The following is a 72,089-nucleotide window of genomic DNA, read 5'->3' on the forward strand; positions in this document are numbered from 1 at the left end:
TACTGAATGATAAGTAGGTTAACTTTAGTTCAGTATTTATTTAAGTTTGTTCTTTTCAAGGATAACAGACCTGGCTGAAGGATTATAGTGAAGCTGTCAAACTGGATGTTTTGACAGTTGATACTGAAGGTTGATACTAAAGTAGAGACTAGTTAGTCTTTTACAGTACTGCAAACTTAGCACAGTACAGTTCCAGGAACATAGCAGAATTAGCATATGTTCTGGATGTCGAACTGAATGTTGTGACATTCGTTCCCAACAGCAGGAGCTAAAGTGTAGGATGATTGGTTTTTCTGGGTCAGTATTTTTCTCAGGCTATTCTTCAGGGATTCAACAGCTTAGAGAAAAACCAGGAAACCAACTACTAACCTACAATTAATGAACCTAACAAGTAGCCTAGTTGTTAGCAATCTAATAAGTGGAAATTAGATTAACGTGTTCAACCTTTAATTCAGGAAATACAAGTAAAATACAAACACACTGGAACAATGTAACAGCTGATCAACAGTAAGACATCAGGCTGATAACTGTGGAAGAAAACAACAGAAGTGAGTGTTAGGATTGATTTCTGATGCACAACACCAGGTGTTCATACATTCTAGGGTGACATAGAATGAGATGTCGTGACATCTGTGAACGTGTGCATATCAGTACAGTGATTAATAACTATCTTGCTGTATTAGTTACAATGTTAGATCAGATGTCATGACTTGGAGTAGAACATCTGAATTCTGACTACACCAGAATTTCAGTTGGTTATGCAATGGGAAGGTTTGAAGCACCCAAAACATCCTTAATACTCTAAGGGAGCCCTTTTTGCAAATGTTGTACATCACCTACCTAACTAACTAATATTTGTATTCAAAATTACATACACTTACATTCAATAACTACAAAATTACAATCACATTGGTCAAACCGTAACCAGAACTCTTTAACCAACCTCAATAGAATCCAACTGTCAATGAGCTGAGCAAAAACAAAATTCCAACCGCTTTAACAGAACTGGACCCAACCTACAATACCGAATCCCTTAACAGAACCAGCAACCCTTCCAACCCTCAGATCAACGAAAAAGAACGGTAACCGTTTTCAACTCAGACCTGGAATTTTCAGATTCTTTAACAGAAATTCTTCAATAACTTTCGCGAAAGGCCCAGCAGAACGATCCGACATAACAATACAACACCTTTAAAACTAAGGATTTTCTAACCTCCTTCACGACTTACTTTCAAACCCTCCAAAAAACTAGAACTGAATAAGCCAACCAAGCCACAATAATTAGTCAAGTAATGGTAAAGCTAACCATCATCAGAAGCAACCCATAGCATATCCAACATCACATTGCATGTAGAAGAAAGCCAGTAGTCCTTACATCAAAGCTGCAACATTTATTTAACATCACACATCAAAAATGAAAATCATAACAGAACAACAAACCTAAGCATTTCATTTTAACAACTACTAACCAACATCGTAATCCATAACAACTTCCCACCTCAATGTTGAACCGGAACATGCTTCCAACTCTCTCATAAGCAGAAATTCATATACTTATTGAACTTAACCAAATAACTCACAAAAGAATCTGAACTGAATTTCCAACTGCCATAACTGTACACGGTTAACAACCACTTCATAACAGAATCCCTCATGACTCTCTCCAACCTACAAATAACCAACTCTCAACAGAAGAAAAAGGCTCCACATAACTAACTCAGACCTTTTTCCACAATTTTCCTCAAACTCTTAACCTCACCCTACAACCTACAATCCACAACTGAGAACAATCCTCATCGAACTCCATCACCTTCACCCCAAACCTCCACACAAAACAAAAACCACCCTCCACCAATTCTGAACCATTCTTCTAACTAACAAACAGAACCAAGAACTTTTTTCAACCACCCGCTAACCGAATAATCGAAACTCCTAACCGTCAACAAAACCTCACATAACTTGCGACCTGCAGAAAAAAGACGATAACCAACTCAAGAAAACTTCACATAACACAACGCCGTAACCAAATCCTAACCACCTTTTCTAACCGACACCAACCGGTAACAGAACGGTGATCAGACCCAGTAACAGAGAGAATTTTTCCTAACTCCCTCAACTGCTCTCAAAAGAAAAACGGTTTTTTTCTCAATTCGAATCCACTACACTTCATCATCCTTCTTGAATCGCTTCTAACCCTCACCCCAAAACCAAGAACTTCTTGAATCACCCCAAAACCAAGAACTTCTTGAATCACCCTTCAACATTCAACAGGATTCACTTCCTCTAACTTCTATTTTTCAATCGCCTGAGAACCTCAACAAGAACCTCTCGAACCAATCCAGAAAACTTTCCAAACTTCTCAACAACTTCACCCTCCAATCTCTCTTTTTTCAACCAACCCAATGTACCCTGCATCATCTTCCCCCCAACCATTTTTCAAGGACCGACATCAAACCGATAACCCTCACTACCTTCAATACACTCCTGCTAACAAGAACAAAACCTGCAACAATTCTTCAACCGCGACCTCACCCTCAAATGTTCATACACACAAACAACTCTAAGAAGAAAGAAGAAGAAGATGATCCATATTGAAAGAAGGGCACAAGCTTCGATATTCTTGATCAACATTGCCGTTTTTTATTCCAACAAATTCTGGAATATTTCTCCATTCTGCGGGTAGGAATTCCTCACTATTTCGCCTTGTTTTCATCACGATCATGTAGTCGTTGGTGCGATTGATCGGGGGCCTAACGTGAGGGACGTCGTTTTTGTTTTCGCTTCCGTCTAAATTCGTCATTCCGTAGCCTAGGGTTCAAGCTTCATTTGGCCTCAATTTGGACAATTAACGAGGAATTGTGGGAAGCAGAGATCGGTTCGTTTTGAGCTTCGTTGCCGCTGGTTTTGTTTCCTTGGATCTTCCCGTCGTCTCTGGAGTGTTTGAGATCAGTTGTAGCTACGAGGCCATGGTTGAACACATTGGAAACCTGGGTCATGGGCATGCCAAAATCGGGCCGGTTTGTCCAAACAGGGATGATCCAAGCAAATTTGGGCCACGCACCTCTTTCCATTTTATTACCCTTAGCCTAATCCATTGTTTGCTTAACCTTTTTTTCTTAATTATTTCTAATCCATGATTAGAGTTTTAAGTTATTTTTAATTTTGTTTTAATTTCACCGATTCATCTTGATGTTGATTAAAATTGTTAATCCATGTTAGATTTATAAATTTCTTGATTTTAGATTGTTAGACATTAATTCATTTTAATTAGATATAAAGATTAGATTTAGATAGATTGATTAGAGTAATTAGGTTTAATCAAAATGTTAGATTAAATTTAATTCTTCTTAATTTTCCAAAATTTACTTGATTTGATTAACCATGCCATGAGTAGAATTTAGTCATTAGGACTTGATACTCCTTTTTTGTGGATTTTGTTTTGAGATTATGATAGTTAGATATTGATTTTACCATGATTTTCCCATTAGGCTAATTTGCATTCAATTTGATTTTTGTGGTGATTTGTATGATCATGTCCATTAGGTTCAATTCTTGAATTTGGATTGGTAATTTTCCATTTGATTAATTTGGATCCTAATTCATGTTTAGGTAGATTTTAATCCTTATAACTAATATTCATTTTAATTGTCCATTTAATCAATTCGTTGGTTTATGATCATTTTGATTAAATTGAAAATCCCATTTCAATTTAGGTGATGAATACTTTGTATGTCTAATCTCATTTGCCATGATCATATGATAGATCTTTGATTGATTTTCATTGATTAATCCATTACCTTTCGAATCGATTCTAACCATTGTATGTACTTACATATTGTTGCATCATTCTTATTCATTTGACTTTATCCCATGCTAACTCGTTTGTTGTTTTGTATACACATGTTGACTTTGAGATGCAGGCTCACCCTTAGCTAGTCATGCTACTAACATATCCCATAACCTTGTATTGTTTGTACTACCATGCCACTTGTATGCCTTAGGTATGGTACATAGTTAATAGTATGTAACTTGTATTTTCCTTTCATTCCCTTGCATTGTATTGTATGGATCCTTCCCCCCATTGTGGGTCAAATGTCCCCCATCCCATAGCCATGCAATAACTTAGATTTATTGTTTTCTAGTTAGTTCATCATGCATGTTAATAACAAAGATAAAATACAAAACGATAAATAAAGCATTTCAAAAGAAACAAAAGGTACTTGATTCAACGTCAAGTTGTTTTCCGAATAAAACTCACACCATTGCAACGTGAATGTTTGATCCAACATCAAGCATTCTCCATTCACTCCATGATCCATTATATCATCTCTCCTTCATTCCTTTCTAAAATGCATTCTATCATCTCTTCCCCATTCTCTTTTCGACCTTATTCTATCTCTCGCCTCCATTCTTCACTTACGCTTTTCATAAATTCAAATGCTTGATCCAACATCAAGTCCCTTTTTCAAAACATTTTTATAACAAATTGAAATACCACATGGGGTGTACGTGTTTGTACACAACATTCAAGTAATTGAGTTGTCGGTCGTACCTAGCCTGAGGACCCGACGCTAGACTTTCCCTCTTAAAACATTTAATGATTCAAACAAGTTAGATCTAGGTGCTATGAGGAAGAAAAAGAATAGTCAGGACTTCATTGTCCTCTCGATTCCCAAGTACTTTGATCGTTGGCCATACTTAGTCAAGGGTCAGATACTTATCTCCCTCTAAGTTCTAATGATTAGACTTGCCAAATTCTTTTCACAATTCAAATCTATTTTTTGGATGAAAAAGAGTGGTTAGGACAACATTGTCCTCTCGACTCCCGAGTTATTGGACCGTTGACTGTATTTAGCCAAAGGTATGATGCTTGTCTCCATGCATAAAATCGAACCCAACAAATCAAATCATCTTTTGACTTAGGGCTTCCTCTTCAAAACCTTTCAATAAGAATGTGTTACTTCCGTTCTAGATGTGAACGAAGCTTAAGCCTCCATGTGCGAGCAAGTCATGTTTAACTGCTAGAGTGTGAACCAAACGTATCCACTTTACCGCAAACAAGCAAATATTTTCCATTCCCATGATAGAGTATACAAGCGAGTGAACAGTAGCGTGCGAACATCAATACTATTCAGTAAAAACAACCAAACAAATACGCCACTTTTGAGCCGAACTACGAAGCTCTCACTTCCTCATTGCACGTATGAGGGTACGTAGGCACACAGGCTCAAATACTTGGCGAGCACACTAAATTAAAACTTATTTTCTCCCCCATCTTATTCTCTCATCTCATTCCCGATGGCAAGTAACTTACAGATAAATAAACATCCATACGCATTTGATACGAGCAAGTGGTTCCTATGAAGTACCATGGATGTGAGGGGTGCTAATATCTTCCCCTTGCATAAACGACTTCCGGATCCGCTCTTGGTTGTGAGACCGTTTCTCTCTTTATGTTTCTTCATATAATCCATCTAAAACCATCCAATACATGCCAAACAATATAAGACATGGCATTCACATTCACCACACATACAACATACATCCACATTAGGATTCTTTTGATAAAATATGAATCTACTGTTATCAAAATGAATGTTACATTATAGGTAATACTCTTAGCTTCATAACGGTCCAAACGGCACCTCAAAAGGAGTTATGGTTCAAAAGTTAATGAATTTACAAGTTTTTCAAAATGCTGTCAAAAACCAAAAAATTTGCTGTTGCGAAAATGCTGTCAAAAACCAGAAAAACTGTTGTTGCGAAAATACTACTGTCTAGCACGAATTTTCATCATAAAACCACATTAATCCATCATTTTTCATGAAATAAATAGTTATACAACATATATATATATATATATATATATATATATATATATATATATATATATATATATATATATATATATATATATATATATATATATATATATATATATATATATATATATATATATATCATATAGCAACTATTAAGATCATAGAAACAAGATCCTAAGCTCCACTTATTTTCACCAAAATCCCAAATCAACCATTTTCAAGTAAAACTCAAACATGCAATTATACACCAAATCATGTTCTATACAAATACCCATTCATGAAATTCAATATAGAAACATCATAACATAACATAAACATCAATTTCATGGATTAAAACATAAACACATGTTAGGGTTTCTCAAAAATCAAAATCCTCAAATCCTAAGTTCATGATATCTAACCCACATATATTGAATTTCATGAATGGATTAAAACATACATTATGTTTATCCATTACCACTTGAAATTTCACCCTTACCTTAGTATATATGAAATCTCTAGGTCTTTCTTCTTCTAGTTTCTTCTTCTCCTCTTTCTCTTCTCTTCTCTTCTCTTCTCTCTTCTTCTCTTGTTTTACAAAACTAACTCTAATCTCTAAAACCCTTACTATCTTTTTAACTCATAATGGGCTTAACCCACTTATCCACCCTTCTAATTAATTAGGCCCATTACTAGACAATTGCTATTTCTACTCATAAAATTCAATTATTCAAATAACACATATATTCAAATAATTCAAATAATCACCAGAACACATATTTAATTAATCATCACACCAAATAATTATTAATTAAAATAAATACATAATAAATAAATACGGAAATTAAATCGGTGTGTTACAACTCTCCCCCACTTGAAATATTTTCACCCTCAAAAATTACCTCAAGCAAACAACTCGGGATATGAATCCCTCATCTGACTCGCAAGCTCCCACGTCACATTTCCACCAGCCGGTCATCCCCAAACGACTTTCACCAAAGCGATCTCTTTACCACAAAGTTGTTTCACCTCTCTATCTTATATCCGCATAGGTAATGTCTCCACGGTCAAATTATCTCTAACCTCAACATCATCTAATTGGACAATATGCGAAGGATCCGCAATGTATCTCCTCAATTGAGGCACGTGAAACACATCATGGAGATTAGCAAGTGACGGCGACAACGTAATCCGATAAGCCACATCACCTACTTTCTCGGAAATCTGATACGGACCAATAAAATACGGCGTCAACTTACGTGACTTCAATGCTCTACCAATACTCGTTATCGGAGTAACTCTTTAAAACACATGATCATCTACCTCAAACTCAAGCGCTTTCCTTCTCTTGTCATGGTAACTCTTCTGACGACTCTGAGAAACCCTCATCTTCTCTCTGATCATTTTAATCTTATCAGTAGTCTATTGAACTATTTCAGGTCCAACCACAACACTCTCTCCATATTTATACCAACACAAAGGCGTCCTATACCTTCTACCATACAAAGCTTCAAACAGAGCCATATCAATACTCGAATGAAAACTATTGTTGTAGGTAAACTCAATCAAAGGCAAATAACTATCCCAAGCACCTCCCTGTTCCAAAACATAAGCTCTCAAAAGATCCTCAAGCGATTGAATCATCCTCTTGGTCTGAACATCTGTCTGCGGATGATAAGCAGAACTCAAACACAACTTTTTACCTAAAGCACGTTACAAACCTTCCCAAAATCTCGAAGTAAACCTCACATCCCTATCTGACACAATGCTAGACGAAATACCATGCAAACTGACAATTTTCTCAATATACTGCTTTGCAAGCCTCTCCATAGGATAATCCATTCTAATAGGAATAAAGTGAGCAGATTTTGTCAATCTGTCCACAATAACCCAAATAGCTTCACAATTACTCAGAGTCCTAGGTAAACCAGAAACAAAATCCATAGAAATACTATCCCATTTCCATTCAGGAATAGATAACAGTTGTAACAAACCAGATGACTTCTGATGCTCAATCTTCGATTTCTGACAAATAAAACATGAATACACAAATTCCACAATCTCTTTCTTCATACCAGGCCACCAAAACAATTTCCTCAAATCTTGATACATCTTAGTAGCACCAGGATGAATACTCAAACCACTATGATGTCCTTCATCAAGAACCCTTTTTCTTAAATCCGAAACATCGGGAACATAAACTCTATCATGACACCTCATGATACCATTCTCATCAATCTAAAAATCACATTCTTTACCTTGATTGATCAACGTTAATCGATCTACCAAAACCAAATCAGATTTTTGACCTTCTCGAATCTCATCCAAAATTTCACTAGTAAGCTTAAACATACCAAGCTTCACTCTAAAAAAAGTTTATTCACAAACCAAACTTATATCTCGAAATTGTTCAAGCAAATCCAATTCTCGCACCATCAACACCGACATATGCAAAGATTTCCTACTCAAAGCGTCGACTACAACATTCGCTTTGCTAGGTTGGTAATTCAAACCAAAATCATAATCCTTCAAGAATTCCAACCATCTTCTTTGCCTCATATTCAACTCTTTCTGATCGAACAAATACTTCAAACTCTTGTGATCAATAAACACATCGAATCTCGACCCAAACAAATAATGTCTCCAAATCTTCAAAAGAAACACAACAACAACTAATTCCAAATCATGAGTCGGATAATTCCTCTCATGCACTTTCCTAGTCAATTGCGTTAACGACAAAGATAACTTAGAAATGCCTTCAATAAACTTTAGATAATAACTTGCCAAACCAAGAAAACTACGAATCTCAGACATAGATTTCGGCGCTTCCCATTGAGATATAGCCTCAATCTTAGAAGGATCAACCAAAATACCACCACTAGAGATCACATGGCCAAGGAAACTCACTTCCTTCAACCAAAACTCACACTTTGAAAGTTTAGAAAACAACTGCTTCTCTTTCAATACAGATAAAACAATCCTCAAATGCTCAACATGATCCTTTTCACTCTTTGAATAGATCAAAATATCATCGATAAACACAACAACAAACTTATCGAGATATTTATGAAAAATTTGATTCATGTACTCCATAAACACACCGAAAGGCATCACCGAATACTCATAGTGTCCATACCTTGTTCTAAAAGCAGTCTTCTGAATATCTTCAGCTTTCACACGGATCTGGTGATACCCATACCTCGAATCAATCTTGCTAACCACACAAGAACCAACCAACTGATCCATTAAATCATCAATCCTTGGAAGCAGATACTTATTCTTGATAGTAACCTTATTCAGTTGTTTGTAATCTACACATAACCTCATAATACCTTCTTTCTTCTTAACTAACAAGACATGTGCACCCCACGGTGACACACTCTGACAAATAAACCTCTTATCAAGCAAATCCTCTATTTGACTCTTCAACTCTTTCAACTCAGATGGTGACATCCGATACGGAGCCATTGATATCAGACTAGTACCAGGAATCAAATCAATCGTGAACTCAACTTCATGTTCAGGCAGCAAATCGCTAACCTCATTAGGAAACACTTCAGGAAAATCACGAACAACTGGAAATTGACCCATTGTTCCATTTTCACTAAGCTTCAAACTTGCCACCAACATAAACACTTCAGTGCCATCTCACACAGATTCATTCACTTGTTGAGTAGACAAGAATAAATCACCTTCCTTCTCTGGCTCAAGAAAAAGAACAACTTTCGCAAAACAATTGATATAGACATGGTTGGCCCTCAACTAGTCCATTCCCAAAATAACATCAAGTTGACTCAATGGAAGACACACTAAATCAACTTCAAAATCTTTATCACAAATATTCAACGGACATTTCAAACAAACATATAAAGTAGTCACTGAACCCATAGCCGGAGTATCAATAACCATGCTTCCATGCATAACAGATAATTCAAGATTTAATCTCTTAGCACAATCCAAAGAAATAAAAGAATGCGTTGCACCGGTATCAATAATAACAATCAAAGGCATATTATTAATAAAACACGTACCTCGAATCAATCTCTCATCAGCAGAAGTATCAACATCGGATAATACAAACAATTTCCCTTTGGCTTGCTCCTTTTTCGGCTTGTTACACTTGGTACTAATGCACCCTTGCTCACCACAGTTGTAGCAAGTCACATTCGAACCAACTCTGTAATCAAAAGATTTGTGACCTTGCTTGCCACACTTGAAACAAGTCACATCTCCCTTAGGACACTCGGGATCACGATGTCCCTCAACACCACATCTGAATCACTTGACAGGAGTGTGAGATCCTCCCCCACTTGGCTTCTTGCCATTACCCGCTTTCTTCTTACAATCATACAACTTCCCTCGGAATTGCCCTTTTCCTTTCTTATCATGCAAGGACTTGTAATGAGCAACACTCTCACGACTATCCTCATCATAAATCCCACTCTTGTTAACCAACTCATAAAATCTCGTAATCTGTTGGTAACCCAGTGCCTTCTTGATATCAGGTCTCAAGCCATTCACAAACTTAAGACACTTGGATCTCTCAGTATTAGCAATATTGTAATGGGGACAAAATTTGATCAACTCCTCAAACTTTGCAGCATACTTAGCTACGATACCATTACCTTGCTTCAACTCAAGGAATTCAATTTCCTTCTTTCCACGAACATCTTCTGGAAAAGACTTCTCCAGAAAAGCATCACGGAAAAGTGCCCAAGCCACTTCAATGCCATCCTCATCAAATCTCTGAATAGTGTTGCGCCACCAATACTCAACTTCTTTCTCAAGCATATGAGTTCCAAACCGCACCTTCTGTGCATCTGAACAGTTCATAACTCGAAATATTTTCTCAATCGCCTTCAACCACTCTTGAGCTTTATAAAGTTCATGAGCTCCTTCAAAAGTTGATGGATTGTTTCTAACACGAAACTCATTAGCATCACGCTCCCGATCACCAACATTCATTTGTGGAATGGAACCAGCCAACAGGGTCAATGCTTCCGCAAGCGCATCATCATTCCTTCCAGCAACCATCTTCCCGCTACACCAACCAAACAACCACAACAACAAGGATTGTTAAATAAACCGTATCGATGTTGTCATACACACAAATCAGATACAACAGAATAAAAAAAATTCATAACCTGGCCGAATGACCAACCGTGCTCTGATATCACTAATGTAACACCCCTTAAACTACTCCTACTCAAATACAACATACAATTGCATAATCGGAGTAAATTAAAGCATGCATACACGAGGGCTTCATATTTACTTTTGCCAGAAACAACACATGCCATGGTCACATACAAGTAACACGAATTATAAATCAAAACCAAATAACCAACATACAAACTCACACAGCAAAATAACATCTCTCTTCATAAATGGTAAATAGTGATGATTCCCATAAATCATCTACCACAAAATATCATTTTGGGCTCTAAGGCCACTCAACATCAAATCCAACATATCCAAATAACAAGATAAAAGAGAGCACACCAATATCTCTCAATATCAAAATAAATACAAATAATCCCATAAACCCAAGTGTTGCATGACCAGAGCACTATAAACTACCTAGTCAAAACACAACAAGAACTAGCCTCCAAATCTAATCCTTGTGCGAAGCACCACTATCTCTGATACCTGAGCGATGTCGCGATAGAACATAATTCCAACATAAGGGTGAGAAGTCAAATCATTATAGAAAAACATAATAATATGAAATGTATAACAAACATACATATATTATTAGAATTCGTCACACTTCATACAAACATGTATCATATCATCTTATTAAAGAATCACATGTTTATCATACGACATGGCTAAACAATCCACAAGTATTCATTGATAAATACTAAACTATGTACAAGAGTCATATTTCACAACATATTGATTTCATGTGCATATTATCATCCACCATCATTTACAAATCATCATCAAATATGTATACAACTTTCACATGATTTCATAATGTATACAAGTCACCATTTCATCACATATATCACAAATATGCACACATATCACATCAATAATTCATATCAAATGGATCACCTAAAATCCACACATATGCATATCTACTAAAATCATATCCACACAATCATATCATATAATCACACAAACAACAATCCACACCGACATGTGCGACTCAATGTGATATGCATGTGGATCCCATTCGTTATCATTTCCGGCTTGCCGAGCGTCTCTCAAATAGACTAGATAAACACCTCTAAAGCTCGATTCGACCTTAAGATTTCAAACTCCATTCGACGTTAGATTTGGGACAAGCAAATAATCTACGTGAGATTACCCAACACTGCCTCTTTCATAGACTCATGCTAGTGTAAGTGTGCAACAATAACAAGACTCATGCAATTAAGACGATCACAACCCCTTATTCATACATAATCATACCACATCCAACATTTGCACAACATACACCTAACATGACTTCAATTCTAAACAATACATCAAATAACATTCATCATCTCATCACAACACAATAACATAAAGCAAACAAGTCAATTCATGTTATTCATTAAATTCACCAATTCACACCATCACATACATAATTTCAAGTATCATGTTTCTTCACAGAATCCATCTAAAACCATCCAATACATGCCAAACAATAGAAAACATATCATTCACATTCACCACACATACAACATATATCCATATTAGGATTCTTTTGATAAAATATTAATCTACTGTTATCAAAATGAATATCACATTATAGATAATATTCTTAGCTTCGTAACGGACCAAACGACACCTCAAACGGAGTTACGGTTCAAAAGTTATTGAATTTACAAATTTTTCAAAATGCTGTCAAAAACCAGAAAATTTACTGTTGCAAAAATGCCGTAAAAACCAGAAAACTGTTGTTGCGAAAATGCTACTGTCCAGAATGAATTTTCATCATAAAACCACATTAATCCATCATTTTTCATGAAATAAATAGTTATACAATATATATATATATATACACACATATATATATATATATATATATATATATATATATATATATATATATATATATATATATATATATATATATATATATATAACAACTATTAGGATAATAGAAACAAAATTCTAAGCTCCACTAATTTTCACCAAAATCTCAAATCAACCATTTTCAAGTGAAACTCAAAAATGCAATTATACACCAAATCATGTTCTATACACATACCCATTCATGAAATTTAATATAGAAATATCATAGCATAACATAAACATCAATTTCATGGATTAAAACATAAACACATGCTAGAGTTTCTCAAAAATCAAAATTCCAAAATCCTAAGTTCATGATATCTAACCCACATACATTACATACATTATGTTTACCCATGACCGCTTAAAATCTCAGCCTTACCTTAGTATAGATGAAATCTCTAAGTCCTTCTTCTTCTAGTTTCCTCTTCTCCTCTTTCTCTTCTCTTCTCTTCTCTTCTCTTCTATCTTCTTCTCTTGTTTTACAAAACTAACTTTAATCTCTAAAACCCTTACTATCTTTTTAACTCATAATGGGCTTAACCCACTTATCCATCCATTCTAATTAATTAGACCCATTACTAGACAATTGCTATTTCTACTCATAAAATTCAATTATTCAAATAACACATATATTCAAATAATTCAAATAATCACCAGAACACATATTTAATTAATTATCACACCAAATAATGATTAATTAAAATAAACACATAATAAATAAATACGGAAAGTAAATCGGGGTGTTACACACTCCATTTTTCTGTTATCGAATGTCAAATGGAAGCATTGAAAATGAAGCATTGTCTTTGTTGTTTAGTTTCAGTTTCGTGTTCTTTCACTTACTTTTGTTGTTTTTTGTTGCTTTTTATTTGCTTTAAATCATTTCAAAAACATCAAGATTGTTGTCTGGTTTGCTGTGTTGCTTTGAATGTTTAACTATATTTTTTTTAAAGTTTTTGTTGTTTGTTGATTAAAATTTGAGTTTAGATTTGTCTTCTTCATTTGATTGTTCCTGTTTACTATTATTGTTTTTGTGTTCATGTGTTTTCATGTTGATGCAGTTTTCTTAATATTGTTGTTTCTATTTTTGTTTTCTTTATGTCATTTTCATTTTGTCTCTTGTCATGCTAGTGTAGTGAGGAAATTGCGAAGAAATTATTTGGAAAGACACTATAATGGTTTAAAAACATAGTGAGTCATGGCATTTGTTTAATAGATTTACATGTAATGTTGATTTCAAGAGGGTAACTCATGAAATGTTGTAAACGGTTTGGTATGAATTTCATGTTTGTTTCTTTGTAGTAGTTGCCTATGAAGGAATATGTTATTTTCGGGCTTGTCATTGAACTATCATCAATTTCACCAATTAATGTGTTTGATGTTATTCTCTCATTGGAATTTTAGACATACATTAATTATAACTAATTTATTTCAACTTGTATTTATTTCTTTTTACATGATTCCTTTACTAGCACTTGCTCACAATTCTTTAAATTTTTTTGTTCATCGATGATTCTATAGATTTATTGGATGTAAATTTGAACTAATCTATCTTTTATTTTAAATAATGAAAAGCTATGTGGATCTTGGTCCTCATGGAAATGGAAGGTATGTAGAACATATATTGCTTGAAGTAGAAAAAAAGGTTTTTCTGAAATAGTTCACAAGTACATATTTTAAAAATAACAGAACCATAAATCATCCATAAAAGTTAAGATTTGGATGAAAAAATGGTAACTTTTCTGGCATGCAGTTGATTTTGTATACATATGATTGCATTGGTGTTTCTTTCTACTTTTTAATAAATTGGGAAGATGGTGATGGTTCATGGAGATGACAAGGGATTAGTGATGCCTCCTGATGCACCATTAGTTCAAGTCAATGTGATTTTGTGCCTTACAAAGATGTTGATACCCAAGGAATCCTTGATATATGTCTGCAACTATGAATGCGTTGTTAGAAGTAGGAATTCATGCTGAGTCAGATTCTAGAGATGACTATTCTCTTGGATGAGTATTCTTAGTTAGAAATGAAAGGTGTTCCTCTAAGGATTGAAATCGGGCCAAAGGAAGAAGTTGAGCTTGATGAATTTTCTCATGTATATGTCTCTGATCGCAAACTTAACAATCTTTTTGATGACAAAACATACAAGTGCTTTGACACTCTAGGTTAGTGGTTGATATATTTTATATATTATATCAGGCACATCAAAAAAATGGGATGAAAAATTCTTCTACAACGCTTGGAAAAAACAGGTGTGGATAGAAATTGGGAAAGAGAGAAAAAAAACAAAGACAATTTCTAATTTGAACTCTTCTTGAATATGGAATGATATAAATCCTTTCATGTTGTTCTTAAATCATTGTTAGTTTCTTTTTCTCCAGAGAGATTTTCAATTTTCATGGCTATTATCTCTGTGAGTCTTTTTCAGGTATTTGTTGACTTTAAAGTCTTCCCTTTGTTTGTCATACTCATGTATTATGTTGTCATACAAATAATGAAGATGAAAGGGGAGCCTTAATAATGAAGATGAATTCAACTGACTCTCATTATCACATGGATCTGAAGGACCCGATGACAACGCCTTGAAATCTGACTTTAATGAAGTTCATAAATTTGATTGTTTTTATCTTTGTTGATAAATCTAATCTATTTATTTATTTGTTTACTTGGTTGTTGATTTGACAAATCTAATCTGATTGTTTACTGTGTTTACATGTTTGAAGATGTTACTAATTTGTTATATATTTACACTTGGATCAATGATTCTCCGATAGCCAACTATTATTCACTATTTGATTTGTAAAAAAAAATCAAGTTTTATGCTAATATGTTCTATAAATTGATTTATATACAAAGGACATTTATTGGAATATTATATATGTCATATATTTTACATTATGTATTGAACCTAACACACAATAAACCTTCCAATCATGTATATGATTTAAGTACAAATAACATGGAACGTAATTTAAGTAATATAAATTTTAAAATAGCACGAGACACAACCTATTAGATATAGACAAAAAATCATATATGAATATTGCTCTCAATGATGAAAAGTTTGAAATCTTATTATTATGTATTATAACATTCATTTTCACTATCAAGAGATAACTTATTGTTATTTGATAAATTTTGACCTATCATTCATTTGTATTTGTCTCTAATGTTAAAAATGTGATTAAAATATTTTATTAAGTGAACACAACACAACAAATTAGATTCAGATAAAAAAATCATATATAAATATTATTCTCAATTAAGTATTTAAATACAATTATGCGGTATAAAAAAATTTAAACCCGTACAAACGTACGGATTTTTAACTGGTTTAATATGAAAATCAAGAAAAATAACATCAATTTGGAAAAAAAGTGTCGATAGACTGAATGGATGATTAAATTGTGTATTGAATTAATACCTTGAACAAATTTATGAATGTCAAAATTCTAATCAAACACTTTTATACACATTGCTACTCAATTGGTCCATCCAAAAAATAAATAAATCACATTTTAGATAAAATATAAATTAAGAGAGGGTTTTCGGTACATTTATAAACCTCTGAAAGTATCTCCCGTCTCACATTCACACACTTTTCCGTCCCACACCGTCTCCAACGACCACATTTCCTCACCATTTCCGGTTTGATAACAATTCCGCTAACGGTTGGACCGGCCGGTCTGACCCGTATTCAATTTCACTCTCCGCTACAGACTAACCGTTCTCTTCAACCTTCAACAACTCGTTTCAGTAAAACCCAAATGCCTCTATCTGTCATCACAATAACCTACTCAATTTTCAATCTCGTGTTACTCACCTTTTCTTCTCGACTCTTCTTTCTTCCCTCAATCATTACAAATCATGGTTACTCGATTATCAACAAAATTCATGAACATTTGCATATCCTCAATGTGCAAATCGAAGCAATTACTAAAAGCCGAAGTCGTTTTAATAGACGCCATTAAACTAGGAGTACTCCCTGATACTGTTACATATAACACGTTAGTCGATGCTTATTGTCGTTTTGTCAGCATCGATGCAGGTTACACTGTTCTCAATAGAATGAAAGAAGCAGGGATTAACCCTAATGTTGTTTCTTATAATTCATTGATGTCAGGTGCTGTTAGAAAATGTTTATTATCGAAATCCCTCCAACTGTTCGACGAAATGCTTCAATCAGGAATACACCCGGATGTCTGGAGTTATAATATTTTAATTCATTGTTTGTTTAGGCTTGGTAGACCGGACGAAGGGTATCGTGTTTTCAAGGATATAGTCGAGCGCGCTGAAATGTATCCTACGATGGCGACATATAATGTTATGATTAACGGGCTGTGCAAACACGGGTATGTTCATAATGCTCTTATGTTGTTTAGGAACTTGCAGCGTCACGGGTTTGTTCCTTATGTGTTGACTTATAGTGCGATGATTAATGGGTTATGTAAGGCTAGGAGGTTGGCGGATGCGAGGAGGGTGTTACGTGAGTTTTGTGATTATGGTTATGAACCGAATGCGATTACTTATACCACGGTTATGAAGTGTTGTTTTCGGTGCGGGAGGTTGGAGCAAGGGTTGGAGATTTTGTCGGAGATGAGGAGGAAAGGTTATACGTTTGATGGATTTGCTTATTGTACTGTGGTTGTTGCGTTGGTGAAGACCGGAAGGATTGAAGAAGTGGATGAGATTGCTGGGAAGATGACGAGTAATGGTTTGGTGCCTGATCTTGCTTCATATAATACGATGATAAACCTTTTCTGTAGGCAAGGTAAGTTCGATGAGGCGTTGAAGTTGGTGGATGAGATAGAGAAACAAGGACTGAAATGTGATCAGTATACGCACACGATTATAATCCATGGATTGTGTAAGATTGGCAATTTCGTTGGTGCCGAGAAGCATTTGGATTACATGAAGTCATTGGGTTTTGGTTTTAATTTGGTGGCATTTAACTGCATGCTTGATTGTTTGGGTAAAGCTGGTCATATTGATCAAGCAGTGAAAGTTTTTGATAGTATGGAGGTTAAAGATTCTTTCACTTATACTATCTTGGTGCATAACCTTTGCAGGGCAAAGAAGTTCCTTTTTGCTTCCAAGCTTTTGGTTGCTTGTTTGAAATCTGGTTTTCAGATCTTAAGGGCTACTCAAAGAGCTGTTATTAATGGCCTCTGTACCGCTGGTTTTGTCAATGAAGCCAGGAAAGTTAAGTTGAAAATCCGGACGGCTCGATTGATGCGTTGATTTGATTATATGGCAGCTGCAGTGTTGAACTTTGGAGGTTTGCATTGATTGTTGGAACAATGTTAGGCTTACAAAAGAATGACACTCTGATTCTGATACATTAATCCGGTTATTTGATCGCGGTAACCATCATTCAAAGGGAGCATGTTATCATTATGCAACAAGGTGTTTGGTAATTTACTGATAAACTAGGCCAACTGCTATATCTTTTATGATTTTTGCTTGGTTTTACTGGATAAATACCTTTTTGTTGTATTTGCTTAGCAATGTTGACTAATGAAGTTCTCATGAAGAATGAAAATTAACACAGGTGCACACAAAATGTACAAAATTTGAGAAATGACAAATTTGAGTGTATTTAGGTGCATTTTCTCCCTCCCTATTTTAGGAAGGTAGATCTGTGAACTTTTACAACATATCAGGAACTATCTTCTGACCATGAGAAGATATTCAAGTGTTTTACCCTAGGTGAGCCATTTCGATTTTGATTTACTTTAACAAAAAACGTTTTTGCCAATGATTTTTTATTTAAGTATCTTGGATGATGCATTATTTTTTATTATGAAATCTTTCGTCATTGTGTAGTTTCAGGTCAGTGTGGTTCCTGAGGAGTTCTAGGAAGAGAAATGTTGATGGGTGCAAGCGGAGGGACCTTTTGCATGGTTCAGAATATGTTCTCCCGTTTGAATATAAAGGTGGAGACTGGATGCTTGTAGGGATGTACCATGGGAGTAAGTTGTTTTGAAATTCTATGTGTTTTTTGCATTTTTTTCTTCTTCTAATTATACTTTGTCAAGTAATAGTAACTATATTTGGTTTAGCAACTGTGTAGTCTAAAGAAAGTAACAATCATAATTAATGTGTAAAACACTGAATATGTTTCCATTTGCCTGGAGTCTGTAAATTTCAAAATTAATAGATTGTTGTAGGTTATATTGATCAATAGCTTTACGCATTGTTGAGTCCAGAGCCTAGACACGTGGGGATTATGGTAATGTATGTAGAGTGAGTCCTGGTTCAAGATATATGATAGTCTGCTTCTTAATTCTCAAGATCGATCCATATTTCTGGTTTGAGTTATTTTCTACCTAAATCAATTTGCAAATTCAAAGCAACTCTATCATATGCATTTCTATGTATATTGTTGGTTTGAGTCTCTCAAGTTTACTTCTTGATCCAAAATATGTTTGTACTTTAACAAATTAATTGCTTGTGTTTCTTTCTTGAACAACTATACCTTGTGATTAATGATAGCTTTTTTTCATGCCAAACATCATTGGTACTGATACTATTTTTATTTTTCAATTACTACTGAAAGTCCATGAGTTCTTGTTTTAATAATGATTCCTGAAATTTGATTGGCAAGGATAAGCACCAATCTTACTCGGTTCTATTCAAATTATTATGATAAAAGGTAACATATTTTATTCATCTAATTAAGAGAGAGGGGGTTAGTAAATAGGAAGATTTAATAATGCAAATGGCTGCACTTGTAATTTTAATGAAACTACAGCTACGTGCATCTTTCACGTGCAATTTGAAGAGGGGTTAATGGTACAATCATGAAAGAGCAACTAATGGGTGCATAACATAACATATTGGAAATGCAAATTATGCTTTTTTGACAGATGGAAATATAAAGTAATTAACCGGCTACTTGCGTGGAAAGTATCAAGAAAGTTTTGCCGATTTAGAAAGCAAAGTTATTCAGAAATTAGACAGTTCAACATGCACTACACTTAGGTTTCTTACTCTCTTTTCAAACCAGCTTCAGAACTTTCGTGCAAATTCAACATATTTAAAATTGTGAATTTATTAAAGTGTATTTTGAATTTTGGATATTTTTAATGTTGTTATTTTTCTATCTTGAGTGTAATGATATATCTGGTACTGAGGTGTTTGCTGCAAGGATCATGTTGGGATGGATTAATTAGTTTGAGTTAGGACAGAATGGTGAGTATTGCAGATGATGATCTGCCTCATAACAGAATGGCCATGCGAGGAGGAAGAGTAGGGGTATTATGATTGAGTTAGGATAGGGGCCTTTGCAGGGAGGGTGCATGTGCATGTTCCTCTAAGAATCTTCAGTGCTTATTTTTTGTTTTGTTTTAATCTATTCATGTCCTTTTTCTTTTTCCCATCTTAAAGTGATTAAAAGTGTTATTTTCGTGTTCTATAAGGAGTCAATTTCCTTTTCTTTTATAGAAATTCAACTTCCGATTGAAGTGTTAAAATTTTATGTATTCTATAGACTGTTCAATAGTATCAGACTAAAAGAATTTGATCATGGCCATGATTTTGTTGCTTAACTAGATTTCAAGTCTAATTTATGGGCTAGTTTATTTAGGCATTTAGTGTTGATGCAAATTCTGGTCTTGTTCGAACCAAGTAAACAGACTGAAGGAATGGCATAATGAGATTTTCTTTCATCTGGTATGCATGTCCTTCACTAAATTGCAATCCATCTTTTCTATGTGCAGGGTGTTCATTGATACATGCATGAGGGCTGAAAATCATGAAGGGTTCTGATGCCATTGGCTTAGGTATGTATTCTTAGGGGTGTGCAAAATAACCAATAACCATGAACCAAATTCATATCCAAATTAATCCAAACTTTAAAAACCAACCCAAAATTATATTTTGAAATTGGTGAACCATTTAGCAAATTAAAAAAAAACCGATAACCATTATTACAAACCGGTTCAAGTAAACGGTTACCATTTTTCAATAATCATTTCAAATTAACCCAAAACCCAAATTTCAGAATCCCTAATTCTCAAAAATCCAAATTTTTTTCATCTTTTTTTTCTCTTCATCATTCTTCAAATTTCAAACTCATCAAAACCTGCATCGCATGATTTTTGATAAACTGAAACAAAGATTGTCCGGTGTATCTTCTACCAAATCCCTACCCTAACCCTTTCTTCTCAAACCCTTCAACTTGCAACTCAGAATTAGGATTTTAGGATTTCATGGAATCATCTCAATCAAAGCTTTGAAGTATTCATCTCTATCTTCTATTTGCTTAGCCCAGAATTTGTTATATCAGTACTTTGTCACTCATAATTTTGGGTTGGGTTTTAAAGGATTTTTCACTTCAAGCTATGTATGATTCGTCGTCGCCCCGGTAAGAGTTGTTGTTGCTGTTGCTGACTATGGTTGCTATTTTACCACACAACCACCAATTATTTTGATTTTTTATAAACATAAACATGTTTGGATTGTAGCATCTCTGTCAGTGTATGGTATTGAACTGGAACTGCTGTTGTATTACTAATGATTGCTTAGGTTGCAATTAGTTAAAGAGATGAAATTGGTGGAAAAGAAACTATTAGGAGATTGAGGTTGGATGAAGCTATTGTTTATTAAATTGAATGTCAATTAACTGACTTTGCTTGAACAGTTAGTTGCAGTGGTAGAAATCTGTTAGTGTAGGTTGAAAAATAGTTGGAATTAGGTTAGTCAAAAATGCTAGATCAACTTGAGTTAGTTAACTGCTAATGGAGTTTGAATGATAGCTATGTGACTTGATTAAAACAAAATTTGAAATGTGATTTGCTATAGAATCCATTAACTCATGAACGCTTTCTATGCCGTTTAACGGTACTTAATACTTAGTAGTTACCTTAACTCTGTTCTCTAGTCATATGATATCTCTGAGGATTGTGTTTTTTCATTGGTCAATTTTAATGAATGAATTTTCATGTTTGTGTTGGTAGATATCTTCATTGAATTTACTAAAAGTGATATCAGAACAAGAAGGTTGTCCAATAGAGGAGCTCAATGCTGGAAAGGTATGTGATTGGTTCCTAAAAGACAGGCTCAAAAGGGAACAGAACATTGATTCTGCTGTTCTTCAATGGGATGATTCCGACTTCCAATTTTAATTTGTTTCTTGTTAAAAGCTCCCTTTTTTCACTACAAAGTTATAATTGACTTGCAGCTTTAACTATATTTGAGGGGTCCTTACTCTATTGCTGCTCAATATTTCCATTTTCGTATGTGTGGGTTATAGGTATGTTATCTGTGGCTTTTTTGTCGCAAATTATGCAAAATGTGGCTACAAAATTGCTACTCCCTTGTTTATAATAACAAGAGAATAAGCTTCCATCAATTGCACTTTCTCATGTTCTTCATATTTTTTTCTCTACATAATAGTTTATTCTTTTGTAGTACAAGAAACGTGAGAGCATGTCTTGGAATAAGTATTTCTTTTGTTTTACCGATTTAAAATTAAAGTGTGAGAAAAATGCAATAAACATGCTGAGTAAATATAATTTCCTACTTAATGTACCAAACTTTTTCTTATTTCAAAAGAAATTCAAAACTAATGGCCTTCTTTGTGATGCCAATAAAGAGGCCAGAAAATGTTGGAACTGCCTCATATGCGACTTGAGTCCCTTCCAAAAATAAAACGTCGTGTCTAGTCTGTAACTACTAACGCCCTCGTACGCCAGCTTACTTGCTTGCTGTTCAAAAGATTGAATGAGAATCAGTAACTTGATGATAAGAATGTCTCAAAATTCAAACAATTTTTGTGAGTGTGAACAATACCTTGCATAGACAGAATACCACAACCATTGACTGTTGTGACCAATTGAAACCCAATCCCCAGGAAGTTGGGCTGCTGTGTGCTAACTGACTTTGCTTGAACAGTTAGTTGCAGTGGTAGAAATCTGTTAGTTGCAGTGGTAGAAAATATTAGAACAATGTTTAGAAAGAGTTGAATTTGAATTTGGTTAGAACTTGGTTGAAATTAGAATGGAATCATTGCTAGTAGTTTGGAATAAGAAATGTGGTTTGATTGCTATGTGTTATTGTAGTTAAGCTAGAAATTTAAATTGAATGGATGCATTGTCTTGGTGTGAATCCTAATTGTGTATGTGTTTTTGCAGGGCATGTAGCATGTCATGTTTGTATCAAGCGGTCCGAGTTTTGAACTACTACTGATGAATGCTCATCAGTAATGCTGGAGATATTAGAGCCTGGACCTGTTCACTAATATTTATATCTTGAAGTGTGATCTGCAGGTTTGTTATAACAGCATCATACATACCAATTGAATAAGGAAATGTCATATTCATATCAGATTTTTTTTTGTGTTTTTTTAATCATAATTTGTTTTCCTATTTTTAATAGAATCAAGATGACTAATGTTGGTACAACTTATGCAACATCCGAGAATACAGTTTCAACCCCTCCACCTACAATCTCTAATGAAATGCCACCTCCTCACACTAAGAAGCGAAAGAATCGTTCAGAGGTTTGGAAGCATTTCATTGTATCGTCGGAAGAAGAACAAAAAGCTTCGTGCAAATACTGTGACACGAAAATTAAGTATAATAATGGAACTAGTTCCATGCATGCTCATGTATCGAGATGCCTTGTTTACAAGAGGCAAAGGGCATTATCTTCTACGACAAGTGTTGAAGAACATGTTGGCTCTCCTTTAATTGTCAAGTTTGACCAAGAAGCCATTAGAAGAGCAATGGTTAAGATGTTCATAAACATGGAGATTCCTTTTCGGAAGGTTGAACATGAGTCTTTTCATGAATTTATGAGTCTCGCATCACCAAGATTTCAGATTTGTTCATGCACAACACTAGCGCGTGATGTCTTGAAACTATGGGATAGTGAAAGAATGATTTTGAAAAATTTTCTCTCTCTGAATTATCGAAGAGTTTGTCTCACTATTGATATGTGGACTTCTTCTTGTCAAAAGTTGAGTTATATGTGTGTGACAACCCATTTCATTGACAATAATTGGCACTTACAGAAGAAGATTTTAAATTTTTGTCAAGTCACAAGTCATACAGGGGATGCTATTTGTGCAACAATGGAGATGTGCTTGAACAGTTGGGGGTTAAACCGTGTGCTTAGTTTGACAGTTGATAATGCTTCATCTAATGATGTTGGGGTTGAGCGTCTCAAGAGAAGGCTTTTGTCTAGGAATAGTTTAGTTATGAGTGGAAACCATTTTCATATGCGGTGTTGTGCGCATATATTGAATTTAGTTGTGAAAGAAGGTTTGATTGACATTGATGGCTCTATTGGTAGAATCCGTCATGCTGTGTGGTATGTTAGATCTTCTCCTGCGAGGCTTGCTAAATTCAAGGCATGTATTGATGAGGAAATCATGGATTATAAAGGTTTAGTTTGGCTAGATGTTGAGACTCGTTGGAACTCAACATACTTGATGTTAGTATCCGCATCAAAACATGAGAGGACCTTCGAAGAATTAAGTTTTCGAGATAAAAAGTATGTGAATGAGTTGACAAAGAAGGGGAAAGGTGTTCCGACAGAAGAAGATTGGAAGCATATTAACTTAATCATCCCATTCTTGAAGTTATTTTATGATGCTACCTTACACATATCGGGGTCATCTTATTTGACAAGCAATATTTATATGTTTGAGATCCTGGGTATTGGAAAGAGCATTGTGGATATGTGTGCGTCTGAAGATGAGCATCTACGTTCAGTAGCTCAAAAAATGAAGAAGAAATATGATAAATATTGGGGAAATCATGAGAAGCTTAACATGTTGTTGTTGATTGCTCTAGTATTCGACCCTAGGCGCAAGATTAGATTGGTCGATTGGATGGTAAGGCGATATTATAATAAGGATGATGTTGACGCCTTGAAAGCAAATTTAGAGTTTAGCTTGAAATATATTTATGAGGAATATCGTGTTGGATTTATGTCTCCTCAAGGTAATTCAGATGAGTTGCAAGTTTTTGGTGGTGTTAGTGATCCTTATGGAACTGCTGAATTCTATATTTCAGAAGGGTGTGACAATGCGGATAATGAGTTAACTACTTATCTTGGAGAGAAGTTAGAGCATAACATGGAGATAAATGTTCTAGAGTGGTGGAAAGTGAACTCTGGCCGATATCCCATCCTTTCAAACATTGCAAGAGACATGCTGGCTATACCTATAAGCACAGTGGCTTCTGAATCTGCATTCAGTACAGGAGAAAGGGTGCTTGATCCATATCGCAGCTCATTAACACCTACAACAGTCGAAGCGTTGATATGCACCCAAGATTGGCTCAAAGGAACATCTTCCTCCTTGATTACAAATGAAGATTTTGATATTCTTGAGAGATTTGAGCAAGGTATGATAACTAAGTATATTCGCTAATGTATTATTATTTATTATACTTGAGGTATAATGAAATCTCTTTATATGTTTTGTAGAATTACTTTATACGGAAGATGGTGCTAGCTGTTCAACCTCTTCAACTTCTGTTACACTCGAAGATGATTTAACGGTAAAGAATTCTAAAGTTTGTTTTTGCATATTCTACTCAATTTATTATATGTGCATTTTCTGCACTTGTGGGTTTATGTTGTTGCGTGATTTGTTTTGACTTAATGTGTTACTGAATCTTCCCTTACACGGGTCTCATATTTTTGTACTTGAAACTAGGCTCCTTAACTTGAATATATTCTTTTTTGAGATAATGAGTTTGAGTTAGATTTTGTTCGAGACATGGTCTTAGAAATCGGGTCGTCCATGTCTTAAAATGTAAAATAGACTTGCAATTTCACTGTTTTCACTTTTAATATGCTAACATTCTTGTAATTTCATTTTATTTTATGCAGCATTAAGCTTATTGCAGAAGAAGCTGATTAATTGCTTATGGAACTAGAAGTGAAAAAACATAAAGATTCTTCATATTTCATATTTTGTTATATTCATAGTGTAGGTTGAAGAATTTTATTGTTGTTAATTAGTCTAGTAACAAATTCAATGAAATTATTTCTGTTTTTAATCAAGATATTATTTGTGGAGATTATAAGAGTTAAATTTAAAACAGTTTTTTTAAATAACTATTTTTAACATAAACTAAATTTAAAACTAGTTGAACTAAAACGGCAGGTTAAAGAAATTAAATTATTTTTGCTATAAAATTATTTTTTTTAAACCTGATTTATTTTTATAATTTTTTTAAATTGTTTTTTTTATAAAATTGTTTTTTTTATAAAACTGCTTTTTTAAAGAAAATAAAAAACTGGTTTGAAAAATACCGATTTTTTTTCTATCTTATAGGTAATTACTTAATTTTGATTTTTCAGATTGAAATTTATAAATAGTGATTGATTTCAAGAGCGATTGGATAAAATTAAGAAGTTGTTGGAATGAAAATTAAATTTGAGGAAAATTTGGTTTTAAAATTGATCCAAACAAAAATTAATTTTTTTATTACAAACCGGTTATTAACCAAACCGATCCAAACATAAACCGATTTTAAAAATATAAACCGGTTTTATCAAAGTGGTTTTAAAAACCAAACTGATCCATATATTTGGTTCAATTTGGTTATGGTTTTGAACCATGAACACCCCTATGTATTCTCAGTGATGATTTATTTGGCAGTCACTACAGTTCATATGAAATGTTAGAAATATGGTCTAGTTAATTACAAGTGTAGCAATGAACTAAACTTGATTCATTCATCTTGTTCATGCATTTTAAGATTCATAAGTTTTTTTTCAATGCATGTGTCTCTACTGTCAAGCAATAACAGTTTCTGGGAGTTATTGTTCACAGTTAAATAAAATAAGTTGTGATAGAATTAGAATTTGACCTAACTCATGCTTACAAAACCGGCTTAAGGTGAGAATTGCCCCCACTTATAAACACAACACATGTTACACTTTTCCTCAACAGCCTTACACAGTTACACTTTTCCAGCCTCATTGACGTTGTTCCCCCGTGATGTCGCTGCTTTGTCGTTGCAACTTGCAACTCTGCTGAATTAGGCATGAATAAAGGAATTAAACTAGAAAGACATTTCAATATTCTTGAATTAGTTAGTCATTAACCACAGTTGGAAATGTTTTAGATTTTAGTTGTATTCGTGAATAACACTGATGTATTCTAGACAATGGTTTCTATTGAATTAGGAGAGACTAAGAGACATTTAGGTTAAACCGTGTGTCTTTAAAAGCACTACGGAGACTTTATTATATATAAAAAGATTACAACTAATTACATGATATAGTCGATGTGGGACTATTCTATATACAAATATTCTCAACACTATATATTTACAAATATCAACACTCTCCCTCAAGCTTGAGCATATAAGTCAAATGCACCAAGCTTGTTACATATATAACTAGTTCTGGGACTTCGTAGAGATTTTGTAAACACGTCTGCCAATTGATCATTAGAGTTGACAAAGCTTGTGACGATGTCACCTGACTCGATCTTCTCTATAACAAAGTGACAGTCTATCTCAATATGTTTGGTCCTCTCATGGAAGACTGAATTTGAAGCAATGTGCAATGCAGCTTGATTATCACAAATAAGTGTCATTGGTCTTGCTTCTTCAATTTGAAGTTCCTTGAGCAACTGTTTTAACCAAATAAGTTCACATGTTGCCATTGCCATGGCCCTATACTCTGCCTCGGCGCTTGATCTTGCAACTACGTTTTGTTTCTTACTTTTCCAGGATACAAGGTTTCCTCCAACAAGTACATAATCTCCAGAGGTGGATCGTCTATCAATGGGTGACCCTGTCCAATCAGCATCAGAGTATCCAATTATCTGAGTATGTCCTTTTCCTGGAGCACATTTGATGTATCTCAGAATCCGGATAACAACATCCATATGTTCCTGACAAGGGGAATTTAAGAACTGACTTACCACACTAACCGCAAAAGAAATGCCTGGACGTGTGACTGTGAGATAATTCAACTTTCCAACCAATCTCCTATACCTTCCTGAGTCAGATAGAGGCTCCCCCTGATTGGATAGTAGTTTGACACTTGGATCCATAGGAGTATCAGCTGGTTTAACATTCAACAAACCTGTTTCTTCCAAAATATCCATAGCATATTTCCGCTGAGAAATCACCAAACCATCTTTAGATTGGGCTACCTCAATACCCAAAAAATAGCGGAGTTTATCAAGGTCTTTTGTCTGAAATTGATTCGAGAGATGTTGTTTTAACTGGAGTATACCCTGCTGATCACTACCAGTTATGACAATATCATCTACGTACACAATAAGATAAATACACCCTTGGACTGAGTGACGATAAAAAATAGAATGATCAGCTTCACTACGGACCATACCAAACTGTTGTACTGCAGCGCTGAATCTGCCGAACCAAACTCTCGGAGATTGCTTAAGACCATAAAGAGACCTGTGTAACCTACACACCATATTCAATGACTTCCATTGAGCAACAAATCCAGGTGGTTGCTCCATATATACTTCCTCTAAGATCACCATGTAAAAAAGCATTTTTGACGTCAAGTTGATGAAGAGGTCAATGTCGAATGGCTGCAATGGCTAGAAGAAGTCTAATAAATGCCATCTTGGCTATAGGCGAGAAGGTATCACTATAATCCAATCAAAAAATCTGAGTGTATCCTTTGGCTACCAACCGGTTTTGTAGGGTTGAGTTAGGCCCAAACCACACATTCTTAACATGGTATCAGAGCCTCGTTTAAGATCCAGTGGGCCACCTACTATGGTTTTCGCTATCGGGCCACCCACCATTTATTTCCACGCTCCAGATGTCCAGTCCTGGGCGTGAGGGGGTGTGTTAAGAGTCCTACATCGGACAATATATAACCTGAACATGAGTTTATAAGTGGGGACAACCCTCACCCTACCAACCGGTTTTGTAGGGTTGAGTTAGGTCCAACCATATTTCTTAACAGTTTCCTTAAGGTAACCGTAAACATCTTCAATTCAATACACAACCTTTTTCTAAAATGATGTCTTATAGTGGGTAGTTGAAATTGCTTGCCTGGTTTTAGTCTATGTTTGGAATTCTCAAAAATCACGACACCACTGCAGAAGCTAACAAATGTAGCTTTAGAAAAATCACGGTGGGAAGCTCTTAAATGTGAGGTGGCAGTGGATGACTTTGTTTCCAAACACACACTTAGAAACTGATCTTTTAGCTTTAGCTTTAGCTTGGTTGCTTATATAGGTAGCTGAACTTATAACTACTTATTTGTGTTTGTTTATGCAGGTTGCATTTATTTCAATGAACAAAGCGCCAGTTCAAGGGACTGCTGTGACTAGCGAGAAGTGAACTGCTTCCATTCCGTAAAAAGCAGAAGGCTGATAAGTTAGTGACAAATGCAAATTGTATTGGATTAGTATTTTAAGGAAAACAAAAAGATTTCTAGATGGTGATCAAAAGATTCTTGGTAAATTTAATAAAAGATTCTTGGATAAAAGATCACACTGTGAAACCATGTAAGCAACTAAGCATGTACTAAATCAGTGAATGTTGTCCTCATTAAACCATTTCCAATGCTAAAACTGTGAAGTTTGATCATAAATGGAAATGTGTAAAGATGGTCTATACACCTTTACTGGTTTATGTTTTCTGGTATTCTTTGTGTTGGATGTTAAATCTTATGGTATTATGGAGTATGATTGATGGGGGCTATTTGGTTGCTCCAATAATAATTTCATGTCACCTTGCTCAGGTTTGCTTACCTTGCACATGTTCAAATATCACATCCACTCTCGAAGGTAGGCATTGCTTATTGTGTAAGCACGCCGCTGATATTAAACCTTTATAATCAAGTTAAAATAAAAGATTTTGGAGACTGAATTATTGTGAATCAATACTTATTACTTCCGTTTCCAAATGAGTGACTTCTTTATAAAAGTAATTTGTCCCAAACTAAATCAGTTTTTTTTTTATAAAAATTGTGTCAATTTTATAAGAATGGAATAAAGGAGGTTCTTCTTTATTATATGAATTTGGGTTATTATTGTTTTATCTGAATGGAATTAAAGAGCAAAACGATTTTATTTAGATCTCTCCATGTGGTGATCACATATGATGGATATTTATGAGTCCTTATCATTTCTTGAGACGATTATACATGTTGGATTCTTAAACATGAGTCTCTGTCGCTCGTCGAGGCGATTATATATATTGGGTCCTTAATGTAACACCCAATTTTTTAAAATTGTTTTATTTTAAATTATTGGTGAATTTTTGGTGTTTAATTTAATTATTAGATGTTGGTGCGATTTAAAATAAATTATTTGAATATGCGTTGTTGGGGTGTGGTAAAAATAGTAGGGTGCGATGAGACGTTAGAGTAAGTTAGAAAATGATTATAATAATTAGAATTTTATTTATTATTATTGATAAAATAAGAAATTGGAGAGAATAAGAGTATGAGTCAATTGTGAAATTTTAAGAGAGTTTGTGGTAAGAAGAGGGAAACTAGAGTTAAATTGGGCAAAAATGATAATTAAGCAAAAGTAAGGAGATTACTATATATTTCAAAAGTTGGGAGAGAAACTAGGTTTTTGGGAGATTTTGTTGGTACGTGAGATTGGAGCAAAAGAGGCAAAGAGGGAGAGAAAAAACTTGAGGTTAAAGAAGAAGATCAAGGGCTTTTGTTGGAGATCAGGTAAGGGTGAGAACTTTTTATAATAGTAAATGGTATGATAGAAGGGTAGAATGGAGGAACCTTTAACCTCCTTAGGGTTGAGTGTTTTGATTCATAATTTTGAAATTGGATGCTATGATGGTTGTTATATCATATGATTATATGATGAATTTCATGTCCCTTATGTGCGTCTATGTTTTTTTTTATGATTTAACATATATCCACCATTGTTGCAATTTCGAAGGTTTTAGGCATAATCTTAAAATTGTGATTAGGTGATTTAATTGTGTTAAAACTATAAATTAACTTAAGATAATTAGAGTATTGCATGGGTTGTAATTTTCGGAGCGTTTGCCTTTTTACGGAATCGAAATTGGAGGTAAGAAAGGCCTCCAAGGATGAAAAACGCAGAAAATTCTGCATTCTGTCTGTCACGACCGCACTCAGCGCTGGAGCCTCTGTTCGTGTCTTTCGGTCGAAATCGTTTTGGCCATAACTTTTGATCCGTAAATCCAAATCGAGTGTCGTTTGAAGCGTTGAATATATGAAATAGAGGGCTATAACTTTATTCCAGGGATAAAATAATTTTGGTGATTATTTAGTGGACATTTTTGGGGTTGAAGAAGATGAAAATTGTGCTGGAAATTTTAGAAAAACAACAACTTTTTCGTAACGCCTTTGTGTACGGTTTTGATCATAACTCTCAACTTGTGAATCATTTTGGGTTAGGGTTTGAAGTATTAGAAAGGTGACTCTTAGAGATATAATGTGATAGTGATAAGTGAATTGATTGAGTATTATTTCTATGCCTACTGTGTTGGTGAAGTTTTTGTTCATACGTTCAGTTAATGAATTGTTGACATATCCCGACGATTTTGGTCATAACTTTTATTCCGTAAGTCCGATTTTGATGCCGCTTGAAGCATTAGAAATCTAACACTCAGGCATATAACATGGCAGTGATTGTTAAGATGTTTGTGAAGGAGAATTGCGATCCAAAACGCAGCGGAAATTAAAATTTTCTCCTTTAGAGATCCTTACGAATGGTCATGATCAGTGATAGAATATTTACCTCTTGTGACGATTGAAACCTTTTGTGCAGATCTCTTGTGACGATCAAAACCTTTGATGCAGATCCACGGAGCGATCACGAACGTTGAACGATGATAACGTCTCTACTCAGTCCACACGAACGGATTCCTTCAATCTCAGTGCTAGCTGGTACGAATGAAGGCTTTGAGTGAGAGAGAGAGAGAGAGAGAGAAAACGAAAATAACGCAACCGCAATGAATCCTTCTGCACAAGGGTTCTATTTATAGAACCACTTGTATGGACTTCAAGCTAAATGGCCCACTTAAGTGTATTTTGGCCCATATCTTATAATATGCCCAAAATCACTTAAGCCCATGGTACCTTACCATATTTCGTATTCTACTCAAGTACACCGTACCTTACGATGTTCTATAATTCACTTAAGGGCACCGTACCTTACGGTATTTCTTAGTTACTCTATCTCTCATCAATCCGTCCTTTGTGTGTGACCCTGTAGGTTTTCGTGACGTTGGCAATTATATTAAATCACGCATTTAACATAATAAACAGTGAGCGGTATCTAGCAACACATCACTGCTACCCAAGACACGAAAATGTCATGTGATATGACAAAACCTTCTGTGATAATACTTATGTGTATAATTACCCTTTTGCCCTTATGTCTATATTGAACACAAGGTATAAACCGTGTCATCCTTGTCCAGTTCAATATTGGGCCCATAGACATTTATCCTGTTATACAGGATGGGCAAATTCCATCTAGGTCACTCATGTCCCTCAACATGCTTCGTGGAGTACCCATCAACTATCTTTATGGTTATCCAGTTACGGACAACGTTTGATCAACAATAAAGCACTCGACTCTACATCTAGGGTCCATAGTGGTTTCAGGTCGAAGAGTGGTATACACCATTATCACCATGAGAATAACTTATGACATTTTGCATAACTTTCTATATAGTATTCTCATAGCGGGTCAATCCGGTATAAATATTACTCTTAATATTCATACCTATGTTTAAGACTTGATAACTCTTTATCCATGATCCATGAGATGTGATCATCAGTCTACAAACATAATAGTCTTAATGCTTTAATGTTATCCCATTTCACACTAAAGCTCGACTACAGATACTTTAAGAATAGTGTCCTTATGTTTAATGTGATCTCATCATCAAGTCACACTTGATACATTGAACGGACTAGCTATTCTAGGGACTTTATTAAAAAAACTTAATAAAGAAAAAACCTTTTATTATTAATAAATAATTCGATACAAGTACCAAAAGTATTGGCCTCTAGTGCTTACACCAACAATCTCTCACTAGCACTAGAGCCAATCAGGCATACCCTTAATACCCATAGATCTAGTATGGCCATCATGCTTCTGCTGCGCAAGAGGCTTTGTCAGTGGGTCAGCAATATTGTCAAGTGTAGCTACTCTGCATATTTTCACATCTCCTCTATCTATTATCTCTCGAATGAGATGATAACGCCTAAGTATGTGTTCGGATCGTTGGTGAGATCTAGGCTCCTTGGCTTGTGCGATAGCACCATTGTTATCACAGTAGAGACCAATGGGATCCACAATGCTAGGAACTATGCCAAGTTCACTAATGAACTTTTTGATCCAAACAACTTCCTTTGCTGCACTTGAGGCAGCAATATACTCGGCCTCGGTTGTAGAATCAGCAACTGTATCTTGCTTTGAACTTTTCCAGCTCACAGCGCCACCGTTTAAGCAAAACACATAACCAGATTGCGATCTAAAGTCATCCTTATCTGTCTGGAAGCTAGCATCGGTGTATCCAATTACAACCAACTCTTCCTGACCTCCATATATCAAGAATGAGTCCTTAGTCCTTCTCAAATACTTAAGGATATTCTTGACAGCTACCCAGTGAGCATCACCAGGATCAGATTGGTACCTACTCGTTGCACTTAAAGCATACGAGACAATCTGGTCGAGTACATAACATGGCATACATGATAGATCCTATTGCAGATGCATATGGAATCTTATTCATGCGATCCCTTTCTTCCTTAGTTAAAGGGGATTGTGTTTTTGATAGACACAGGCCATGTTGCATAGGTATGAATCCTTTCTTGGAATCATGCATATTAAAGCGTCTCAACACTTTGTCTATGTATGTACTCTGACTTAGGCCAAGCAGTTTTTGTGATCTATCTCTATAGATTCTGATTCCTAATATATAGGCTGCTTCACCTAGGTCCTTCATAGAAAAACATTTCCCCAACCAAGACTTTACTTGTTGTAGGGTAGGGATATCGTTTCCAATGAGTAATATGTCATCTACATATAATACCAGGAAAACGATCATGCTCCCACTAACCTTCTTGTAGACTCAAGGCTCATCTTCGTTCTTGATGAATCCATATTGTTTTACTGTTTCATCAAAACGAAGATTCCAGCTTCTGGAAGCTTGCTTCAATCCATAGATTGATCTTTGTAACTTACATATCTTTTGGGCTTCCTCTGGTATGTCAAATCCTTCAGGCTGTGTCATGTACACATCCTCAAGAAGATTTCCATTAAGGAAAGCAGTTTTGACATCCATCTGCCATATTTCATAATCATGATATGTAGCGATAGCAAGTAAAATCCGAACAGATTTAAGCATTGCAACTGGTGAAAAGGTTTCATCATAGTCAATCCCATGAATTTGTTTATATCCTTTTGCAACCAATCTTGCCTTATAGGTATGTACCTTACCATCCATGTCAGTCTTCTTTTTGAAGACCCACTTGCATCCTATAGGGTTAACTCCTACAGGAGGCTTTACCAAGGTCCAAACTTGGTTTGTGTACATGGAATCCATTTCAGATTTCATGGCTTCTAGCCACTTCTCAGACTCGGGACCAGTTATGGCCTCTTGGTAGGTCGCAGGCTCATCTTGATCCATGAGTAATACATCACCTTGATCAGTTCTGAGATATCCATATCTCTCAGGTAGTTGACGTATCCTGCTTGACCTACGCCGATCTTGTTCTACTTGAGCAGATTGCTCTTCCACAACTTCTTGTGTTTCCTGCTCTAATTCCTCCAAGGGTGTATCTATGCTTTGTGATTCTTGAATTTCTTCAAGCTCTACTTTCCTCCCACTGGTTCCTTTGGAAATGAAATCCTTTTCTAGGAAAACTCCAGTTCGGGCGACAAACACTTTGCCCTCAGAAGGATTGTAGAAGTAATACCCTCTTGTTTCTTTAGGATACCCCATAAATAAGCATTTGTCAGATTTGGGCTCAAGCTTAGTTGAAATTTGTCGTTTCACATAAACCTCGCAACCCCAAATCTTTATGTAAGACATATGTGGTTTCTTACCACTCCATATCTCATATGGTGTCTTCTCAACCTTGTTGGATGGAACACGGTTAAGTGTGTAAGCTGCTGTTAATAACGCATGTCCCCAAAAGGAGTTTGGAAGATCGGCGTGACTCATCATGGATCGGACCATGTCCAACAGGGTTCGATTTCTTCTCTCAGACACACCATTCCATTGGGGTGTTCCAAGAGGAGTGAGTTGGGATAGGATCCCACACTCTTTCAGATGGTCATCAAACTCTAGGCTTAAATATTCACCACCTCGATCTGATCGAAGAGCTTTAATATTCTTACCTAGTTGGTTTTGTACTTCATTCTTGAATTCTTTGAACTTTTCAAAGGACTCTGATTTGTGTTTCATTAAATAGACATAACCATATCTACTGAAATCATCAGTGAATGTGATGAAGTACTGAAAACCTCCTCTGGCTGGTATGTTCAGTGGACCACATACATCAGTATGTATGAGGGCCAAAAGATCATTAGCTCTTTCACCTTTTCCTGTGAATGGAGACTTTGTCATCTTTCCAATTAAACAAGATTTGCATGTCTCATATGATTCATAATCAAAAGAGTCCAACAGTCCATCTTTATGGAGTTTGGAAATGCGTTTCTCATTTATGTGGCCTAATCGACAATGTCAAAGGTAAGTTGGATTTAACTCATTAGGTTTCATCCTTTTAGTATTAATGTTATAAATAGGAATTTCAAGATCAAGGACATATAGTCCATTGTTCATTTGTGCAGTAGCATAGAATATATCATTCAAATAAATTGAACAACAATTGTTCTTTATTACGAATGAAAAACCGAACTTGTCCAAACAAGAAACGGAAATAATATTCCTGCTAATTGCTGGTACATAATAACAGTTCTCTAACAGAATTATTAAACCACTAGGTAAAGTCAATTCATAAGTTCCTACGGCTAAGGCAGCAACCTTTGCTCCATTACCAACTCGTAGGTCGACTTCACCTTTTTCCAATTTTCTACTCCCTTTTGGTTCTTGCACATTTGTACAAATGTGAGAACCGCATCCAGTATCTAATACCCATGATGCAGAAGTAGATAAATTAATTTCAATAACAAAAATACCTAAAGTTGGAGTCTCTACTTCATACTTCCTATCTTCCAGGTACTTTGGGTAGTTCCTCTTCCAGTGTCCGGTCTTACCGCAATGGAAGCAGGTGCCTTTCTTTTCTATGTCTCCACTAGGCTTTAAAACAGTACTAGTGGGTTTGGGTTTGGCAACTTCCTTGCCTTTCCCTTTATCATGTTTGAGGACAATCCTCAGGTTTCGGTACCAATCTAGAAAATTTGTCCCAGACAATTTTTTCTTGTCAAGGTTTGATCGCAATATGTTGTTAGAGGTGTTTGTTGTCATGGTAATCTACACAAGGATTAATGAAAATATAAGTATCATTGACATTTTTTAATTAGGCCTTTAATTAAATATGCTCCCACTATTTTATTCAAAACAAATGACCCTCATCATTTGATTCGGAAAATCCCGTTGGAAGATTTTTTAGTGGGTCGAGATCCTTATTTCATTTCGTTCTAAGTCCGCGTAGGCGGATTACACAAAACTAGTTTATTTAGGTAGGAACTCCTTCCAATTGTATCTCATACAACTCTCGAAAATTTTAGTTGGGTGAATAACTCCTTATTCCAATCCATCATATGGATCATTCCCAACTCTTGCTTCTAAACATATATATAATCTTATTATAATTTGTTTAGTTAAGTTTGACCCATTGTTTTAACAGTTGGATATTACAATTATCCCATCGCACCTTACTAATATATAGATCATGCACCTCGCGTAGGCGAAACGTACATTATCCATTACTAGTCTTGATGAGTGTTAAAACTTGGAAAGCATAAACTTAATATTTAATTTGAGGGAATTGCAGTTGTTCTGATCTCACCGGCTTATTTATCATATAAATCGTCTCTCACATGCATCAACATATATTCACATGCATCAACATACATACACATGCATCAACATACATAATGAAACAGTTATGGCCCCTAGCGCAATTGTTCTCCCAAGCCAATGAGAGAACCTAAGCTAACCTAATAACGATATAAGCTTCTCCAAGCAAGATCTTCAAGGTTGTCCTCCATTGATATTGAATTCTTCTCTTTCTTCATATCATTATTCTCCTTTGATATTGAATTCTTCTCTTTCTTCATATCATTATCCCATTACATTACAGAAGAAACTCGTTTTACATACGAGGGATTGAGATGAGAAAAGAAGTTACACTAAGAGATTAAAAGGAGAGGCACGACACGCATGTCGTATTTAAAAACCCAAAACAAAATAAAGGAAGACTAAGGCCATAACTGATCACAACAAGGCAATAATAACAAACATATTATTATTATTAATTTTTTAATTCCTTTAATTAATTAAAACCAAATTAAATTTCGGCGACCGATCACACTACGCAGAGTTAGCCGGGGGTTCCTTGAAATGGACATCGTTTTGCATCAACACAACTCTTGCGCAGTCACAAAACTGAAAAACCCCGAGAATTCTGACTCTGTGAATGTGACGACCGTCACAAGCATGTTACGACCGTCACAAGCTTGTTATGACCGTCACAGGCCCATGATGAACGTCACACGACCAAAAACAGAAACGCCTAGAATTCTGGATTTGTGAATGTGACGACCGTCACAAAGCACGTGACGATCGTCACGTCCAGCTTGTTACGATCGTCACAAGTCCATGACGATCGTCACGCGGCCAAAAAAACAGCGCTTTGAAACAGTCAACAGACCTGTTCCAACAAGCCCTAAATTCACAACTCCTTGACGGCACAACCCTTGCACCGTCACTAACCCTAATGCACCAATTTCAGACCGTCAAACACACCTCAATTGTTGATTCAGTATGATTGATCAACAGGTCATTGCTTCACCATACTAATGTCGGATTCCGAAGAAAATGACCATTGATCGCTCAAAGGAAAACAACCATTTAGTGTTTGAATGAACGAAACAGAAACAGTATATCACATATACCGTACCTTGCATTAGGATTACTTATATCATATATAAGTTGATCGGTCTCAATTGCGTAACCTATGGACGATCGATGTATCGCTGCTTCACCATACTTATGTCGGTTCCGAAGCATAGTCAACATCAATCATCCAACTCGTACACTCATGATGCCAAATTTAATTACCTGTTTAATTAATTGATTCATTCTGTCTTTTAATCATATTAATACAGAAAATAAACAGCTATCCGAGTCATGGTTTCGTAAGTGGCTCTGATACCACTGAAGGAGAATTGCGATCCAAAACGCAGCGGAAATTAAAATTTTCTCCTTTAGAGATCCTTACCAATGGTCATGATCAGTGATAGAATATTTACCTCTTGTGACGATTGAAACCTTTCGTGCAGATCTCTTGTGACGATCAAAACCTTTGATGCAGATCCACGGAGCGATCACGAACGTTGAACAATGACAACGTCTCTACTCAGTCCACACGAACGGATTCCTTCAATCTCAGTGCTAGCTGGTACGAATGAAGGCTTTGAGTGAGAGAGAGAGAGAGAGAGAGAGAAAACGAAAATAATGCAACCGCAATGAATGCTTCTGCACAAGGGTTCTATTTATAGAACCACTTGTGTGGGCTTCAAGCTAAAAGGCCCACTTAAGTGTATTTTGGCCCATATATTATACTCCCTCCGTTTCTTTTTAAGTGTCGTTTTAGAAGATTTTTTTTGTTCCTATTTAAGTGTCGTTTTGATGTTTTAATGTTACAATTTGTCAATTATACCCTTACTATTTAAATAACTCAACTTTATATTTTCCATAAATTTTTCTTTCTTAATATATGTAATAACTCACTCCACATTTTCCATAAAATTCTCTTTCTTAATACGTACTCTCATTCCCATACATAACTCCCATTCCTATTCAAAGTATTGGCTGGTCAATAAAAATTAAATTCAAATGATAGCTTCCAATAGCAAGCAATATTAATTCCAAAAATTTAGGAGTAGTTGAAAAATGCAACGGAAGAGAGAGAGAGTTATGTGGAGAAAATTATGGAATTAGTTATTTGAAGTAAATAATTTAATGAGTACTTATATTAATGAATTTTATTTAGAAAGAGAAAGTATATGGTGGATTAAAATGAGGGTACAATGGGAAAAAAATTATAACAATTCATTTATCTTGGTTGGAGAGCTTTATGCTAAAACGACACTTAAAAAGAAACGGAGGGAGTAATATGCCCAAAATCACTTAAGCCCATGGTACCTTACCATATTTTGTATTCTACTCAAGTACACCGTACCTTACGATGTTCTATAATTCACTTAAGGGCACCGTACCTTACGGTATTCCTTAGTTACTCTATCTCTCATCAATCCGTCATTTGTGTGTGACCCTGTAGGTTTTCGTGACGCTGGCAATTATATTAAATCACGCATTTAACATAATAAACAATGAGCGGTATCTAGCAACACATCACTGCTACCCAAGACACGAAAATGTCATGTGATCTGACAAAACCTTCTGTGATAATACTTATGTGTATAATTACCCTTTTGCCCTTATGTCTATATTGAACACAAGGCATAGACCATGTCATCCTTGTCCAGTTCAATATTGGGCCCATAGACATTTATCCTATTATACAGGATGGGCAAATTCCATCTAGGTCACTCATGTCCCTCAGCATGCTTCGTGGAGTACCCATCAACTATCTTTATGGTTATCCAGTTACGGACAAAGTTTGATCAGCAATAAAGCACTCGACTCTACATCTAGGGTCCATAGTGGTTTTAGGTCAAAGAGTGGTATACACCATTATCACCATGAGAATAACTTATGACACTTTGCATAACTTTCTATATAGTATTCTCATAGCGGGTCAATCCGGTATAAATATTACTCTTAATATTCATACCTATGTTTAAGACTTGATAACTCTTTATCCATGATCCATGAGATGTGATCATCAGTCTACAAACATAATAGTCTTAATGCTTTAATGTTATCTCAGTTCACACTAAAGCTCGACTACGGATACTTTAAGAATAATGTCCTTATGTTTAATGTGATCTCATGATCAAGTCACACTTGATACATTGAATGGACTAGCTATTCTAGGGACTTTATTAAACAAGCGTAATAAAGAAAAAGCCTTTTATTATTAATAAATAATTCGATACAAGTACCAAAAGTATTGACCTCTAGGGCTTACACCAACAGTTTGAATATTATTCACATGCCTAATATGTTAACAAATGTATTGGTTTATACGTTTGGTTGATGAATCCTTGCATTATTGTAATATCGTGGTGTGATAATTATGTTGTTATGTCGATAATGTTAAGATGTTGATGAGTTGATGCTGTTTGTTAATATTATTCACGTGGTAACATGAATTGGTTGTTACATGAGGAATGATGTGATGCACAAATGATGAGATGTGTGTGGGGATCCTTTTGGTGAACCTTGTTGTGTTAATGCATGTTTTTTGAGAGTCATGCATCTTGGTGTATGGGCTTCGGTCCAGTTTTGGCTGGCCTCGATCCTATAGTGATGGATCAGGTGCGAGTAGCTAATTCCTATTTTAAGGGATTGGTGAAGCGTTACCTATGGTGATGGTAGCGATTTTGGTGTGCTCTGGTTCCAAGAGGGAATCAATCCTATGGTGGGGATCATGGAGTGAGATGAACCTGAGTGTTCATATTTGGTACCACATGTATGTCGAGTCGGTGTTGAGTACATTGCATAAATACTGCATTTGTATTGGTTGTTGTTGATGTGTTGTTGGATGAGATGGTGTTACATATGATGTTAATGATAATTGAGATGTGGTTTTGTATGATGTTGATGATATTTTAGATGTTGTCATGTATGGTGTTGATTATGATTTGGATGTGAAAATGTGATATATTGTTGTGTATGATTGTGTAGATGTTGTACTTTATTCTTCATTCTATATCGTTTATTATTGAAATGAATTCTCACCTATTTTGTTTGAATGTTGCCTTTACACGGGCATCGTGCAGATACTCAAGAGTAGCATTAATGAAGTAAGTGAAAGGCGGCTCTTGGAATGGCTTTTAATAGTTTGTCGTTTTCTTTAGTAGGGTCTTGATCTGACCATATAACATCGGGCTGGGAACGTTTGCTTTCACTTCTTATGTCATGTTTATATTGAAGTATTATAACTAATGTGGTTGTTGAGCTGATTTATTTAAACTCTTTATTTGTTATGGAAGTTGAAGTTGAGACTAAATGGTATGACTGCAATATGGTTTTGAATTACTTTAATTATGATTCCGCTGCGATGATACCCTAAGTGAAGGTGAGCATGCAATGACATGTGTTTATGTGAAATTTTTAACCGTGTTACGGAGCAGGGTATATTTGATGTGAGTGACACCCTTTGTGGTTGAAATTTTATTAAATTATGCATTAAAATTGTATTTCGGGTTTAGGGTGTTACAAAATGGTATCAGAGTAGGTTTGTCAGTTCGGCCAGGTTGTTTAATTATGTTTGTTCTCTAGTACACGACATGTGTGTGAGAACACTATCGATGCTTGCTTTGTTTTCCAGTTGCAGGTTGGGAATGAAACAAGTGGGGGAGAAGCGACTACTTCTCTTGGATGTTCCAAATGTAGAGAGCTCGGGCATCATGTTGCTACAAGAGAGAGTGTGGTGTTGGCTAGTTTGATTATTTTAAGAATGTTGTGTTTTTCTTGAACTCGAAGAAAGGTCAGATTCGAGGATGGTGCCGGTTAGAAAAATGGTGTGATCCTTGAGGGAAAATGGTCAGGTGTTCTATTTGTTCGCTTCCTTGTGAGGGGGAAGACAATGTTTTGGCTAGAGATGAGCTAGTGGTGTGTTGAGTATGTGTTCCCTGAGGATATGTACATTTTTCATTTGGTTGGAACACGTTGGTCTTATTATGGGAATGAATTGGTTGGAGTTGAACCAATTGTTTACCAATTGTTTTGATAAGTTGGTGCAGTGTTTCGCTGATTGCAAGAGCTCAAGTGATGTCGAAGTTGTGTTGTTCCTGACACTGAAGATGTTGTGGATTCTAGATTTCTGTCTGTCGGCCATGTTGGGATTTCTTTAGGGAGAATGATTAGGTATTGTTGATGTTAGCTTCTCGGAGAGTAGAGAGCAATGTGTCGGCTAATGTTGTGCCAATGGTGTGTAATCCCTGATGTTTTTCCTGAAAGATATTCACGACTTTCCTTCAGACCGCGAAGTCGAGTTCGATGAAGGTTGGGAGTTTTTCCATCTGTTATGTAAGTAGAAGGATTCTTGGAAGGCGAGGCTTGTGTCTTCGTGATATTTTCGTCCTTGCAAGTTGACAGTAAAGCTGCAATGGTTGAGTTGTCGGTTGTATGTGATTTTCCAAATGTATTTCTAGAGGATATTTGTCACTTACCCCAGAGCGTGAGGTTGAGTTTGCCATCGACTTAGTACCAGGTAATGGGTCCTTATATAAATTATGCTTTAGAGTTGAGTGAATTGAGGAAGCAACTAGAAGATCTACTTGAAAAGAAGTTTGTTCGTCCGAGTGTTTCGTCATGGGGTGCGCTAGTTTTGTTAGTGAAGAAGAAGGACGATAGTATGAGGCTATGTGTGGAACATCTGAGAATTATATTGCAGACATTTAAAGAGAACCAATTGTACGCAAAGTTTCCCAAGTATGAGTTCTGCTTAAGAGAAGTGAGTTTCCTTGGTCATGTGATTTCTACTGGTGGTATAGTTGTGGATCCCTCAAAGATAGATGGTGTGTTACAATGGGAGAATTCGAAGTCTGCCACTGAGATTTGAAGTTTTCTTGGATTGGTTGGTTACTACAGGAAGTTCATTGAAGGTTTTTCAAAGTTAGCATTGTCATTAACTCAATTGACTCGAAAGGGTCAAGCCTAGGTTTGTGATGTGTATTGTGAAAAGAGTTTCCAAGAACTCAAGAAGAAGTTGACGTCTGCTCCAATTTTGATTTTGCCGAATCCAAGTGAGTCCCTTCTTGTATATTGTGATGCTTCGAAGACGGGTCTGTGAGGCGTGTTGATGCATAATGGTCAGGTTATGGCTTATGCTTCGAGACAACTGAGAGTTCATGAAAGGAATTACCCTACGCATGATCTTGAGTTGGCAGTAGTGGTATTCATGTTGAAGATTTGGAGGCACTGTCTATTTGAATCCAAATTCGAAGTGTTCAGCGATCACAAAAAGTTAAAAATATTTATTTGATCAGAAGAGTTGAATATGAGGCATAGGAGAAAGCTTAAACTTGTGAAGGATTATGATTTTGATTCGAGTTATCATCCAGGTAAAGCTAATGTTGTAGTTGATGCAATAAGTAGGAAGTCCTTACGCATGTCGATGTTTACGGTTCGAGAGTTAGAACTGATTGAGCAATTCATAAATATGAGTTTAATGTGTGAAGAAACTCCTAACAGTGTCAAGTTGGGTATGTTGAAGCTGGCGAGTGGTATCCTTGAAGAGATCAGAGAGGGTCGGAGATCTGATTTGAGTTTGATATATCATCTCACGTTAATCAACCAAGGTAATAAAGGTGATTTCCGAGTCGATGAGAATGGTGTAATGAGGTTCATAGATATAGTTATTTTCCTGATGTACCTGAGCTTAAGAAGAGTATTCTTGAGGAGGGTCACATGAATGGTTTGAGTATTCATTCCGGTGCTAGAAAGATGTATCATAAATTGAGGAAGATGTTGTGGGGGCCTGGAATAAAGAAAGAGATTGCAAAGTTTATGTATGCGTGTCTGACTTGCCAGAAGTCAAAGATTGAGTATCAAAAGTTGTTGGGTTTGATGCAACTGTTGTCTACTTCGGATTGGAAATGGAACAACACTGTGATGGCTTTTGTGTCTGGATTTCCCAAGAGTATGAAGAATGGTGATACTATCTAGGTAATTATAGATATGTTGATGAAGTATGCTCATTTTATTCTGATGAGACTGGATTATCCGTTGGAGAGGTTGGCGAAGCTGTATATTGAGAGGATTTTTAGCTTGCACGGTATTTTGTCAAGTATTGTATCTGTTAGAGATATGAGGTTTACGTCAGGTTCTGGGAGAGTTTACGATTTTCTTTGAGTACGAAGTTGCATCTGAGTTCTGCTTATCATCCGCAGACAGATGGTCAGACTGAGAGGACTATTCAGTCGCTTGAGGCCTTCATGAAGGCTTGTGTATTTGAACAAGGAGGTGCTTGAGATAACTTTTTACCGTTGATTGAGTTTACCTACAACAATAGTTTTCATGCTAGTATTTGGATAGAACCGTATGAGGCATGGTATCGTAGGTGGCGTAAGACTCCTTTGTGTTGGTATGAGTCAGGCGAGAGTGTTGTGCACAGACTTGAGATTGTTCAGCAGATGTCTGAGAAGATCAATATGATCCAGGAGGAGGAAAACACTTGGATTCCAGGTGGAAGTCGCATGTTTTTTTAGTGTTACCCTGGTAACCAGTGTTGGTCGAGCCTTGAAGTCTCGAAAGCTCACTCCGCGTTTCATCGATCCTTACTAGATTTTGCAGAGGATAAGAGGAGTAACCTATCAGATTGTCTTGGTGAAGGTAGAGTGGGGAGGACTAGCTTCTGGAACGTAAATTGGGAGCTTGAAGAGCCAGATAAGGGATTCGTATCTGAATCTGTCCACTTGAGGAAATTTCCGAGGTCGAAAATTCTTTAAGTGAGGGAGAGTTGTAACACCCAAATCTTTATAGTTGTTTTATTTTGAATTATTGGTGAATTTTCGGTGTTTTATTCAATTATTAGATAATGGTGCAATTTAATATAAATTATTTGAATATGCATTGTTGGGGTGTGGTAGAAATAGTAGGGTGCAATGAGAAGATAGAGTAAGTTAGAAAATGATTATAATAATTAGAATTTTATTTATTATTATTGATAAAATAATAAATTGGAGAGAATAAGAGTCTGGGCCAATCGTGTAATTTTAGGAGAGTTTATGGTAAGAAGAGGAAGCTAGAGTTAAATTGGGCAAAAATAATAGTTAAGCAAAAGTGAAGAGATTATTATATATTTAAAAAGTTGGGAGATAAGCTAGGTTTTTGTGAGATTTTGTCAGTACGTGAGATTGGAGCAAAATAGGCAAAGAGGGAGAGCAAAAGCTTAAGGTTAAAGAAGAAGATCAAAGGATTTTGCTGGAGATCAGGTAAGGGTGGGAACTTGTTCTAATAGTAAAGGGTATGGTAGAAGGGTAGAATGGAGGAACTTTTAACCTCCTTAGGGTTAAGTGTTTTGATTCATAATTCTGAATTGAGATGCTATGATGGTTGTTATATCATGATTATATGATGAATTTCATGTCCCTTATGTGCGTCTATTTTTTTTCCTGTTTTGATGATTGAACATATATCCACCATTGTTGCAATTTCGAAGGTTTTAGGCATAATCTTAAAGTTATGATTAGATGATTTAATTGTGTTAAAACTGTAAATTAACTTAAGGTAATTAGAGTATTGCATGTGTTATAGTTTTCTGAGCGTTTGGCTTTTTACAGAATTGAAATCGAAGGTCCGGAAGGCCTCCAAGGATGAAAAACGCAGAAAATTCTACATTCTGTCTGTCACGACCGCACTCAGCGTTGGAGCCTCTGTTCATGTTTTTCGGTCGAAATTATTTTGGCCATAACTTTTGATTCGTAGGTCCAAATCAAGTTCCGTTTGAAACGTTGAATATATGAAATAGAGGGCTATAACTTTATTCCGGGGATAAAATGATTGTGCTGGAAATTTTAGAAAAACAACAACTTTTTAGTAACGCCTTCGTGCACGGTTTTGATCATAACTTTCAACTCATGAATCATATGGGGTTGGGGTTTCAAGCTTTAGAAAGTTGACTCTTAGAGATATAATGTCATAGTGATAAATGAATTAATTGAGTATTATTCCTATGTCTACTATGTTGGTGAAGTTTTTGTTCATACGTTCGGTTAATGAATTGTTGACATATCCCGACGATTTTGGTCATAACTTTTATTCCGTAAGTCCAATTTTGATGTCACTTGAAGTGTTAGAAGGATAACACTCAGACATATAAAATGGTAGTGATTGTTGAGATGTTTGAATATTATTCACATGCCTAATATGTTAATAAATATATTGGTTTATACGTTTGGTTGATGAATCGTTGCATTGTTGTAATATCGTAGTGAGATAATTATGTTGTTATATCGATAATGTTAAGATGTTGATGAATTGCTGCTATTTGTTGATATTATTCATGTGGTAACATGAATTGTTTGTTACATGATGAATGATGTGATGCATAAATGATGAGATGTGTGTGGGGATCCTTTTTGGGAACCTTGTTGTATTAATGCAAGTTATTTGAGAGTCATGCATCTTGATGTATGGACTTCGGTCCAGTTTTGATGAGCCTCAATCCTATAGTGATGGATCGGGTACGAGTATCTAATTCCTATTTTGGAGGATTTGTGAAGCATTATCTATGATGATGGTAGCGATTTTGGTGTGCTCTGGTTCCAAGAGGGAATCGATCCTATGGTGGGGATCATGGAGTGAGATGAACCTGAGTGTTCATATTTGGTACCACATGTATGTTGAGGTGGTGTTGAGTATATTGCATAAGTGTGAAGCTAGCGGAAATATACTCGAACGTATCGTATGCTCGAACATACAACAGAGTCGCCATTGAACTTTATTTATCCCCAAAGGGAAGGGAAAACATCGATAAAACCCGGGGGAAAGAGATATACTGGGTAAGGAAGTCGGTTATGCAAGGGGAAGGTATTAGCACCCTAAACATCAATGGTACTCCATGGGAACCGTCTTGATTGTTCTCGCTCGAATAGGTGTTATCTACATATTACTCGCAAAAAGAATAAAGGGAAAGGAAGGGCAATAGATAAAGTGTTCAGTGAGGATTGGGGCCCTCATGCCCACGTATCCTCATAGTGCAATGAGGAATTCAAAGCTCCGTAGTTCAGAGAACTAATGGGGGAGATGAAAAGAAGAGTGATCAAAGGTATGGTCTGAACCAAAGAATTGTATGATTTGAACTCCAACAAGGGATGAAAATGTGAACTCAAGAGTAAAACTGGTATGAATCAACTAGTGAGGGGTCTAAGACATGGTATCACTGTATTGGAATAACCAAAAAGAAAGGGTTGCCTAAACACGGTTGCAAAGTACGTAAGGAGATGTTTGTCTAAGCTACAAGGTCTAACAAGACAAACAAATCCGCTCTTGGTTCACAAAAAGGGTACAAGATGAAGCACAAAGGGATATTGTATTTGGCTCAAAGAATAGGTATATCACATGGAGTGAGTGAAGGTAGAATACGAACCTATCATGAAAATGAATAGACTGAAGTGACCCAAAGTCACAGAATAATGTATCTGGTGATAATTGACTGAAAAGGTATAGTTTGAAATCAAAAGGTGAAAGTGTATTGGAATCCATAGGAGAAATGGAATTTGTACCATAGAGGGAAAGGTGGCATGAACCACAAGTGAGGGGTCTAAGACATGGTATCACTATATGGTTGGTCAAAAAAGAAGGAATTAAATATCTGGGTACAAGTCAAACAACTCTAGGTACAAAAGCGGACTATTCATTAGGCGTCCTAAAAGGGTATGTATGGAATTCCAAAGAAAGTGTATTTCGATGTCAAAGGTATAATATGTCACTGTGTGAACGATTTATGATCGAAGATAGATAATGGATAGTGAAAGATATAGATGATGGCCTAAGGCAGAAGGAATAATTAGAAGTATGCTCGCCAAGGATTCTCATCCTTGTGCCTACGTATTCTCATTGTACAATGAGAAAATAAGAGCAATCGTAGTTCGGAACTACGAGAATAGAGAGAGGGATGTTTGTCTAAGCAATAGGGACTCACAAGACAAACACTTCTTCAAGGAAGAAATATAGTACTGGAGTGCAAGGAGTAGTGTATCACTTGCTGGGGAATTGACGATTCGAGATCAACTCAGGATAGTATCTTGGATCCAGGAGGAGGATAAACTCTTAATCGAAGAGCAAAGTGGCCTGTTAGCCGAAAAAGATTAAATTTTTGGGATAAGAGCCAAACAACCCTCGATTGAAGAGATGGACTGTCATCAGTACATCCTAAAAGGATATACAAGGAGACCAAGGAGAAATATGATTGATCTAAAAAAGATGGTATAAATTGCATGAATGAAGAATGATTGCTTGATAAATAGGGTAGCTCGCGAAGAAACTGGGTTCTCCTGCCTAAGTATCCTCATAATGCAATAAGGAAATCAGAGCTTTTGTAGTTCAGCCCACTAGAGCTGAAAACAAGATGATGGAAGCAAACGAAAATGGATGATTGAGATTGAAATGATTTGAATGGAATGATTGAGAATTGAATAGAATGAAGAATCGATAGACTTGATAGTTACTGGATGATGAGAATCACACTAACTTTCAAGTGGAGAGAGAAGAATCTTTATAGTTGTTTCTCGCAATGATGAAGACCTTATCAATCGTTCGACTCAAATCTTACTAAAGTTTATGAATGAAGGTGAATACGATGAGCGCTGGGTCATACGTCCCATACCCAAAGATACTCAGAATGGGGGTAGGAATACTCCAGTCCCACTCCTTCTCCATTACTTAAGGCTCGTATCGTACAACTTGATTCATGATTGATAAGTTGTTGACGTTGTCATTGCTTTTGTTGTTTTTGATTTTGTTGTGAAGAGAGAGACTTGTCAATCGTATGGTTAGAATTGTGCTAAAGTCTATGAATAGAGGTGAATACGATGAGCGTTGGGTCATATGTCCCATACCCAAAGATACTTAGAATGGGGGTAGGAATACTTCAGTCCCACTCCTTCTCCATTGCTTAAGGCCCGTGTCACACTCTTCTAACTTTGATTTAACAAGTGTTGAAGATGCCACCTTTAATGTGCTTGAATAATCCGCTTCTTGGTATGACTGAGGATGCCTTGATTGAAGATCTTGTCTTGAGGCCTTGAGCTCCACAGCTTGGAAGAAAAGTCTTATTAAGTGACCAAGGGTGTTTTGGTCACTCAACTTAGACTGTGGGATTATACAAGTTCAAAGGATTTAATAAATCAAAATTGCTTTTGATCAATTTAATCATGGGTTTTAATTTGGTTTTGTGGGGAACTAAGTTTGGATCTAATCACAGTTAGTAATTGTTAGAAACTATCCTAAGGGATCATGCATTAGAAGTTGATTGAATATTCTAAGTTAGAAGTCCTAAGGAAGCATGTCAAAGTTGGTCAAAATCATGATTAAAATTCTATGTTAAGTCCTACAATTATTAGGAAATGATTAAATTCTAATCCTAAGGGGAGCTTGCAATTTTAACACAAAAATACCAAAATAAGCTCATAAGGGCACAATGGTCATTTACCAAAATATGTCTAATTTTATGGTCCAAATTTGATTAACCCAATGTTGAGAAATGTTAAGATTCTAAAATCTAATCAAGCCTAATTGTTCCTAATTAGAAAATTCTAACTAAAACCTTAATTGAAATTCTAATTAAAAGTCCTAATTAATTCTAATGGAAATCCTAATTAAATCCTAATATGCTAATTAAATCCTAAAATCAAGATTTACTATCCTAATTAATCTAATATTATCCTAATTAGCCTAATTAAAATATAAAACAAAAAGAAAATAAAAGAAACAAATAAAAGTGGAAAATAGGGTGTAATTGACAAATGGGTTGTGAATTGGAATCCAGGTTAATGGGCTGCCAATTGAGCCCATTACTGGTTTTTGTTAGTTCAACAAGAATCCAAAAATAGGGGGTATGCGCAGTAAAAGGGAAAATGGGCTCCTTGAGCACAAACAAATCTCAACACTCCAAACAGGGGGGTGTACGCAGTGAAAATGCGTGGTGAACTAGTAACAACGCTAATGGGCCTGATGAAGCCCATTTTCATTTTCTTCTTTAGCCACTGGGGGTGTAAGAGCAATGGTGGAGTTTGAAACGTAATTCAGCGGGCCTAAAAGGTTAAGCCCAATTACATCTCCCTGTTGACTTGCCCAAGTCAACAGGTTTGAACCGAATTCCAACGCGCGCTAAACTCCCTCTCAGCCTCACTATCTGTTGACCAAAGACCACCGCACCGACGACCGTCACCGGTGACCTATCCTAAATCACTACCACCATTGGATGCACGAAGCTATGATAAACACGAATATGGAAACGGATTTGGGAAATGGTTCTCGGATTGGTCGAATCGAGCCTAAACAATGGAAGAACCCTAGCCTCTCAAAGTCAAATTAAATGGCGCTTGTCCTTAATCAACCTCTACAACCCTAGGGATTTCACTCCCTAGCCTAGATACTACACTTCAGTATGCTCCATGTAAGAAAATGTTACAGAAGATAGAGTGGACTTACCGGAGAAGACGATCAGAAACTTCAACAAGTGAGTTCTTGATCTCGTTTTGCACGTTGCTTCTTCCTCTTTCTTCTTCTTCTTCTTTTGGATTGAGAATTGTGAGCAATGCAGTGGTTAATCTCAAGCTAAATTGAAGCTTTAAGGTGAAGCTTCAATGGCTTTTTTGTGAGAGAATGAGAGAGCTTTGGTGAGGGTGAGGGAAGAGATTACAGAGAGAGTGAATTCACGCAAAATGCTAAGGCCCCTGAAAATGAGAGAGATGAATCTCTTAAATAGATTTTAGGTTTGGAACTTGTTAGCTTTGGATTTAGGTATGGAGTTGGTTAAACATGGTTTGGAGTTAGTTGGACTCAACTCACTGAGTTAATTGAAAACTCAGTTAGGTATATGAGGGAAACTCAGTTAGTTATGTGAGTTGATGTTGGTTAGTGAGTAAGTGATCTTGAAGTTTGACTGCCACTGCAGGTTAAAATCAGATTACAATCACGTTGAAATGATTTTGATGACCTGTTATTCATATTGCAGGTTAGCCTTAAGTGACCTTGATAATGGATATTTTGAAGAGTGAATGTTCATGGTTTTAAGGCATAAACTGGCTGTAGCAGGTGACATAGTAAATTGGAATTAGGAGATGAGGTCATTAGATCAAAGGCAACCTGTTGAACTGGTAACTGTTAGACGCAAATGTGATCTTTTGCTCATGCTTTGGTTCAATGTTTCATGAGTTCAATTTCCACTGTATGTACTCAAATACTTGCCTTTGCTTGTTTCCTTTGTTGCAGCAAGTTTGGCCTATCATGCTCAAACCAGGATCAACCATGGCAGGCATTTTGATGCAAGCTTGGGGAATGTATGGACTTGAGGTGTGCACACCACTGTGATGAAGATGCCATGCTACTATGTCCTTGGTCTTGCCTGCTATGTTGGATCCTTTATCAGTTCAGCAGGTGGTGAGTGGCTAAGCATGGCTTGATTTTCTTATTGAAATGCAAGGTAAAAGCCATGTGTTTAAGCTGGCATTGATGGGTTGTGTCCTGCTGTACAGGGGAGTGCTTACTTGGATTTTTTGTTCATGATGATCCTTGTTGATAGGCATGGCCACTAACAGATTTTTCTTGTGGATGTTGCAACTGCTGTGCAGCCACAAGTGAAGCAAGACATTGGCTCCTCAATTCAGATGGCTTGGTGTTACTAGCAGGTCAAGGTCTCTTTGCTGCTGTTGATGATGATGACATGATGAGCTTTAGGATTCCATTACAATTCAGGATAATGGCATCGAGTCTCACAATCTGGACTGCTCCTTATGCTCCATTGTTTCACTGAACTGTTAGCATGAGGTTTGGTGACATGTCTTGGATCATAGGCTAGTTGCAACAGGTGAAGGATATGATATCCCCAAGTCTAATCTGGTCAATGTTGCAGCAGCAGGTAAGGTATTCCTTGGTTTTGCATTATGCTGTAAGCCAAGAGCTTGCATCCAGTGGCTAATCCCAATGTGAGTTAACACTTGGTAGATACATTTCCATTGTAACATATAGATGTGGTAACTGTAGGCATTGCCCTCGCCCATAGTTTGGCCTGCAGGTTTGTCATGAAGCTTGTAGCAGGCTCAATTTGGCTTTGTGATAACCTGAAACTATATCACATTTTTAGACTTGATTTAATTAAATTACATCGTTATTTGATTCAATTTATTTTATATTATTCGATATTACTCGGCATTTTCTTATTATTTATTTCAGGTATCATTATTTAAAGCACATGTGAAAAAGAAAGAAAAGGGGTGCAAAAAGAAGGTTTTCTAGGAAAAGCAGCAACCTGAAGCACCAAAGCCCAGCCCACGTTTGGAACAAAATAAATTGCTGTCACGACCGCAACAAGCACGTGCCGATCGCCACATCCTAAGACCTAGTGTTACGACCGTAACACATAGTGTGACGGACGTCACACATTCCACTCATATATTTTGGGCTTTACGTGCGTAACTGAGTGGACGGTTTCCCCTAAATTCTCTCATGCACTCGGAGACGCTTTGAACCATACTGAAGACACATTCTAGGAGACGGTTATCTGGGGAGGTTAATATAAATAAACCTCACAAAAGCCAATGAGGGCTCTCTCTCTTCTCCGTACAATTTCTCCAGCATTCTAATTTTTCAAGCAATTTATTTCTTTTTTCTAGTTTAATTTCTGAACCATACAATTTACTTTCTCACGATAGTTTCTACACCGGAAACTATTGTGTAATTTTTACTGGATCTAACCTTACGTTAGATCATAGTATTTTATTTCCTTGTTTTTACTTTCCTATCTGATCGAGAATTGTGAAGAACAAATCCAACCGACTTGTGGTGGAGTGTTCGAGCATCGAAGTGTAGGAGATAAAATCCAGATTTCTAGTATTTTTCCAGGTTCATTAATTAATTGATTTAAGGTTTTAATTTACATATGCTTTGTTCCACTGTTTATATATGTTGTTTGTTTGATATGGTCGTATTTATGCATGATTATTGTTTATGCATGTCTATCATGTCTGGCTAATTAATTTAGATATCGGTATGTAAATTAAGCGGAATAAAGGAATCCAAATTGAGTTGGTTTAAATTTATTTCAGAATATAGTCACTCTTTTTCTGGTCTCAATTTACAAAGTTAACGCCAAGGTTTTTGTACGAGAGTAAAAGACATAAAGAAGTTAAAATTACTAGAACGACGGTTTGAGTTTTTAACTGGACAGTGTAAATTGAACATTAACTTTAAATCAGGGCGAAAGCAATTTTTAAGGTTAATTAAATTCTAATTATTTTCAAAAATTATTTTTAAAAGTTAAATGTGAGGACGAGAGTTAAGCATTTAAGTTTAATCATATAATCTAAGTCAACAGAGCGAGAGTTTGAGACGAGGGCGTTTAAACGGTTAGTATTTTCTCAAAAGGAGTTTCTATAGATTCTATTATTTTCAAAAGTGATTTTAGACTTAACGAAATAGTGAGAGCGTACGTTAAAATATAAAGTCATAGTCTAATTCAACAGAGCGAGAGTTTGAGGAAAAGAATTTTAATTAATAGTGTCTACTGAAAAGACTTATTTAAAATTAAGAAAAAGACCAACGAAGATTTGATTCCCCAAATACGACGAACTACATACTGATATTCATATTATTTGATATTTTATCTAGATCCAAATTTAGTTTTATTTTTTTCCCCCTAATCATTAAAGTATCATCCGCCTTAGCTTTACGCAGTAACCCTAGAAAAACGGTAGATCGATTCATTAAGTCCCTGTGGGATCGATATCTTTTAAAACTACGCGATTAGACTGTGCGCTTGCAGTTAGTACCCCGATAGACTCATAAAGTCGCGACCAAGTTTTTGGCGCCGTTGCCGGGGACTTTTATTTAGTCGATATCATAACTCTTCTGTTACGCTGTGGAGACTAAGGCAATTCTTATTTTTTTCCTTTTTCGTTGATTTGTATGCCACACACTCGCTCACAAGGCGAGCCGTACTACTTAAAAATCAACAACGTCGAACGATATCTCCGATTATCACGACGAAGTTCCTCCAATCGAAGTTCCTGATCTCAAAAATCTCCTTCCTTTAACGATACCAGCGATGGCCGAACCAGCTCGTGCTCTTCGAGATTATGCTGCTCCATCGCAGGATGAGCCGCATTCGAGTATTGCTCCACCCGCAATCGAAGCGAACAACTTCGAACTTAAACCTTCGCTGTTGCAGGCAGTGCAACAGAATCAATTTTCTGGAAATCCTACCGAGGATCCAAACCTTCATTTATCCGTATTTGTCCAATACGCTGACACTGTTAAAGCTAATGGTGTCACTTCATAGGCAATTCGACTTCGTCTATTTCCTTTCTCGTTAAGAGATAAAGCTAGAAGATGGCTTTAGTCTCTTCCTTCCAACTCAGTCACCACATGGAATGAGTTGAAGAAAGTCTTTCTTGCCCGATATTTTCCTCCAAGCAAAACAGCTATGTTGAGAGCCCAGATAAATGGATTTAAGAAAAAAGATAACGAATCTCTTTTCGAAGCATGGGAAAGATACAAGGACATGATGAGACTTTGCCCACACCATGGTTTAGAGGACTGGTTAGTAATTCACACCTTCTACAATGGTCTCTTGTACAACACAAGGTTAACAATAGACGCCGCCGCCGGTGGTGCGCTTATGGATAAACCTTACACCGACGCTTATCAACTTATCGAGAGCATGGCCCAAAATCATTATCAGTGGGGAAGCGACCGAACAGTGGTAGAAAAACCTCAAACAAAAGGTGGCATGTACGAGATAAGTAGCCTTGATCATGTTAATGCAAAAGTGGATGCTCTTGCCCAGAAAATTGAAAGTTTAAATGTATCACCTCCAGCCACCGTGGTTGCCGTAACTCAAAATTGTGAGGTCTGTGGAATTCAAGGTCACACTCCTACAGATTGTCAACTCCTAACAGGAATTCAAACAGATCAGGTGAACTATGCTCAAGGAAATCCTTACTCGAATACCTATAACTCAAACTGGAAGAACCATCCTAATTTCTCGTATAAAAGTAACAACGCTTTATACGCACCAAGTCAAGCACCCAGTCAAGCTCCAGCTGTACCACCTGGATATCAAAAACCAACCCCATCTACACATAACAATAACGTTCCTAGGAAATCCAACTTGGAAATCATGATGGAGAACTTCATAGCTTTTCAACAGCAAACCAATAAAGAGTTCTTAAACCAAAATGTACACACTAGCGAACAGATTAAACAACTAGCAAGTAAAGTAGATACCCTGGCTACCCATAACAAAATTCTTGAAACACAAATCTCGCAAGTAGCTCAACAACAAGCGTCTACTGCTGCGCCAACTGGTACCTTTCCTGGACAGCCACAACCTAATCCGAAAGGCCACGCTCATGCAATTATATTACGAAGTGGTACAGAGGTAGAAGGACCATCTGACCCAAGGATTGAGAACCAAAACTCTAAAAAGTAAACTGAGGAAGAAGGTAAACCTAAGGAAAAGGAAGAGTGTAATAGGGAAACCGTAGAAAAAAAAGAACCTTATGTACCTCCACCGCCTTACAAACCACCTATCCCTTATCCTCAAAGGCTAATTAAAACCAAAAACGCGGGCCAATTTAAAAAATTTGTTGACCTACTGAAACAATTAAACATCACAATTCCTTTTACATAAGTTATTACACAAATGCCCTCATATGCTAAGTTCTTAAAAGAAATTTTATCTAATAAAAAGAAACTTGAAGATAACGAAACCATTACACTCACTGCTGAGTGTAGCGCAATAATCCAAAATATGCCTCCTAAACTTAAAGATCCTGGTAGTTTTTCTATACCCAGTCATATAGGAAAATTTGTCATAGATAAAGCTTTATGCGATTTAGGAGCCGGTATCAGTGTTATGCCCTTGTCCATATGCAAGAAACTTGAAATGGGAGAATTAAGACCAACTAAAATGTCTGTGCAATTAGCAGATCGTTCCATTAAATATCCCGTAGGAATTCTTGAATACGTTCCCGTACACATAGGTCAATTCTACATTCCCACCGATTTTATAATTATGGACATAAGAGAAGATGAAGTTACCCCCATTATATTGGGAAGACCCTTCTTAGCAACTGTCGGTGCTATCATAGACGTAAAACGAGGACGACTCACTTTCGAAGTAGGAGAAGAGAAAATTGAGTTTATTCTTTCCCAATTTTTGAAAGCACCTACGATAGAAGACACATGTTACTTCATGGATATCATCGATGAATGCATAAAAGAAACAGAATTCGAAAATGAGGATTTGTCTGACTATCGTGTAGAAGAAGACTGAACCAATGTTTAGCAATAACATCAGATCCTACGCAATGCCTTAAGAAACCAACCCTCAACCTGAAAACACTTCCCAGAAATCTGAGATATGAATTCCTACACTTAGAACTTGAACGACCAGTAATAGTCAATGCAGACCTAGGAAAACTTGAAACCGAAAAACTCCTACATATCTTAAGAAAATATCCAACCGCATTAGGATACAACATCACCGATCTTAAAGGGATAAGTTCTTCTATTTGTATGCACCGCATCATGCTAGAAGAAGACTGTAAGACTTCTAGGGAACATCAGAGGAGACTAAACCCGATCATGAGTGAGGTAGTGAAGAAGGAAGTAACGAAGTTATTAGAGGCAGGTATCATATATCCTATATCCGATAGCAAATGGGTTAGTCCTGTACACGTAGTACCAAAGAAAGGAGGTATAACAGTGATCGAAAATGAAAAAGGAGAAACTATAACCAAACGAATTGAATCGGGATGGAGAATGTGCATTGATTATAGAAAGCTAAACAAAGCAACTCGAAAAGATCATTTTCCTTTACCATTCATAGACCAGATGTTAGAACGACTAGCCAAGCATTCTCATTTCTGCTATATGGACGGTTACTCAGGTTTCTTTCAAATACCAATTCATCCTGATGACCAAGAAAAGACAACGTTCACATGTCCTTTTGGTACCTTCGCTTATCGACGAATGCCGTTTGGCTTGTGCAATGCTCCTGCAACTTTCCAAAGGTGCATCATGGCAATATTCGCCGATTTTCTCGAAAACATCATGGAAGTCTTTATGGATGACTTTTCCGTATGCGGGCAAAGTTTCGAAGAATGTCTTGAAAAACTAGAAAGAGTTCTAGAACGATGTGTAAAAGTAAACCTAGTACTTAATTGGGAAAAATGTCACTTTATGGTACAAGAAGGAATTGTTTTAGGACACATCATATCAAATAGAGGAATTGAAGTAGACAAAGCCAAAATAGAAGTAATCGAAAACCTTCAACCTCCGAAAACTGTGAGGGAAATACGAAGCTTCTTAGGACATGCCGGTTTTTACCGACGATTCATTAAAGATTTCTCTAAAATAACTAAACCTTTAACCGAATTATTAATGAAAGACGTTGAATTCATCTTCGACAATAAATGTTTAGAAGCATTTCAAACACTTAAACAAGCATTGATCTCCGCGCCCATAATGCAGACCCCGGATTGGAATGAACCTTTCGAAATAATGTGTGACGCAAGTGACTACGCCGTAGGCGCTGTTTTAGGACAACGAAAGGATAAAAAACTTCACGTCATATATTATGCGAGTAGAACTCTAGATGAAGCGCAAATGAATTACGCCACGACCGAGAAAGAACTTTTAGCAGTAGTATTTGCACTAGATAAATTTCGTTCCTACTTGGTCGGAGCTAAAATAATCGTTTACACTGATCATGCTGCCATTAAGTACCTCTTAACAAAAAAGGACGCTAAACCTAGACTCCTAAGGTGGATCTTGTTGCTACAAGAATTTGATTTGGAAATCAAAGATAAAAAAGGAACTGAAAACTTAGTAGCAGATCACCTCTCTAGACTCGAAAACCTGGAACCGGAAAGAACATCGATCAACGATGATTTCTCATACGATAAACTTATAGCTAATTTGGAAGAAAATAGAGCTGACAAACAGGTAGAGACCACCTTGGTTGTATGCGTTACACCATGGTACGCTGATTTTGTCAATTATTTAGCCGCCGGAGTGGTTCCACTTGATTTATCCTACCAACAAAAGAAACGATTCTTCCATGACATAAAACATTATTATTGGGACGACCCTTTACTTTTCAAAAGAGGCTCCGATGGTATTTTCCGTCGCTGTATACCTGAAGAAGAGGTAGAAAGTATAATCCAACATTGTCATTCCGCTCCCTATGATGGACATGCAAGTACATCCAAAACCTGCTCTAAAATCCTACAAGCCGGTCTTTATTGGCCAAACATATGGAAGGATGTACATACCGCTGTCAAGAAATGCGATAGGTGTCAACGCACAGGAAACATATCTAGAGATGACGAAATGCCACAAAAAGGCATTTTGGAAGTAGAAATTTTCGATGTGTGGGGAATAGATTTCATGGGACCTTTTCCACCTTCTTTTGGTAACAAGTACATACTCGTAGCGGTTGACTACGTATCAAAATGGATTGAGGCTCTAGCTTCTCCAACAAACGACACATGAGTAGTAATTAAACTCTTTAAGAATATAATCTTTCCAAGATTTGGTGTCCCAAGAATAGTCATCAGTGACGGTGGATCTCATTTCATATCTAAAATACTCGACAAAATTATTGTTTAAGTATGGTGTAAAACATCGAGTAGCAACACCTTACCATCCTCAAACTAGTGGACAAGTGGAAGTGTCTAATAGAGAAATTAAACAGATATTGGAAAAAACTGTCACTACATCGAGGAAAGACTGGTCATCAAAATTACCCGAAGCTTTATGGGCATATCGAACTGCTTACAAAACTCCCATAGGAACAACCCCATTTAAGCTTATTTATGGTAAATCGTGTCACCTCCCAGTGGAGTTAGAACATAAGGCCTATTGGGCTATTAAAAATTTAAATTTAAACTATAAGGTCGCCGGTGAAAAGCGAATTCTAGATATAAACGAATTAGAAGAACTTAGACAAGATGCATACGAAAATGCTAAAATCTACAAGGAAAGAACGAAAAAATGGCATGATAAACGTATATCAAGGAAAACTTTCAAACAAGGCGATGTAGTCCTATTGTTTAACTCTAGACTTAAGTTATTCCCAGGAAAACTACGCTCTAGGTGGTCTGGCCCTTTCAAAGTCACTAATGTTTTTTCTAGTGGGACTGTAGAAATTAAAGGAAAATCTATTGAATCATTTATCGTAAACGGGCAGCGTCTAAAACATTATCATTATGCTGAAAACAATGAAGACTCGCAAGTCCTGCACTTAGACGTATTGTCTCCAAAATTAATAGATTAACATTTAATAGTTTTCTGTCGAGCTTGCGACATTAAACAAAGCGCTTCGTGGGAGACAACCCACAAATTTTTATTTTTCTTTGATTATTCTTTTGATTTTATTCAGTTTTCATTCTTCATTTTCTTTATTTTATTAAATTTTTCTTCTTTTCTCCTTTCGGCATCTGGCCAAATCTTGACTAAAATTCTTGTTTTTCTTTTCTTTAGTTAACACTGACCCGATGGCACATATTGATCATATGGGTATTAATTTCCGAGGGAGAGCTCAGAGACAAAAATTTGAAGAACTTGCTGAGAGAGAGATGCACCCAAATTTTTATGCTGATGATTGTGCAATGACCGTACTTGGGCTAAGAGATAGTGTCCTATATCTGCTGAATCAAATAGGGTGGGAAACTACTCCTATTCAGAGACAATTTGTTATTTACCAGAGGCTAACTCTAGAATTCCTTAGCTCCCTGATTTATTTACCGAACCATGGAAAAGGAATAAACTGAGGTTTCATTCAATTCAGGATGTTCAATATGGAGTATCAGTATAACATTAGAGAATTTACTAACCTCTTAGGGTTCCCTACTTCTTTTGACACATTCACCATGAACCAAGAGGACCTCTTTGAATATCGAGAGCTTGAGCATTTTTGGGGAAGTTTGACGGGAAATGACGAACCTGAGGAACATGAGTTTCTTTCTGGAAACATACATAACCCAACTTTTCGTTATTTCCACAAGATCCTAGCACACACTCTTTTTAGGAAAAGTTCAAACGTTACCACAGTATCACGTGATGAACTTTTCATAATATTTTGTGCTTCCCAGAATCGTCCAGTGAATGGTGCCACTTATATGTTGGCGAGTTTTGACCTCCTTATTCAAGATGACCGTGCACCGATTCAAATAGGGGGGTTGATAACTATGATTGCTAATGCTATTGGATTGCGCCAACCCATGCTTGATTTGAACCCTTTTTGCGGTATTCAGCCTATGAATATAAATTTCCTTTTCAACACTATGTTTATAGGAAACCTTGGACCTGAAGAGTTTGAACTATTAATTAACAACCAAGCTTTTTACCTATTCACCATGCCTATCCCGATGACTAGTGTCCATAACCGAAATAATTGGCTCTACAACCTGGATGGAATGCCTTCTCCTGTTAGATCTATTGAAACCATCCAAGATTATGAGATTCTTGACAACCAGATTCCTAATGCTGAGTCTGATCCGCAGACACCAACTGGTTACCATGATGCTGCCTCCTGTCGCATCCTGCGAAAAACAACCGGCGAGCTGAAATAAAAACAACACAGAGCCGCCACTGCGCGTTATTTATCCCAAGATAGGGAAAGGAAACGCTCAGAGAAACCTGGAAAAAGCATGGTCTCGCGACCAAAGAGAAAGGGTAAGGGAGTCGGTTACGCAAGGGGAAGGTATTAGCACCCCTCACGTCCGTCGTACTCGACGGGATCCACGTTCTAAAAGAAAGAATAGGTTGCTAAAATAAATAGACAAGCATCATACACACACGCTAAGACAACACAGGTGGGGTTAAGAAGAAGAGAGCTCGATAGGACGTCGCATCCTATGCCTACGTATCTCGTCTGGAACGAGAATCAGAGCTGCCGTAGTTCGGCTCACGCACGCCAAACAAGCAAACAAACACACCGGCAAACATGGAGCCTGAATGCCAATCACTGGACTTACATCAGCATCTGAACCAAAACGCACACAAAAGGGCAAACGTGGAGCCCGACCGCCAATCACTGGACTTACGTCGGCATCCGAACCAAACACACAATCAGATAACAAGCAAACACACACAAAAAAGAAAAAAAAGGTGCCCGGAGAGACCTCGCACGGTCTCCTGCCTACATACCTCGTCTGGAACGAGGATCAGGGCGATGTAGTTCCCCTGAAAGGGAAAGAAATGCTAGCCAGAAACCGAGGGAAGACACACTACCAGGGAGCTGTACTCGAGCCTAGTGTTGTCATGCATCATTGCCCTACGTTGAGGTTTCTACCTACTTGCACAACTGCAAGCTAATCCTATCCAGGAAGAAAGCAAGCATACAAGCATACAAGCAAACAGAGCAAACAAATATTCACAAAGCACACACTATAACCAGTCAAGTGGGCTCAAACAATGGGTTTGACTGCCGAAGCAAGTCATCTGTACATGGGTAGTATTCGCTCTTAACCTTGCCATCGCGAGGCTAAGGTGAAGCAGATGAAAGGCGAGTGAAGATTAGACTTCACAGCTCTTATCCCTGACCAGGGAGAGCTTCAGACAAAGGAGCGTGGGTCCAGAATGGAGGGACCCTTCTACGCTCAAGACTCTGACTCGATTGTGCAACAGCACAGGATCTTGGGTTTGTGTCCCAATGCATCAACACACAGCCGTGTGAGCAGAGGGACGACTCACAGAATAGTGGGGGATAGATTGCATATCCCTTTGATCCACCAATTGCCTCTTAGAGGTCTTTACCTGCTTGGCACAAATGTAAACAACCACAAACATCGCCTCTTCAGGAGGACTTCAGACAGTTGCCTGGCCAGGTAACAGGCCAGGTCTTCCAGACTACATGAAGAATAGAAGTCCTACCTCAAGTGGTTTAAAAACCAAGCAGCAGCAAGCAAGTTCTTAAAGAACTGTAAGCGACTAAATGTACCTGAAATCAATCAAGTATCATCAGTACTCAGACAGACAAACAATAAACAGCAAAAGTCAATCTATTAATCTGTACAAAGCAACACAAGTTAATGCACACAAGTGCAAGCTATAAGCCCAAGCTCAAGCATCACAACCTACAAAACAAAGTCAAGTTAGTTTATAAACATCATCCAAACTCAATTCAAATTGCCTTGAAGCAATCTCCTTAAGCATTGTGCATTTCATCCTGAAAATCCACACCAAATGTGAGAAACTAGACCACTAGGCCAAGCCTAGGGTCCAAAAGGGAGAAAAAAATCTAAACAGCAAGGGATGTTCAACCAAAATCAAACTAAGGCAAATCAAAAGCAAATGCAATTGATCCCATGCTCATATCCTTCACCATATTCATTTCATGCACCATTTAACCTCAAACATGCAATTTGCAACTTCAATTGACCAAACAGAACTATCTCACTCAAAAGCATACCAAAACAATTCCAAAAATCCTCAAATAATTCACACCTAAACAGGACACAATCAACAAGTAGCATGTCAATTTTCAGCTCAGTTGGACAAAAGGAACTAGGTCAATGAAAATCAAGAAATCCAGACACAATTATTCAAGCCAATTCATAGCATCAACACATGCATTCACTTCAAAAATTCACAAAACAGTGACAACATATTAGAAATGAATGGGACCAACACTATGATGTCGTATAATGTGTCTATAACCAGCATACCAAATTTCATCTTCATCCAAAACCATATGAGAATTTCACAAACAATATACAAACATGTGTCACACAATATTACCAAATGAGCATACAGTGAAGAAAATTATCAATCAATTGGAAAATGCCATAGAAAAATCCAGAACAATTCACATGTTATCCTGACATACCAATGATCATTCATGCAAAATTTCAATCCAATCCAACAATCATAGGTCATGCAAATAAATTCATGAAGTTGACCTAGCTAGGTGTGACACAAATTGTCACACCTAGATTCAAAAATTCATATCTAATCAACCAGGTATCCAAAATTCACAAACTCTACATGAAAATCACCATCAACATGTCCAGAATAAGCACAAAAATTTTCAATCATTTATTTAAATGTATGAGCATTTCATGATGAATTTGGCAAAACATGCAAAAATTGTACACAAGTCAAAGATCAATAGGCCAGGTCAACATTTCTCCATGCACAACTTATGTTACCATGCCTATAAAAAACTAGAGAGAATTTGGGATCTATCAAAAAAAGTCTCACTATTTTTGGATTAGTAAATATTTTTTTATGATTTTTTTAAGTTAAATGAATTGTTGAAATAATTATTAAAATGAATTATGAATTAAATAATTAACAGTGGCATTGTTGTAATTAACCCTGGCCGGTCCAAGTTCATTAATGCGTTGTCACGCTGCCATTGGCTGTTACAGGCGGGAAACAGCTTTCAAAAATGCACAAGGGAGCGAACGGATCAAAGCAAGGTTTTCCAGATTTTTTGAACCTCCTTCTCGCGCGCTCACGTGTTCATCACTACCGGATGCGGTTTCGCTCATTTCCTCACCAAAATGATCAAGCGATACATCATTCTCTTCGTCTCTCAATGCACATTCAAGATATGCTAACGAAATCTCCTAGTTCCTACTGTGCTAGACGGATCGAGCGGTTAAAGGTTTGACATCAAAGCTTTCAATCGAGATTTCTCTCACCTCACTCAATCATTTTGCAAACCGCAAGTTTCACGTTAACCTATGATGAACGATCTACACAATGCATATGATAATTGAAGCAATGGTGAAACTCGAATTTTAGTACCTTGGATGAAGACAGTGATGATTCGCGCGCTTTTGGATGAGATTCTTCAAAACAGATGAAGAAGAATCTTTAGGAAGGTGAATGGAACTCGTAGCCAAACTTAAAGTTGCTCCAAGTGAAAGAAATCTTCAAATGCCATTGATGAACATCACATGAACAGTTGCGATTCCCATGCTTTCTCGCTCCAAATCACCAAAACAGTCCAAGCTTATGGCTTATGGAGGTTGAATCAAAAAGAATTTCTCGAAATGATTGAGAATTGGTGAAGATTTTGTCAAAAAAGTGATGAAGGTTTTTTGATGAATTTTGGAGAATTGGAGGGAAAAGTTGTTAGAGATTCTTGAGATTTGTGTTATGATCAAAATTCAGTTATGATTAATGTTATATACCTCCACTTAATCCACTCTTAATCATCCCATTAACCAAAATGAAAGTGATTAGCTTAATGTGTAATTTACAAAGCAAGGGCAAAAATGTCTTTTCACCCTGGGGCCCATGACAGCTGTATGACAGCTCACACACTCTCCAAATACCAGCTGTGATGTGTTGGCACTTGTCTCATGGCAATTGGTTTTGTATTTCTCATTTTCACCATGTCATGGCACTTTGTACAATTTCAAATACACTTCAAAAATGAATTGGTCAAATATTGAACCTTAACATGTTATGACAGTTGAAACAATTTCTAATTTGCATTTGTGAGGTGTTGCAAAAATCCCCATTCCAAAATTCCCATTATTTCTCAACTTGGACCATTTTGCCCTTGGATTTTTAATTGTACACTTGAAAATTGACCTTTTGCATTGACCATTTTTGATGAATTCCAATTATGCACCATGAAAGTACATGTCAAATGGAGTTTTCACATAAAAAGATCACTCAATTTGGACACTCCATGTGGAAGTTATGCCCTTCTGATTATGGGTCATTTTTGAAATTGAATGGACCATAACTTGCCAACCATACATGGGAATTTCAAGTTCTTGGACTTTTTGGAAAGGTGAGAGCAAGATCTACAACTTTCATGTTGAACAAAATTTCATTTGAAGCTTCCTTGGACATGTAAATTTGAGGTCAAAAACTTTCCATTTTTGGAAACTTCCATTACAAGTCACTTTCTATTTTTGGCAATTTCTTGTCTGACTTTATTTTCTCCATTCTTGAGCTTTGACGTGTCAAATATCACTTGTTTCAACATGAATGAAGTGTATCCAACTCTCTCCCACCTCCAAATCCATAAAATCAAGCACAGTTGACCACAGTTGACTTTTTCAACTGATAGATGAATTTGGCCATGCATTGATCAATCTGAGCTCCAATCCTCTGATGAAATGGCCCAAGGATGAAACCCTAGCCTCAATAAGCTCCATATAATCAAATAATGATCCCCATATCCATCATAGACCCCATCTCCTTGCTATGCCCTGATTGGCCCAATGCAATTGATTAGGGTTGACCAGTGGTCAAAACCCTAATCTCAAGGAATGTGCTCCAACACTTGATGATGACAAACCATGATGATGATGATGTATCATTTCAATCCCACCACGATGAAGATCAATCTCCTTGAGAATCATGAAACCCTAATTTGGACCTCCACATCCTCAGATGATTAATGACCAGTCCAATGAAACCCTAGCTTGCACATGACCTCTTATCTTCTGACCAAGACTTGGGAGGATAACTTGCACAATGTAACCACATGATATGCAATATGCAATGCCTAATGACCTAAAAATGATATGCAATATGTTATGCTAGTCCCAAGAGAGGAGGGCAAATTTTGAGGTGTTACAGCTGCCCCTATTCAATCCACTGTGAACCTGTCGATATGAACAACCTCGGCTTTCAGATGATCAGGATGAAGAGTGATTGAATACCAAGAATAGACGAACAATTTGCACTCTGACCGGGAAAATAATTAACAACGCCCGTCAGCATCGGCGAAGAACACAATCTATGAAAAATCTGTCTCGTGCGGAGAAAGTCGGCCTGATCACCGAATCACAGCAACATCGACCTGGATACCAAAATAAATGGTAACACAGGGACAACCACGGCCTGAACGCCACATCCGCTCGGGATTATTATTCTTTTTCTTTTTATGCTTTTCTTGAACCCCGAAGTTTTCTCTATTTTTTCCATTTTCTTGAACCCCAAAATTTTCTCTTGCGCAAATGATCCTCGGATCACCGCATTTGAACCCCGCTCTCCTGTTTGCCACATAATGAACCCCATTCTCCAGTTTGAACCCCAGTCGCCTGACGATAACTTGTGATCGCCATTGTGAACCCCATCTCCAGAAAATGCCGCAACATCTCCCTTTCTCCATTTGAACCCCGTCTCCAGAAAATGCCTCAACATCTTCTTTTCTTCATTTGAACCCCAACTGTCGCGCTGATCGCATAGCGTCCTTGATTTCACTTCCATCTCCGCTCGACGGAAAAACTCGTACAGTATCGCGTTACTGGAGAACACTGCCGATCTGACATCCAGATGCTAAACTCCTCAAAATAACCCCTTCAACCAGACACTGACTGATGACCGGGAGAAAACTCGACGTTTACTGGACATCGAACAATGATGTTGACAGACATCAAACAATGATGTTGACAGGATATCGAACAATGATGTTGACAGGACATCACACAATGATGTTGACAGGACATCGAACAATGATGTTAACAGGACATCGAACAATGATGTTGACAGGACATCACACAATGATATTGACAGGACATCGAACAATGATGTTGACAGGACATCGAACAATGATGTTGACAGGACATCACACAATGATGTTGACAGGACATCGAACAATGATGTTGACAGGACATCGAACAATGATGTTGACAGGACATCAAACAATGATCGACCAGACATTAAACAATGACTGGGAAATAACTCGACGTTTACTGGACATCGAATGATGATGTTTACTGACACCAAAGAAAGCTCGACCAGACACTTACGGATGACTGGGAAATACTGTTGCTCATAATGCTGAACTCCTCGGAGTATCGTCTTCACTATCCGGCAAACCAAATCCCAAGCGGTAACCACGGCTTGAATCGCGCTGATCGCGTAACGTCCTTTGATGTTATTTCCATCTTTGTCCGACGGAAACATTTCCTCCAATATCGCACTACTGGGGAACATTGCTGATCTGACGTCTTGATGCTAAACTCCACAGAGTACCATCTTCACCATCTGATGAAACCAAACCTTCAAGCGGTAACCACGGCTTGAATCGCGCTGATCGCGTAACCTTTCCATCTCTGCCCGACGGAAAAACTCCTCCAGTATCGCACTACTGGGGAAATACCTTTGATCAAATCATGAGGCCAAACTCCTCGGAGTAACACCTCTACTTCTGGTAAAACCACCTCTCAAACGGTAACCACGGCTTGAGACTAGCTTGTGCTTGCAATATGATGCATGATTGATTTTTTCTACGTAATGCTCCATAATTATGGAAATGCTACGCGATTTATTATTTTTTCTATGCAATATGCTATGCTTATTTACATGATGAATGCATAAAAAGTATCCCTCTCAGGGACTCTTCTGAAGAGCTCGAGACACCCTGTTGAGGAACTCGTTAATACTCCGATTCCGCCCTACTGGGGAATAGCACTGCTGCTGGGAATAAGGCAACCCTTGCTGGGGAAGAACCTCCTTTGCACCCAATCCGCTCGGGAATTGCCGGGGATAAGAACCACCAATACTCCGTGGGGATACAAGAGTCTTTGACTTGCTGAGGATATCAATCCCAAACCTGCTTCGAGAAACCCTCACAGATACCTGACGACTTCACTGGGGAAATGCTCACAGATACTCTGCTGGGAAACAGCAACCTCCAGGCCTGGCAACTGGGGAAGCATCGATCTGACACCTGCTGGGGATAACCATCCAAACCCTGCTAGGGAAAACGAATGCTACTCCGCTGGGGACCACCCATGCAATCCACACGTAGGATACACTCAGTTGGGGATGCAGATATCGGCCTGTTACGGAAACTTGTCCAATCCACTGGTAGGATGAACACTGCTGGAGATATATTTCATTGAAACCCGCTCCACTCGGGGATAGCAACCTTCAGGCCTAGTTGCTGAGGAAACACCGTTTAAACCTGCCGAGGATAACCATCCTGACTCGGCTAGGGAATCCACAGACCTTGGATCTGCTGGGAATTGGTCCTCTCAGCTCTGCTTGGGGACCTCGCTGGGAAAATGAGAAAAGTTGGTACAGAACATCCGTCGACTCATCGAACCATGGTATCTACCTCCCAATCTCGTATCAGCTTTCCACTTTCGAGAACTCCCAGACTCGCCTGGACCTTTTCTGCTCCATCATCTTGTATTCCCAATCGCTCCGCGCTCGACGGAAAGCGTACTCCTGGGGATTATACAAACTTTTCAATTCTCCGACTTTGAAGAGTCTTCTTGATTAATTCCAAGGGTTGTCGTACGTCTCAACGTCTCTTCATCATCCCTTCATATTCATTCGTCCCTGATTGGACCCTGCGAAGAATTTCTACAGACCTTTCAATCTTCCGACTTTGAAGAGTCTTCTTGATTATCTTCAAGGATCGACGCACGTCTCAACGTCTCTCCGTCATCCCTTCATATTCATTCGTCCCTGATTAGACTCCATGGGGATTTGTTTTTTGTCGACAAGCTTCCACATCACAACCTGCAAGTGAGTGAAAAATATCTAACAGGAACTGCAAAACAGATCGTTAGATAAAACCGTGCCCCAGGCGTGTCAAGATTTCAACACTTGGGTCACCCATCCTTCCAAATAAGATTTCAAGCTTTCAATCTTATAAACATGCATTGGAAGGGACCTGTATGTCTTAAAATGCAAGATTCTTTATCAAAATATCTGGATGTTTTTGCAATCAAAGCGGTAATGAAAACAAAAACAAAAATATTTGACTGAATATGCATTTTATTGATTTGAAAAGTGTGACTCAAATGAGCAATACAAAGGAAGCAATTCCTGAAAAGAGGTAATTACGCACAAGGAAAAATCTATCCTAATGGCAATGCGAAACCCGTGATCTCATCGAGTTCCAACTCGGTTACACCCCATATGTCCTCAGACTCTCCGTGCTTTCTGCCTTCTGAACAAGACGATTCCGATTGATCCCTACCGGGTATTATCCATGATGCTTTAATCAAAGCGCGAACGATCATGCTGGACGCAGTTGTTCGTTTTAATCCCTCTTTTGCCTAGACCGCCCTTTCGGGTTTTCAGTCCACCGGGATACCCCTTTTTGCCCAAGTCGCCTTTTCAGGTTTTCGACTTGCCGGGTGTACAGTTTTTTCATTTTATCCCTAATTTTTGCCCGAACCTTTTCTCTGTTTTTGGTTCGCCGGGATGCCCATTTTTGCCTGGACTATTTTATTCTTTTCGTCCAGCGGGTCTATTTACACGAAGTATTTTTTAACTGCGTCCGCATTCACAGGGGATGGAAAATCTTCGCCATCCATGGTCGTTAGCAACAAGGCTCCGCCAGAGAAAACCTTCTTGACCACGAATGGACCTTCATAATTGGGTGTCCATTTGCCCCTTCGATCGTTTTGAGGAGGAAGGATCCTTTTCAGCACCATATCACCCACGTGATATACCCGAGGTCGTACCTTTCTGTCAAAAGCACGCTTCATCCTTTGCTGGTATAACTGCCCATGACAGATGGCCGCTAGCCTCTTTTCTTCAATCAGGCTCTCCGAGTGAGAAAGGCGTTTGCCCCAGTAAATGCACGCATCAAGGTTCGGCACTCATGCAATGCAAACGGCAACATCTCATGCCAGTCTCTGTAGGTTACCACCATTTTCTGCACAATCACACCGTCGGTGCATGCAAACGTTATCCGGGCAACAAAAGCTCATTCACCTTAACCTCCCCATCAGACATCAGAATCCGTTCGGATTCAGGGTCAGGCCCCTCCTCTGGGATCGGTTACACTCAATCTTTCGATTGGAGCACCTCGAGATGTCCTCATCAGGGAACTCAAACTTCCTCGGTTGATAATCCTCAATGGGTTGCGGAGCGATGTAATCAGACAATTCACCCCTTTATTGCTTTCTGAGAGTATCACGAATCAGTCAACATTATTTTGCTCCTCACAACCCATCCGGTCGATGCTGGATTCTCACACCCATACTTGATCGGATCCATCTCGGAAATCCACAAAGTGTTATGAACCAGCATACACTGTCTCAGTCGGCGAGCAGCCTATGCCAAAGTACAGCAAGTTTTCTCGAACAGTGAATGTATTGTTTCACAGTCGGTAAACTTTTTGCTAAGGTAAATTGCATGCTCTTTTTGACAAGACGCGTCATGCTGACCCAATACACCTCGTAGACCCCTCGAAGGCCGTCAAGTACCAGATTAACAGTCTCTTTCCATAGGGAAGCATCAGAATCGGAGGTTCCTGCAACTTTTCCTTTTATTTTTTCAATGCCCCTTGGCAATCATTATTTTACCTGACCGTTTGATCTTTTTTTTCAACAGCTTGAATATGGATTCACCCGTGGTTATTAGATGAGATGTGAACCATGACATGTAGTTCAATCTATATAAGAAACCACGAACCTCTCTTTTCATTCTCGGTTCAGGCTTTTTTTTCTTTCTTTCTCTTTTTTTTATTTTTTTTTTATTATTATTATTTTTTTAAGCAGGATCAACCTCGGTTCCTCTTTTCCAATGAACCCCAACATCTTACCGGATCGCACTCTGAAAGTGCACTTACTTGAATTCAACCTCAGTCTGAATTATCTTAACTAGTCAAACGACTTGCCCCAGTCTGCCAGATGCCCCACTTCTGTCTGGGACTTTGCTATCATGTCATAGCATAGCATTCAATCTCATGATGAATCATATCATGGAACAAAGTCACCATGGCTCTCTGATATAGGCCCTGGCGTTCTACTTCTCCAGAGGACAGTCTTCTCTCCATGGTAGCTCGTGCACAATGACATCGGTATTCGACCCTGGCATATCCTGACACGACCAAGTGAAGGTATCCACATGCTCCTTCAACAGGACTATCATTCTGCTCTTGACTTGCCTCTGAAGCGGCCCTAATTTTTTCTTCCTTCCTGACCTCGGCGGTGCTTGGAATAACGATCTCAACCCGCTCCGCATGCGGCTGAATCACCCTCTCCTCTTGTTTCAACAACCTGGCTAATTCCAGCAGATCACAATCTTCTTCGTCTTCTTCTTCAACAAGATAGATTGGATTGTCGAAGTCATATGAGGTGTAACCAAATTGTTATCAACGAGATCTGGAGAATTATTTTTTTTTTGAAGTTGGGACGAGACAAATCAAAAAAATGAAAAAATGAAAATAACCATTGCCATTTTTATTTGTTTTTAAACTGCAAAAATAAATGAAAAACAGGGAACACCGCTTTTTGACTGAAAAACATCCATTTATTGATGATGCAGAAATGTTGCAAATGTAAACATGAGGTGGCCCTTACAATGAACCATTACGTGTCGGGCAACACGCATGGCTTTCATGCAGATAAAACTGAAAAACAGAAATATTACTCTTCCGGACGAGTGTCAGTGCTGATCTTTTTAAGCCTTCCAGCTTCCTGGTACGCACGGCTTTATCCACGATTCCAGTTCGCGGTCACTATCAATCTCTTCACCCACTGTATAGGCGTGATCTGAATCTAGCATTCCAGCACTGACAAAGGTGAACGACGGACGACGTCCTCTGTTCTGCTCAGACGAGTCTTGACCCGGATGATAACCAATCCCAAACATATCCGCCTTTACCACAATGCCTATGATCTGTCCCCAGCCTGGGATCCCTCCATTTCTCACCACTTCCACCGCCTGTTTGTAAGAAGAAATGGACGGCTTTTTCTCTTTCTCAACACCAACGGCATTTTTCACCTTGATGGTTTCACCTGCCAGATTGGGTGCTTTACACCTTACATCGTCCATTTCTACTTTCATCTTTCTCTGGACCGATTCCCCAATTACTACACACCCCTTTGTAGCGATGGCCGCACAACAATCATCAACACGAGGGAAAGCTTCATTTTTCATCGGGCGTTTTGAGACCACAGACATGGGCATTCTTAACTGATCCTTCTCAATCACCTCTATCCCTTTCTTGTCCTTCGACATCATCTCCACTTTTACAGGACCATGCCTTGTCACGGGGTTAGCACTATCATCTGTCGTCGGTGCAAAGTTGATTGCCTCAGAATCCACCAAGTCCTGGACCACATGCTTAAAAGCTTTGCAATCCTCAACATGATGTCCGGGTGCCCCAGCATGGAACTCGCACCTGACATTCTCATCGTAACTGGCAGGCCTCTGATCCGGTTTCCCTGGAACCAATATCCTCGGCTGCACTAACCCAAGATCCTTCAACCTCTTAAACAGAGAGGCGTAAGTCACAGGCGGCTTATCGAAATGACGATCTGTCGTCCTCCTTCTCACTTGGCCCACCACT

At 37.3% G+C, this 72,089-nt stretch overlaps 2 protein-coding genes, 1 long non-coding RNA gene and 1 other non-coding gene across 5 annotated transcripts; 2 read left to right on the plus strand and 2 right to left on the minus strand.

Moving 5' to 3' along the window:
• Positions 1-10,079: 10,079 nt before the first annotated feature.
• On the minus strand, positions 10,080-10,835 carry LOC127081161 (uncharacterized). The gene has a single exon (XM_051021444.1). It carries the CDS (start codon positions 10,833-10,835, stop codon positions 10,080-10,082), a length of 756 nt encoding a protein of 251 aa, XP_050877401.1.
• Positions 10,836-16,656: 5,821 nt separating this feature from the next.
• LOC127085237 (putative pentatricopeptide repeat-containing protein At4g17915) lies at positions 16,657-18,071 on the plus strand. The gene has a single exon (XM_051025780.1). The coding sequence runs from the start codon at positions 16,683-16,685 to the stop codon at positions 18,054-18,056; it is 1,374 nt and encodes a 457-aa protein (XP_050881737.1). The 5' UTR covers positions 16,657-16,682; the 3' UTR covers positions 18,057-18,071.
• Positions 18,072-21,773: 3,702 nt separating this feature from the next.
• LOC127085238 (uncharacterized) lies at positions 21,774-23,709 on the plus strand. Of its 2 annotated transcripts, XR_007789039.1 has the most exons (4): positions 21,774-21,850; positions 22,000-22,071; positions 22,952-23,086; positions 23,196-23,709. It is a non-coding gene; the product is annotated as an uncharacterized LOC127085238 (long non-coding RNA). The 2 variants fall into 2 exon arrangements; XR_007789040.1 differs by lacking the exon at positions 23,196-23,709 and having other exon boundaries at positions 22,952-23,144.
• A 30,554-nt stretch (positions 23,710-54,263) lies between these two features.
• On the minus strand, positions 54,264-54,370 carry LOC127088879 (small nucleolar RNA R71). Its single transcript, XR_007790690.1, has one exon. It is a non-coding gene; the product is annotated as a small nucleolar RNA R71 (small nucleolar RNA).
• Positions 54,371-72,089: the final 17,719 nt, after the last annotated feature.

The sequence above is a fragment of the Lathyrus oleraceus genome, chromosome 5, assembly GCF_024323335.1.
Source record: "Lathyrus oleraceus cultivar Zhongwan6 chromosome 5, CAAS_Psat_ZW6_1.0, whole genome shotgun sequence".
NCBI classification, from domain to species: Eukaryota; Viridiplantae; Streptophyta; class Magnoliopsida; order Fabales; family Fabaceae; genus Lathyrus; species Lathyrus oleraceus.

Bases quoted from the DNA above. Each gene is read 5' to 3' on its own strand.
- LOC127085237 (XM_051025780.1), top strand. From the start codon at position 16,683: ATGGTTACTCGATTATCAACAAAATTCATGAACATTTGCATATCCTCA.
- LOC127081161 (XM_051021444.1), bottom strand. From the start codon at position 10,835: ATGGTTGCTGGAAGGAATGATGATGCGCTTGCGGAAGCATTGACCCTG.